This window comes from Lepus europaeus, chromosome X, assembly GCF_033115175.1.
Source record: "Lepus europaeus isolate LE1 chromosome X, mLepTim1.pri, whole genome shotgun sequence".
Taxonomy (NCBI): Eukaryota; Metazoa; Chordata; class Mammalia; order Lagomorpha; family Leporidae; genus Lepus; species Lepus europaeus.
In genome coordinates, this window is record NC_084850.1 from 111,283,517 (window position 1) to 111,355,605 (window position 72,089).

Here is a 72,089-nt window from a genome sequence, read left to right on the forward strand (position 1 = left end):
CAGCAAGAGAGAGAGAAAAGTCTTCTTTTTCCGTTGGTTCACCCTCCAATGGCCGCCATGGCCGGCGCACTGCACTGAGCCGAAGCCAGGGGCTTCTCCTGGTCTCCCATGTGGGTGCAGGGCCCAAGCACTTTGGCCACCCTCCACTGCCTTCCCGGGCCACAGCAGAGAGCTGGACTGGAAGAGGGACAGAATCTGGCACCCCAACCGGAACTAGAACCCGGGGTGCTGGCACCACAGGCGGAGGATTAGCCTAGTGAGCCGTGGCGCTGGCTAGGCTTTAGTTTTTCTAAATGTTAGGGTCCTTTGGATTCGTTCAGCCAGTTTAAGCTGTACTTAGAGAAAAGCATATGGTTCTCTGCCATCTCAAAGCAATAAACACCACCTGTAACAGATCCTCATCTAGCAAGTCAGTACTTCCTCATTTCTGAAAATAACTAATCTTTTCTTAATGCCATTAAGAAAGCGGAAAGTAAAACATTTGTTAGTATATTCTGTCTGTATTTTTCAGAAGTTTTATGGAATTATTTTTAGAACAACAGAACTTCATTTTTCTTCTTTTAATCACTCAAATAAGATATAAATATTTTTGGATCTTTTCAGTTTATTGCATGAAAGAGTTAACAGTAGACCAAGTTAAAAGCAGACCCCAAATGGTTACATTATACAAACTATGAGGTTTTTAAATTTGTGTTTTTAATTTGTTTTTAAATTTGTGACAAGAGACAGAAGGGCTCTTGTTCATTGCAAGGAAATCCTCACTTAAGCGTCTGTGAGCCATAAGCACGGAAAACCCATGAAGCTTTTGTGAATGAATTGTTATGAACATCGTTGCCATTACATGTTATTTTGTACAGATTATTTTATACACGTGAAACTGTAAGCTCTAATATCCTCACCCCTTAAGGTTTTAGCCAATACACTGACAAGAGAAAAAGTCAGTATACATAGCATTTGTTGCATAAATATGTGAATGAGTAGAAAAATACAACACAGTAATGCTCTTAGGTTCTGTTGAGGCATATGGAGCCCTTTTTCCATTACACAAAATGGCCTTAGATTGCTATGCTTCTTTCTTTTTTTACTTGAAAGGCACACCCCCACAGCACATTTTCCATCCACTGGTTCACTCCTCAAGTGCCTGCAAGTAGCCAGGCCTGGGCCAGGCCAAAGCCAAGAGCCAGTAACTCAATCCAGGTCTCCCACATGGATGGCAGGAACTCAAGTACTTGAGCCATCACCTGCTGCATTAGCAGGAAGCTGGATCAGAAACACAGCCAGGACTTGAAAGGAAGGATTCTCATATGAGATGCTTATGTCCCAAGTGTCAGTTTCACTGCTGTGCTAAATGCCCACCCCGTATTTCTGAGTTTTTGAGTCTACCTTATAGTCTTTCTTTCTTTGCCCTTTTGTAGGTTCTCAGATGTCACTTGTTACTTCTGTGTATGTAACTATTTCTAGTAGTCCTTCTCTCTTAACTTACTACTTCTCATCAACTATAAGTTTGGGACCAAAGTGGCCTTGACACAGTAGTTATGGCAAGTATACCAAAGCTCCAAGTGAATTTCTGTCTGACTTTGTACTGTTTGTGGATTTGAATCTTATTTTGATTTCTCAAACATTGTATCCCACCCTTGTCTGCAGTTTTTTTTTTTACTTCTGTTTCCGGTGGTGAGATTGCCAGATAACTTATTCCTACACGAATGGGACAACATGGTAGTTACTGGAGTAGAATGGAAATTGAAATAAATTGCCTATACTTTCTAGATAGCAACACCTTTGATATATGCCCTGGGACTTTCATACTTTCAAAGCACACATGACTCCATATGTGCCATGACAACTCAAAGTACATAGTGTTTTCCTTATAACAAAGCTAATACATGCTTAATAGAAATCTCCAGAGAAGTTTACCATGAAACAGATGTAAGCATATATAAGTCTCACTCTGGACCCCTCTATCAACTTCCTCAATTTTTGATACCATTTGTATCAGCAGTTTTGTTGTGTAACAAACTACCCTACAGTTAGTAGTTTCAAACAACAACCATTTAATATTTCTCATTGAATGCAGGCCATCTGTATGGTTATGTGAATGTGCACAGAGCTCACTTATGCTTCTGCAGTTAGCTATTGGGTGCACTAGGCAATTTGGTTCATCTTGGCTTCTCTCTCTCGTGTGTCTGGAATCTTGGTTAGGACTGAAAGGCTAAAATGAGTTGGCTGCCCATCTCCTCATTAAACAGGCTAGTCTGAATGAACAATCACAGAAAAGCAGAGGAACAAAAGAGAAAACAAATGCATGGCGATTTCTTGAGGCCTACACTTGAATTCACATGTCACTTATGCTGCATTCTATTGGATAGTGCGAGTTGTAAGAGTCGCCTAGATTTAAGGAGTCAGCAAATAAATTTCTCTTCTTGATGGAAGTAAATGCAAAGTCACATTGCAGAGCATGAGAGCATGAGGATACAGAGAGAAGTGGAAAATGTGGGCCAACTTGCAAAAGAGGAAGCTGGATGTGGTTTATTAATTGTGACAAATATAAAATACTAATATAAGATGTGATTAATAGGAGAAGCCAGGTGTGGGTTATATGAGAACTCTTTGTACTAATTCAAGCTTTTTGTTTTGTAAATTTAAAACTATTCTAAAATTATAAGTTTATTTAAAAAAAAAAAGCAAGTGTGGGGCTGGTATTGTGGTATAGCAACTTGAAACACCAGCATCCCATATTGGAGAGCTGGTTTGAGGTCAGCTTCTCTGCTTCTGATCCAGCTTCCTAATAATGAGCCTTAGAAAGTAGTAGAAGGTGGCCCAAGTACTTGGGCCTCTGCCACGTACATGGGAGAACAGGATGGAGTTCCAAGCTCTTGGCTTCTGGCTGGTTCAACCCTGGCTGTTGTAGCCATCTGGGGAGTGAACCAGCAGATAGGGATCTGTCTCTCTCTCTCTCTCTCTCTCAAATGAATAAATAGGGGCCGGCACCGTGGCTCACTTGGTTAATCCTCCTGCGGTGCCAGCATTCCATATGGGCACCAGGTTCTAGTCCCGGTTGCTCGTCTTCCAGTCCAGCTCTCTGCTGTGGCCCGGGAGGGCAGTGGAGGATGGCCCAAATGCTTGGGCCCCTGCACCCGCATGGGAGTCCAGGAGGAAGCACCTGGCTCCTGGCTTCGGATTGGCGCAGCGCTGGCCATAGCAACCATTTGGGGAGTGAACCAACAGAAGGAAGACCTTTCTCTCTCTCTCTCTCTCTCTCTCTCTCTCTCTCTCTCTCACTGTCTATAACTCTACCTATCAAAATAAATAAAAAAACTACAAATGAATAAATAGATAATTTTAAAAGAGAGAAATTATTCTATTATTTTAATATCCCCTGTCTTGTTTCTCTCCCTCTAGTTTTTGCTAATGCCACCTATATCTTTTTCACTTTTTTCCCTCTCATTTCCACATTTCCATCCCTCACTCTTTGATATACAGTGCCTTAAAGAATATTTTTCTAAATACATTTTAGATATACCAATTAGAAAGTAAAATCTTCTGATTATTTTCTACAAATGAAAAAAGTGTGAAGACTCATATTCTTGGTGGCTGTCTTACAGCTTACTTCCTCTGTGAATTGGATATGGTCAAACTTTCTGTGGCCTTTGATTTCCGTAAAGTCATAGACACATTCGTCCCCAGTAGGATGAAGCACCAGGTAATGAACACAGCAGGAAGTTGGCAATGCAGATGTCTGAGTGTGATGTTTTAGCCGTGGGTAATACAGAGCCCCTAACTGGAAAACAGGATCATCAAATAGCTCTGCTGGCCTTCAGTAGTTCAGTCTGGATTAACTACTAAGTTAATAGTGTGCCCTGGTGATTCTCACTCAATACAGACACATTAGCTCTCCCCAAGAGATGTTTAAATAAGTATAGTTTTATTTTATTATTAATCTAAGGTTTTCCCTGAAATCATTTGGGAAGTATCTAGATAATTCATTCCTTATTCCCTGACTTGGGTACATTTGACCTGAAAGGTTAGGTTGATATTTAGCTATTTCCATGAACCTGGATGGATTAGTGATTTTATTGTTACTTAACTGGGAATTGCATGACTAAAAAGAGGAAGTGATGTGTAGCAATCAAGTGATCTAACATAATGTGTAAACTTGGTAACTGTTTAATGTTCTAGAGTAATTTTAAGATTTATGAAGACCTTTTGAACTTAATTTTTTTAAAAAATGTATTTTATTTATTTGAAAGACAGAGTTACAAAGAGGCAGAGAGAAAGAGGTCTTCCATCTGCTGGTTCACTCCCTAGATGGCCGCAATGGCCGGAGCTGCACCATTCCGAAGTCAGGAGTGAGGAGCTTCCTCTGGGTCTTCCACGAGTGCAGGGGCCTAAGGACTTGGGCCATCTTCTACTGCTCTCCCAGGGTACAGCAGAGAGCTGGATAGGAAGAGGAGCAGCTGGGACTAGAACTGGCGCTCATTTGGGATGCCAGCACTTTAGGCCAGGGCTTTAACCCATTGCGCCACAGCGCCAGCCCCTGAACTTAATTTTTTATACAAATTAGTTTTCTGTGTTTGGAACAGTATTCTCTGAAAGATGAATATAACAATTTTGGCTTTTCCAGATTCAGTAAGCACAGTCTCCATGTTGTTAGTTCTGAGTAAAATCCACAAAATAAACTCACAGTGGCTTCTGCTCATGTTTCAACCTTTCCCAGTACTTCCTTTTATCCACAAAACAGTGCATTTTGGAATTTCATTTCTTTTTCTAGTTTACAGCATCATAGTTCTTTGAAAATTTCTCATCTATTGGTAAGAATTATTAACTGGACTATCATCCAGTTGCACAGACTACCTCATCCCCAACCACCACAACATGACCATAAGGACTACAGTTTTGAAACAATATCAGGCCATCTGGTTGATCATTTTTCCACATTTTAGAAACTTCTAGTGGTCAGATTTCCTATCCTCTGTCAGCAATTTGGTTTTTTCCCACCAGCATTTGCAGTTGAGTAATTCCTTTCTCTTAGGATTTAACTTCTTCCTCATACAGTTTTATTACACACACACACACACACACACAATATGGACAATAACTGGCTATTTCCTGGATTACAGAAATATTTTAAGTAAATAAATATAAAGTAAAAACTATATGTATTCAATATTATTGAGTCACCTTAGAGCAAGAATGGGGAACTTTTATTTTTTTCTATGAAAGGCCATTTGGAATTTATAACATTCATGGGCCCTACAAAATTATCAATTTAAAAATTAGCCTGCTATAGATTTATTGAATTTCTAGTCCTGCCTGTGGTTGCCCTCACAGGGCCAGACTAAATCCTTGTGGGCTGGGTATTCTCACCCATGCCTTAGAGCCTTCTTTTCTTTAAGCAAAACAATTCCATTTCTTGATAAATTCTATTTTCTCTTAATTCAAAGATAAAAATAACATTAATAAGATACATTAGTTTTTATAAAACTAAATACCAAGACACATAGAAGGCATAAACCTCATACCGCCACTGTTACCTAGTTATTCTTAGTATATAATTGATACCTAGCACGATAGCTTTAAAAATATCCTTAATTACTTATCCTTTGTGTAATCTGCTAGTGTAGTATAAAGAACATGGATTTTGTTGCCAGAATGATGTGGATTTAATGTTGACATAGCCACCCAGTAGTTGTGGGACCTCTGCTTGTTATTTATCCTCTCTCAGACTCAGTTTTCCTATCAATAAAATTGGAATAAAACTGTTACCTTGTGATGTTATTGAAGGTTTAGCTGAAATATATGGAAAATGTTTGGCATAGTGAGAGAGATATACCAAATACTAGCTACTTCAATAATAGCCATTTGTTTTAGTTAATGTTATTTCCCTCCATGGAGATACTTGTTGACTTCCACAGCAACATGTCATGTCCACACCCGTATGACACTTAAGCATTTCCTAAACAGTGGGGATTGTACCCAGGTGACTCATTTAGAACAATGGCCAATACAGAGCCATGAGTTTGTCCAGAATCTGATTTGACAACACACAGCTGTGAAGTTAGAACACAAAAGATTGATGGAAATGCAAAAAGAGGTCATACTGGAGTTTCTTCATCTTCAAAATTCTGGTCAGGCTCTGAGGGTCACCAGGACATTAACCACGGAACTTAGTTCTCAGCTATCCCTTTCTAACCCGTAAACCACGCAGTATTTGACACATCACATGCAGAAACACAGGGCCTCTCAACCTTCTTGGAGAAAAGGAAAATTTTTGATAGCTGAATTCACCTTTCAGTAGCAAGCTCAATAACACAGACACAGATAGCTGACGAATAGTTGAGCACAGTTTTAATAGTTCTTCCTAAAAAATTATCTCCCAGATGCCTCCCCAAAATTATTCACATATAATGAATAGAAGTATTCAAATTTTATAAACTCAATATTGCAAAAGCAGGGGAACTAAGGAAAGCCTGCATGGCCTGAAGATCAAAAACAATGCTTCATGATTCTCTTAATACCTGTTACTAAATACTAAATATTCAATCCTAAAAAAGCAATGCTGGCAGCTGGGGACTTGGGAGAATGATAGAGAATGAAGCTTTCACAATGGCAAGCACTATTATACTCATTCTTTCATAACCAGGATAACACAAGGCATATCTCTTTATTTTGGTAATGGGATGTTATAGAAAACGGCAACAAATGGAGGTGATTTTATTTAAGCCTAATACATTAGCAAGGGCCAGTATTGTCAGACTCCTTAGAACTGAGGTTTCTCATCCTGCTGACATTTTGATGGGAAAAACTGAAACTATGCACACAGAACCGAAGTCATAGTAATGGCTTACCTAATATTTGTTGAATGAATGAACTGATACCTGGGGTGCAGTGAGAACAGGCTGGATCTACGTTTCTCTAAGCAGAGATATTCCTGGTACCTTCCGGGGAGGTGGCATTCACACTGCAGGCCTTATTTGTCAGAACTGACCCTTAGTTTCCAAGGATCCTGGGAGATCAAAGAAACTACAAAGTAATGCAAAGTACTATGAGGAACAGCTAAGTTTTTATTTAGTTCATGTCAGTTCCCTGCACGTGTTGACTCAGCATCAAAATTTGCGACCGAAATGTAAAGGTTCAATGTCATATGTAATGAAAATAAGATGAGTCTGTACATGTAATTCATTCAAAACCTTAAGAAATCTGGGATAGTAAGTGACTAACGTGAGATGGTCATCCGTTCCCTTTCCCTTTTGTCATGTTTACTTTCTTTCACTCTCCTTTGTTCCCTTCCATCTTCCCACCTCTTAGCTTCTAATCCAGTCTTCTTCCCTTCCCCTGCTCTCTTCTCTTTGTTCCTGTGTACCAAAGTGGAATAACTTGAAATATCTGTGGCCACAGGGGATGGAGCAAATAAAGCTGTTTTTTAGTTCGCAGAAATGAGAAGTTTTAAGAAAAACAACTGCTTCTGACCACACTAACAGTGATTTAGAAACTCTCCCTTTATCCAGAACACTCTATTAGGTATGTATTCAATATGTCACAGTAAATGAGGAATTTGAGTTTCTAGGATGTAAATTTCAGGAAGAAAAATAATGATGATATAAAAAACGATTAGCCACACACAAAAAGATCCATTTGTGTGTGTGTGTTTAAGTAGAACAAGGGGTGGGTGCTATTTAAAGCAAATGTGCATGTGAAATGCATATTTGTCCTACTTCTTAAACTCAGAATTTGCAAAGGCTGGCTGGGGGAGATCCTTTCAGGCAATAAATTACTCCATATTCCTTTCATAGCACAGAGAGCAGGACTAGAGGGACTAGTAGAATTATGGCAGGAGAGCAATTCTCTGCCTCCATTGCCTTTTCCTCCATGCTTCAACTAAGAATCTGAGGGACCCTTTAGGTCATCTTATTAGTTAAGATTTTTAGCCTGTTTTCTACCCTCCGGAGAATTATATTCCTTTGACCTATAAGAGTAACAGGAGTTATTTCCTTAGATAATTCTCACAAAGTCTTTAAATCAATTCTACCCTGGTATTGAATGGTTCTAAATGCATTTTCATTCATTCATTCAACAAACTTTCCTTGAGAATCCACTCTGCCACGCAGCATGGTAAATGCCAACTATGACACTGGTTTCAGTCTAAGACTTTTCATGGAAGCATCTCTGACCCAGTTAGGCTGTTGAGTTGGTAAACTGGAGTGTGCTCAGATGTCAATTCTGTCACTAGCAAGTATTAAAACATACTAAGCGTATATTCATATTATCTCTTATCTAGAAGTTTTCCTTCAATATGACAATAATGATAAGATGACACAAGCTATAAAATGATGATTACTTCTTGGTGTGCTTCCTCTTTCTGAATATAAAAAACAATTTTGAGACAGTCTGGTTTTGTGGAAAGACTACCAAATCTGGATTCAGATGGCCTACATCTGCTCTCAGGAAAGTTACTAAAACTATTTGAGTTCCCATTTTTAAATCCCGAAAATGAGACCAGGAATCCTGGCCCTATCTTCCTCTGGCATTACTAAGAAGAAATAAGGAATTAATGTTTGCAAAAGTCTTCTGAAAACCATAAAGCCCCATATAAATGTAACTTATCTGATAAAACAGTCTTCGACATTGCTTTCAGGGGAGTCCATAACATTACAGTTTCTTTTCCTCCTATTTTTTTTAAAGAGAGAGGATCTTATATTATTAACCAGAGTTATTTGGGCACTTTGCAGCATAACCCAAATTTATTTCCTCGTAGTTGGGATGAATTAGAAGTTTTCCTTGTTGAAAATGAAGTGCACTCCCCGAGGGCCAGACTCAGAGTTGGAGATGCTCTGTTTACTGAGGGTTTCAGCCAAGGCTTCAGGTCCACAGAGGAAAACTCCTATTCTGGTACTTTCAGGAAAGAAGGGGGAAAAAACACAGATTCAGGCTTTGGGATGAGATAGAATACAAAGTAGGTGGGGATATTTCCTGTTGATTTGAGGCTGAGTCCCCTCTGTTCCCTTCATCTTTTTCACAAATGACAGAGTTCAGAATACATTGCTGGAAGGTGGATCAGTCCTGTATGTGGGACAGCTAGATCACTCAAAAGGCAGTTACCTTCCCAGGAAAACGACAGCCACACAGAGTTCTGAGAAACTTTTACCATAGAGAAAATGGTGGCAAGTTCATGGATCTGTGGCTTCAGAACTTTGTGCCCCCAATCCCTCTCTGGCATCTTTAAATCAGGAACCTGTCTTAAGTATACCAACTCTGCCAACAGCTCCAACAGCTCCATGTGGCTTCATTCTTGTCAACTTTAGAGTCTAAACCCTTGCTTTTCAAGGTATGGTTCCAGACCAGTAGCCTCAACAGTAGCTTAAAAGAATGCAGATTCTGGAGCCACATCTCAGACCTACTAAATCAGTATCTGCATTTTTGAAAGATTCTCCAGGTGTTATGCTCATTAAAGTGTAAGAAGCAGTGGCTAGCAGATGTATTCATGATGGTCTCTTGAGTTTCTCATGTGTTCTATCAAGATAGGGGATCCTCTCAAAGTTTCATGGCAGCCAAACCTTTAGTGCAAATAAAAAGGACCTTGGATCATCTTTTAATTTAAGATTTTAAACCCAGAAGTTATAACTGAATTCAAGGATAGGATCTCCTTAGTAATAAGTATAAATTATGTTGAATATTTAAAAGAAGTAGATAAACTAGTGAAATTTGGGAGATTAAAAGAAAGAACCAAGCTATGGCTCTACTTGGGATGAGCAGGATAAGTGTCGGGGTATCTTTGTTTTTACTGACTTTTGGTAATTTTGGTGTGATGTTAAGATTGTGTCTTAAAGTCAGGGATATGTCAAATTCCCTACTGGGCAGGAATTCAACACTTATATAGTAACATGGGTATCTCAGTCTGCAATAGACAAGTCTAGCCATGCCTGGCAGCTGCTACTTTAGGAGATCACTAGCCTCAAGAACACTTTGGTGAGGGACTCCTTACTTAGGGTGTTGACTTGCAATTGTCTTGAACTCATTATCCCAGTTGGGTCGTCCATACAGTGTCTTTTGTTTCAGGCCTGTGATCACATCTTTCTCCTCATCATGGTGCACAGCAAAGTGATTGGCCTACAAGAAAGAACAAGAATTCAGGAAAGAAAAGAAAAGAGAGATGCTGTAAAAACATGCTAGAGGCTAGGAGGTAACCAAAAATGAACAAACTGAGTCTTGCCCAGGGAATTTTCAATCTGGAACAGGAAACCTTGAAGTATAAATATAAATAATCTTATTTGTAGAAGAGGGGAGTGTGGTGAGTGTCATGAAGAGGCGAAGTATCCTAATGAGAGCAAAGAAGGAAGGTGGAATGTGATCATAGGGAAGTTTAGGATCACCGCACTTGAGTCAGGCATTGAACTATAGGTAGTGCTTTGCCGTTTTTCTCACTGCTCTGTGTTTGACTTTCTCTCCTGACCCTAACATACTACCATTCCTTTAAGAGTCACTAAGAACTGAAACAACCGTACACTAAAATATAGTCAAAGGAGGAGTCATAAAAATGTTCATGGAAAATGCATATTATGAAAAAACTACACATAGATCTCAAAAGTTCTTTGCACCATCATGTGTATATGTGCACACACATGCACACATATATACATTACACAGAGAGAGAGAGAGACACACACACACACAGCGGGGTGCTTCAAAAAGTTGATGGAAAAATGAAATTTAAAGGTAAGTTTATTCAGTGCAAATATATTTGAAATCTACACTTCATTTTCTTTATAACATGCAATATCCATGAACTCTTCACCCTTGCATATCACCTCCAAGCAATATTTGTTGATTCATTTACAAATTATAACCAGATGAATGAGATCCCAGCAGAAAGAATGGGACATCAAAGAAGAAGGCACCTTTCTCTGAAGGGAGGAAGGAACCTCCACTGTGATATGGCCTTGACTAAATAAGTTTAGAGTTGGTGAACTCAAGAGGCTTCCATAGCCTTGACAGCTCATGGCAAGAGCCTCGGGTGATTACTGACGTCATAAATAAGAGTGTCAATTGTTAAATCAACAACAGGAGTCACTGTGCACCTGCTCCCCACGTAGGATCTCTGTCCTTAATGTGTTGTACTATGAGAATTAACGGTAAAACTACTAGTCAAACAGTACTCTATATCTTGTGCGGTTGTGTGGGTGCAGTCTGTTGAAATCGTTGCGTAGTATATACTAAGTTGATCTTCTGTATATATAGATAATTGAAAATGAATCTTGATGAAGAGTGGGATGGGAGAGGGAGTGGGAGATGGGATGGCTATGGGTGGGAGGGGGGTCATGCGGGGGGAAGCCACAACAATGCAAAAGTTGTACTTTGTTAATTTACATTTATTAAATAAAAAATTTTAAAAAAGAAGAAAAAAGAAAGTACTTCAAAAAGTTTGTGGGAAAAGGAAAAAAGAAGTAACCAGAAACTACTGAGAGTTGCTAAGAGTGCAGGTTCAGAAGCGTTCTGACTCTGCCACTTGTTGGGTTCTCTTAGGCAAATGACTGAATCTATTCTGGACCTTGATTTCTTCATCTGTAAAATTTGGATAATAATAACCTTGGAGGGTTGTGGAGAGGATAAAATAAGGCAATTTATGTAAATTCTAAGAATAATAATGGGAACATAGTAAGCTGTCCCTTGGTGTCTGTCAGGTTTAGTTTCCACTCTCCTGGCACATCCCCAGCCCTGCTGAAGTTACCAAATTCCGAATGTGAAGATGCTCAAGTCCCTTACATAAAATGAGGTAGCATTTGCAGGTACCTAAACACATCCTCCCATACACTTTAAATCATCTCCAGATTACTTATACCACCTAATACAATGGAAATGCTGTGTAAATAAGTGCTATACTGTATTGTGTAGTGGATAATGATATGGTCAGTACAGGTATGGAAAGCTGAGTGCATATGCTTAACAACTAGCAATGTATTGAGTATATTATAAAACATGCATAAACATATAAATTAAAGGAATACCCACACACATACCAAGAGAGAGAGTGAGAGAGAATGAGGAAACTAGTATGTTTTTCCCATAATACAGTGGAGCATCTTACCCTTTTTGTCTGAGACTAATCCTCTGGTGAGAACATTGCTCTAATAATCTAATAGTCAAGGATTTTCTTCCTTTACAGGCTCTTTAGCTTTGGATATAGTCTCAACAGTTTTAACATCATGTGGAGACACTGAGTGAGAGTAACTGGGATGGATTACTCAAACCATTAACTGACCTTGGAAGAAACAGGGCACGTAAAATACCAATAATGAAGGGGAAACTGGTAAGCCCTGGACACTACTGGAAGGACCTGAGATGTGGACCCTTGCCCTCACCTGGGACTCATCCCAGCCGGTGAGATAGATGTTGTAGCTGAGGAAGCCAGCATTGTTCCTCTCCTGCATCTGTGTCTCCAGCAGCTGCAGCAAGTCTGCAAACCACTCAAAGGCATGTGTGTCACGGCACAGCCAGTAGAAGTAGATCTGAAAGAGGCACAGGTTATATTTAGATAGACTTGATCTTCGTTAACATGTGGACTTCTACTGTCCCCAAACCTTTTCCTGACGGTCAGGATGTCTAGCAGTACAGGTTTTCAGAAAGCTCTGGACACAGCACAGGCTAGTTCACGCGATCTTGCTCTGGCCTTCACACTGGCAAGGCAATGAGTAAATTAACCTCAGAAATATCTTTCCCTCTAGAGAACTATTCTCACTTTCCCAGAATCCCTGGATTCCTTTGTCCTTCCTCTCAGAAAGGCCGTTGGAATCTAGACTGGCACCAGCTAGTCTAGGCGAGATTTATTAAAGATATATTTCATCAGGCAATGAAACTAAATTCACATGTAACAAAAAGTCCTCTGTGAATTGATCCTGAGAATATATCCATGAGAAAGTCAAAATTTCATGTTTCTTGCTTTATTCCTGCAAAATGTATTTGGGGAGTAAGGGGTGAGGTAGAAATTGAATCAATCTCAATATCTAACACGGGGTGATGGAAAAATTGTTCTATGTTCTCTCAATGGAAAATGAAAGAATCATTGAGATTATCTTAAAGCCTGAACATACTTTCTATAATATATTTAGAAAGCCAGAATATGAAATTATACATACTCAATATTTATACCTTTTGAAAATATTTAAATGTGGGTAAATATTAGAATACCATAGACAAAAAAGATAGCTATTGGTTTGCTGTTGTAAATGTTTTCACTGTTTCCCAACTTTCTTTCTTCTGAGTTTCCAGTAATGATATACAAAACCAGCATATTGCTTTCAATAATAAGCCTTCTTATATGAGTATGGAAGTACATGTAATTTACCCAATAGTCCTTTGAAAAGACATCTGCTTCTCTGGAACCACCTAACATTTCTCTTCACTTTTTCTGGCCTCAATCAGCCTTAGCCCTTAACACACTCTCAGGCCTCACTTGGCAAAGTGTGATGACCACTGCAGGCCCTCCAGGAAATGAAGGAACATACCTTTTTGAGCCTCAGATTCGTGGCATTGTTGCAATATTTGTACCAGACTGACTTGAGGATGGATGCAAAGGGCGTGACCCCAATTCCTGCTCCCACTAACATCACTACCTCATAGCTGAACACATCTTCACTTGCTGTGCCAAAGGGCCCATCAACTGCTATTCTGCAAGGAAGTGGAGAGGAAATTGTTACATAGATCGCTTGTTCTTCATAGTAACATGGGACACCTGTTATTTTTGGGGATGTATAATATGTCTATTCAAACTGGGACAAAGTATCTATGGGAGGCTTTCTGTGAAATAGATTTCAAGCAACCAACTCAACACTCAACCCAGCTATGTTGGGGTTGGATATAAGATGACTTTTTAACTAACTTCAAAACATTTGAAATCTCAGCATGGGTATTTTTTTTGTTGCTTCACCACTCTTCACACACACACACACACACACACACACCTGTATCTCTTGCTAGGGAATCACCACTTGAATTCTTGCTTACATTTTGAACATTGAAGCTAGAATTCTCTACTTCACACTGACATCTTGACATCTTCACAGCTAACATCTTGTAGACCGAATATCCCCATTCTCCATTTGTCTATTCTTTGAACAATTATTAAGCAAGCTTTTCTTCAGCATTTATGAACTGCCTGATACTGTCTTAGGCATATGAGGAGAAGGAGGCAAAGAAAATAATATATGGCATTTACCCTCAAGTTATGCCCATTAAAGTTTAAGGAGTTCTTTCAAATACTACAATTTTGTTTGTTAGGAAAGTTATTGTAATTTTGCTTTGACTTTCATATACTAAAGGAACTTGGGACTATCCTTTACTAATATTTGACTAATATGTTTTATATTTAATATGAGATTTATAAAACAGCATTAATAAAACACATTCATGTAATGGAAAACACAGTGATAGGGATTTGCATTCTTAGAACCTCTGTATGTTATCAGGGGCTCAGGAGATAATACAGCGAGATAAGGGTGAAAAGGAACTATCTTATGCCATTTTTCCTGAACTTATGCACCTTTGCTTTAGATGTTTTATACTCACTTAGGTAGTTTCCATGCATCTTGAAACTCCTGCTTATCACAGCCACAAGCATTGAATAGCCCCTCTGTCCAGTCCCCCACGATACGGATATGGATGCTAAAGAAGTCTTCTTCAGGGGCAGAGGTCAGTGTGAAAGGGTGCCATTCCAGCTTGGACACCGTGGGGCACTTGACAAAAATATATTGCCCCACCTCCATCTTGAATCCTTTCTTCTTCATTTGTAGTTCAATGGTTTTGAAAGGGTGAGTGACCACCTATGGAATAAAAAGCATGTCTCTGGAAAAAAACACTTTCCCTAAATACTTGTATTTTCAGTGTCTGTATAGGTAAAATTCTGAGCTAAGATGCTCTGTTCAGGTACCTACTTTGGGAGCAAAGCAGCAGTACTTCCAAGAGATGTGTCTGCCACTGGAAATTGCCTTTGCTTACAAACTATAGCCAATGCCAAGCTGATAAAGGGATACAAAGGTCTAGTTCTCTCTCCTCAATTTGGGACAATCTATGGGTCCATCCCAACCCCAGCACTCTCTTGTGGTATCAGCTAAGGCTCCAATTGCAATAGCATTTGGGTCAACTTTTCCCTCTCCACTACCCTTTCTTATTTACTTTACAGTTTCATCTCCTGAACGTATGCCCCTGTAAATTTTCTACATGCATCTCTGTCTCAGTCTTTACCAGGGAATTCAACCTAAGAAATCAGCCTCTTGTGATTTTTTTTTCTGAAAAGACAATAACAGTGTAAACTTTTTTTTTAAAAAAAGTGATGGTTTCCTACTCAGCCTTCCTGTCTTGCCAGGAGATGAAAACAGGCCTTAGCAGATAGACAGGAAGAAGGGGATATCATTGGCTTGTGAAATAGCAACATCCTCCAAAGGAAGTCTAACTCTGCTGCTGTTTTTGTCCAGAATCACACCTTGGACTTGCCCAATTTCATTCGTTGTTTCTATATTTCTCCCTACCTGGGAAGTACACTATGCACCTCTTCTCAAGCCAGGTGGTACTCACTCATTGTCTTTCTTCCTTATGGTACATGAAAACAAATGTACATAGCAGCTTTATTAATAAAAGCAAAAGGGTAAATAAATGTCTGTGAACTAGTGAGTACATGAATATTTTAAAAATAGAACACAATAAAGAGAAATATAGAAAATAATATACAGGTTCTTGTCAAAGAGATACCTTAGTTCAAATGTTTATTGCAGCTCTATTCACAATTGCCAAGATACAGAATTAATCTAAGGGTCCATCCACTGATGAGTGGATAAGAAAATGTGGTGCTAAGTGAAATAATCCAGGCACAATGACAAGTACTGCATGATACTATTTATATGTGGGATCTACAAAAGTTGATGTCATAGAAGTTGTGAGTAGAGTAAGGGGGTTACCAGAGACTGGGAGGTGTAAGAGAAGAGGGGCATAGGGAGAGGTTGGTCAACAGGTACAATGTTACAGGTAGATAGGAAGAATAAGTTTTGGTGTTCTATTGTACAGTAGGTGACTATAGATAACAATAAAGGAGTGTATATTTAAAATAATAAGCTAGAATAAAAAATTTTAAATGATTCCACTATAAATAAATGATAAATGTTTGAGGTGATGGATATGTTAAATATCATGATTTTATCATTGCACAATGTACACAAGTATAAAAATACCACATTGTGCATCATAAATATGTACAATTATTGTGTGACAACCAACTAAAAATAAAAATTAAAAGAAAAAAATAATGGTTTTTAAATATTGACTGATATGGAGGATTTTTTTCACACCTGAGGAGTTGTGGGAATGTGGGAAATTCTTCTAATAAAAATAGTCAGGCATTTCCAAAACTTGTGAATTAAATGTATCTTACATGATAAAGCTATAAACAACTTCTCTTCTGCAATGAAATGAGACATTGTAAAGATTCATCTTGAAAACAGAAAATGAAAATTATGTTGAAATATTTATAGCATGTTGCAATTTTGTGTGATGAAAGCAATTTTTTATCGTATTGAAATTTTGCCACCACTAGAACAAATAGAATTTAACTAAATAAGATATACTAGTGGATATCATTCTCACTGGAATACTCTTGTTCCTTATATTTCTTTATGAAAGAAGGAAATGGTTATGTATTTTCTTCACAGAAAAGCAAGTTTTCCCTAAAACTAAGCTCAAGAGAAATATTTGTTTGCTTCAGTCATCTCTTGTTTAGTAAGGGAAATTTCGTGGCAGCTTGTTTTGCTGATTTGTGGGTTTCTTTCTTACAATCTATTATAAATATAAAAGGAGAACTGTTGTGGCTTCCTGTATTTCAAGACTTCTAATGTCAGCTGGACTCATCTTACTATAACCCTTCATAGACACCAAATGAGAAAATCTAGGGTAGAGTCAGAAAGAATCTGTATGTTTTCCAAAAATGACCCATAGTAGGCTTTTGGTCAATACTTTTGGACTGGGTCAAATTGAATTAAGTTTTATTTGATAAAAATAGTCTCACCTTGTGTTTCCTGAAACTATAACAAGGAGTTTCCATTTATGCTTATCTAGTTGGGTATATACTTGTTTGTTTTGTGATGAGAAAAAGCATAGAAATGTGTGTTGCAGAGTGGTGGAGAGGGGACTACAGTAGACTTGGAGTTATGAGACCAAATCTGAGATGCAGCTTTGTTACTGATTAGCTTGAGATTTGGGGCACTTCAATTTTGATATTCTGTGATTACATATAAAGCACAGAACAAGAGGTGAAGGTGACCTGGGAACATATTTCAAACTCAAACCAATCTATCCTTGAGTCCTTGGTTCTTCTGGCATCTAACAATTTTAATTCTCATTTATGCTGTTTGAACTCAACTCTTTTCTTCTTTACTTCTAACTAATCACATAATGCCCCTATGCTGGCTGGAGGAATTCATGCATACAAAGCATTTGTCTACAATTTAACACAGAAAATGATAAGTTTTAGTATCCCAATCAAAGGCCCAACCTTTTGATTTCTATCCTGAATACAGTGAATAAAATACTGTAGGTCTTCTCTCTGCTTTGAATTTAATCAGAAGAAAACTGAATAAAAGACTGCTGTAACCAATGTTATAGAAAGCCCTGGTGGACTTGTCCATGAAATAGTTAGACACTGACTACTCGTAGCCAATACCTTGGTGATGACCACCTTCTGTTGAGATCGCCAAAACCGGACCAACCTCTCACAGAGATATAGGAACATGGGACCCACTATCCATTTCCAGGTCTGTAACACAAGCAAAAATGAAAATGAAGTGTGTTAAGGGATTATAGCTAATAAAAGATTCAGAGGGACAAAAAAATCTTGGAAGCCAAGTTAATCTTTATAGGACTGTTTAAATATTTGACATAAAATAAGTAAATTTTCCTTACAACAGAATAAGTAAAAATATCTGAAATTATGATAAAGTATTAAGTCAGTAAAAAAATGAACATTCTGCTTAGCCACATTGAGGAACTGTATCTGCAGTATGAAACTTCACCAAGAGGAACTGCCTACAAGAATGGAATTTCCTCTAGTGTCGCAACTGCATTGCAGTAACTCTACAGCAGAGCAAGGTTGGTTTCAGAATTAACATTTCTCTAAAGGATATCATTTCAGCAACATGATATTTTAATGCAATCTTGTAATTGCCATGTAGTCAGAGATTAATCTTGTGTAAGATTATAGATTTTGTGCAAGAGTTTAGCTATTTCTTCAGTATTTGGTAAATTCTAGGAGCTATTCAATGTGCTTGCTGAATTGAGACAAACCCTAATACTTTCAGATTTTTCTAGATATCTCTCTGTTCAGAATATGCAGAGTTTCATAATACTGGTATTACTCTTTTGGATATATAAAAGCATTTAATCCAAATAGATTCATCCTTGGACTGCACCAGTTGAGTTCCTAGTCTAATACTTAAACTAACAAAGACTTTTAGAAGGCAGTATCATCTAAAAGATGGCTTTGCAGAATGGACTCAAGGGAGAAAAACAACTCAGTGCTTCCCACAGATTCACATACGCTTTTTCTATTAAATGATTTTTTAGGAAATTTATTATTGAAAGTTGAGTGCATCCAAATGTCCCCATCTCCAGCCAAAGTTGAATAATACCCCCCCAGCCAGAAATCAGGAATGTTCTGCTGTTGGCTTTTGTTTCCATGGGACAAGTATGTAAAATAGGCTTGCAACATCCATTTGGTTCCTGTGTGCTACCATGGGATGCCATTGAGTGGAGCCAGATTTGGCATCACCCCTAATATCTCCAGAGACATAGAAGATCCTATGAGGTGGATGACTGTTACAGCAATAGAATTCTGACTCCAGCTGTCATCGAGGAAATATACCTTCCCTAATGCATGAGAGGACCAGCAACATGGTTCCCTTTTTGTCTTTTCCACTGATGTCTGCATGTAGTGGAGCAGTGCACTGATTCGTTTGTTTGCTTTCATTAAGGAGCAAAAATGCTTAAAGATGTGAATTCCTTACATAACATGTTATGTCTAGCAGAAGAGTCCTCTGATGCTAAGAGAGTGGGAAAAAAGAAAGGAGACGGGATGAGAAATGTGCCTTTATATTACACTGTCCTTAAGGGAAAACTAATAATACTGTTCAGAAACCTTGTACAGATGTTGACTTTTGCCTATCTTTATACCAATGGCTAGCACAATAACCAATAAAGTACACTCATATTTTCTCCCAGTGGAAGAAAACATAGATTACAGGGCCTACTTCTCAGTTTATGTAGTGGAGATATTGAGAATGCACAAAACAGAGCCCTTCAGTAATCCTTATAAAAGAAGGAAATTATTTTCCCATGTTTTCCCTTGCTCTGCTTTGCTATACTCCTGCTCCACCACATGGTGCCATTGAGTATTGGTATGAACCTGACTGTCCTGTTTCATTTATGCCTCATAGATGGGACCTCTTGATACTGACAGGATACACAATGTGCTATCTCATCAATTTCCCTCCCTGTTCTGACAGCCATACAGAAAATCTTACTTTCTGAAGAGGCCCCTAACTCCTTACAAGTGATTCATTTGAGCTAAAATATTCAGTTCAGGCTGGAATCCCCAAATGTCCTTCTGAAAAACATCAACTGGTGTTATTGTGGCCCTAACATCCTAACATCCAGAGGAAAAGAGATGGAACCTCTTGAAACCAAGTAATACTTTTAAACACACTGCTTTTCTAAGTTCTATATCAGGACGTTGATAGAAGAACAATGAAAAATTTACTTTTCAGGAAACAATGTTATCCAATAAGTACAGTAGAGAAAAGCAGACACTTATACAACATTTTAGCAGTCCCATAGCATTTATAATGGAAAGCTCTATGACATTTGTACATGTTTCTTAGACACAGTTTGAAGATTGTCAGTAATTAAATGGTAATAATAACAATGTATTGTACATACCATAGGAGGGTTTCCAGAGAATTCTGGGACAGGGCAGTCCTTTATCTTTCCCCAATCTGAGATATATTGCTCACACATCAGTGGATCATGTTTCTTCAAACTCTCCTCAGTTTGCCCACGTACAATTCGTCTGGGAGAAAAATATAAGTTTAGATCATTTAGTATCAAGAAACTAGAATTTTTAAGATTCTGGGAATTTTTTGACTCTTTCAACACAGGTCCTATAAGTTTCACTTAAAAGGAATATCTTACCACCACTTCTGACTAAATTAGAGGCAAAGAATAAAATATGTGATCTTGAGCAATGGAAAATATGTGCACTATCACAAGGAATATCTTTAATGTAATGTTATAGAGGGTAAGTCTTGGATCACCAATGCATCTTACTAAAGGAAGAATTTGTGCTTCTGTATCAAGTATCATTTTTATTTACAAACAAGCAAACAAAACTAGAAAAAGTACAAATAGAACAGGGTAACTGCTTTCCAATGAATTAGAAAAAGGCACCGATTCTATGAGGTCAGTCCTATAGGCAAACATTACCCTCTGTGGCAGGTACCCTGGTATAGTGGACAACCCAAACAGTTAGACACAGTAGCCCTGAGGCTTAACCTAAGTGCTTTGCTTATTGTCTAAAAATTGTCTAAAAATGAAACCCAAAGGTTGAAATCTATTTGAGAAGACATGACTATAGGGTGATAATAGCATTTTCAGAAATATCAGAACAGATAGAATGCACCTTGAAGTGTTAGAGCTCATTCATTTCAGTTCAATAAGTATGAACTAAAAAACAAGACAATGCTGGGTTAAATGGTGATGGAGGGAGGGAGGCACAAAGTTAGGTAAATCATGTCTCTGACTTTGAAGAACACACATGGCAGGGTCTTCAGAACATAGAAGAGAAACAGAAGGTCCTTTCCCAGTTTACCTTGAAGACCTAAATTTTATCATGCCATTTGATATTTTTTTGACAATGTTCTAATTCGAGGTTATTAACCACTCCTTTGTATCTGAGGCCTTGGGGAAGAGAATTACCATGTATCAAGCACCTATGATGTGCCAAAACTAAAGAAAGGCACTATACTCAAACTATTTCAGTCAATCCTCATAACAAACCTGAGGCAAGTATTACTACCCTAATTTTACAAAGAGTAGTGACTCAAAACAGGATGATTTGGCAACTCAAAGTGTATTGACTAACAAAAACCATTCTATTTCAAGCAAGACAGCCTGTGCTTCAAATCTCAGTTTCAGCCCTTACTACTTTGATGGCCTCAGGCAAATTATATAACTTCCTGTGAACCTCAGTTTATTTAGCTGTAAAATAGGTATGACAATACCTCATGAAAAGTTTATTTTACTAATCAATTGTCATGAGGTGTTAAAAAATGTTTAAAACAAAGAAAGAGTTCAAAAAAAGATACTAAAGTTCTCTTCATGCCCATGTTCAAGTGGAGAATAAATGATAGAAAGCCGATCTGCTTTTCTCCTTTTCATTGGTAGGACCAGTATTCCAGAAACCTGCATTTTAATCCCAGTTAAACTGCTACCTAGCCATGAGACTATGAGAAATCACCTAACCAATGTAAGTAGCAAATTCTCTTCAAATGGAGAATTTGTCCTCAGTCTTCTACAAAGGGAGATAGATATCTGTGAAACCTACAAATGAAGAATGCCATATTAGTAAACTACAGAGAGGGAAACATGCCTTTCAGAGAAACTGAAACCACTGGATTATGACTAAGTCTCATTGACAGATAACTCAATTTCTTAAGGAAAATTAAGAGGTTTTTTTTTTCTTTGCTTTCTTTTTTATTTGAGAGGCAGAGATACAGGCAGATAGAGAAAGAAAGAAAACAGGATGTGGGGGAGAGAAAGAAATTCCATCTGCTGCTTCACTCCTAAATGCTCACAATGATCAGGCTTGGGCAGGGCCAAAACTGGGAGCTGGGAAGAGAATCCAAGTCTCCCACTTGGGTGGCAGGAATCCAATTACTTGAGTCATAATCACCACCTCCCCGTGTCCACTTGAGCAGGAAGCTGGAGTCAGGAGCTAGAGCTGGGTATCAATGCAAGTAGCAAATTCTGGTTATCAAACCTAGGCACTCCAACATGGAAAGCAGGCATATTTGCAGGCTTCTTAACTGCTCAACCAAAGACTCACTCCAAGAGAATCTTTGTCTACACTGATTCCTCAGTGCTTAGAAATTATTTATCAAGGTCAAATTCATCAAGGAGGATTAGAATGCATACAGGGATGCCTCTCCCACCCTTCCCTTTTCATACTCATATCGTGGCCATCTCTAAACTTGGTTCTGAGCTGAAGGTTTGAACCATGAGCGTGTAATCCCCCTACCCCTAGTTTCCTGGAGTCCTATACCCATCAGGAAACTTCCCCAGGCCTGCCTTTGTGTGCAGGTGGTGTGAACAGTAAAAAAGGAAACCTGGTATCAAAAAGGATTCCCAATAAGGCAAACTTTCCCAAGCACGCATCCAGGTACCGCATATCTATTACAGCATGTATCACAGGCTGCTTTAGATCACCTGGGCTCCATTCCTAGGTAGCGGACTTACCAGCTGTGTGGCCTTGCCTACATATTTCACTGGTTTTAGTTTCAGATTCCTTGTGTGCAATACTATTCCCAGTAAATGAGGATAGTGAGAGTATCTATATATTTTGGGGACTAAAAGAAATATTTTATGTCAAATTCTTAGCACATAACCTGATGTAGAGCAAGTGCTCAATAGAAATTAGCAGCTACGTTTAATAGAGTAGAATGTTTGAAGACAATATCCATGTATTTTTCCTGCTAGTATTCCCATGGTGCCTGAGACAGCTCCTCATACACGGTAGGCAACCAATAAATGCTTATTGGCTTAGGTTGTAACTGATTGAACAGCAGAAAACCCCTTTAAAGTGATTAACCATTAAGCCCTCTATTTTGTGGGTTTGTCTAATTCAATAGTGACTAAGCCACAGGAGATATTGTTATAGACATCCAGGAGCCTACCAGTGCTCTCATCACGTTTTATACTCAAAGCTTGGTGTTTTTGTCAGGCTTGCTATAAATAACTGCATTATCAATACCAATTAGTTGGGTGTAAAAAACGAAAGTGCTGCTGAGAGGTTTTTATTGAACTGATATCTGCCATCCTTTCACGTTCCCTCAGTAGGCAGGTTGGCCACTCACCAGCAAGGTCACTGAGCTTCTTACAAGGCACCACATGTAAAAGAGAGACATAAAGTCCCTGGCCTCAGGGTTTAAACACTTACTCAGCTCCATGGATGGCAAGACCAATGAAGAATATGACGAAGAGATGGTGTGTGTACCAAAACACTTCAAAGTAAGACCTCCGGATGATTTTGGTGGAGGATGTGATGATAAGTATGAGGCACAGTGTGATGATAATTCCAGTGATGCCTGCCAACCGAGTTACAGCCACTAACAGGCCTCCTTCAGGGTTCTGTAAAATATAAGCACATACACACACTCACATTATGGTAGGCTCTCAAAGCAGGAGTACCCGTTTATGAACTGCCCAGTATATATAGCAATAGGTATTTTCACTGCCCCTTAGGATAATCCTAATCATCCAACACAGAGATATGGATTTGGAATAGGTATTCGTTTTAAAATGGCTTATATGGTTAAGATGCCATAGTAAATATGAATTGATACACTGAAGTATCAAATAAAAGAAATTGACTATAAAGTGTTATGAAAGTGTCTGGAGCGCTTTCTCCTTTGATTTGGGAGTGCTTTTCAGCAGATGTATTCTGGGAATGCCTAGCATCTTAGCCTAGGTTCGCCAGAAGCAAGCCCTGAGATGAAGAATCATGGTAAAGTGATTTAGAACAAAACCTGTTCCATGAGAAACTGGTAAGGGAATGAGGAATGGGACAGGAAAGAGGAAAAAGTCAAGCAACATGGTGATCTCAGAAAAAGCTTCACAGGCGATAGCCTCAGCTGGGTCCTGCAGAGGAACTCTGGAGAGCAAGGTCCACCACAAAGTTTATCTTGACTCAAAGCGAGGAATCTGTTTTCATGACTTGCACGCAAGTGTTATTGACAAAAGGTTACCCAGGGAGAGGTAACCATATAGGCCCTTCTAGATCTATGAGCCTATGGGCAAAGGACTTCAGTATCTCCAAGGCAGTCTTCTGAAGAAGGAATACAACTATAGATCATTGAAAATGAAAGCACTCAGAAGAGTGGAAGATGGGGCCGGCTCTGTGGGCGCAGTGGGTTTAAGCCCTGGCCTGAAGTGCCAGCATCCCATATGGGCACCGGTTCTAGTCCCGGCTGCTCCTCTTCTGATCCAGCTCTCTGCTATGGCCTGGGAAAGCAGTAGAAGATGGCCCAAGTCCTTGGGCCCTTGCACCCACGTGGGAGACCCAGAAGAAGCTCCTGGCTCCTGGCTCCTGGCTCCTGGCTTAGGATCAGCTCAGCTCCGGCCATTGCGGCCATCTGGAGAGTGAACCAGCAGATGGAAGACCTTTCTCTCTCTCTCTCTCCCTCTCTCTGTAACTCTTTCAAATAAATAAAATAAATCTTAAAAAAAGAGAGAGAGGAAGAGCACAGATATAGTCAAAGTGATCTAAGGAGATCTGAGCAGAGAGTGATAGCGTCTGCTCACCTTATTATGTTCATATCACCAATCTTATGTGTCATTTGGCAAACGATGAACAGTGTAAAGGTTAATTATTCAAAATATTGAGGGAAAAGAACTTCTGTTTTGTTTGATTCTGTCCCTAAGTATATCAGGCAAATTTTTCCCATGTCAGTCTGAGTATAATAAATTCTTTCACAAAATGAGTCTTCTATTATGAAATTTTCTTTTTTAAAAAAGAAAGATTTGTTTATTTATTTGAAAGGCAGAGTTACAGAGAGACAGGGAGAGACAGAGAGAGGTCTTCCATCCGCTGGTTCACTCCCCAGATGGCTGCAATGGCCAGTGGTGGGCAAGGCCAAAGCCAGGATCCAGGGGCTGCTTCTGGGTCTCCCATGTGGGTGCAGGGGCCCAGACACTTGAGCCATCCTCCTCTGCTTTCACAGGTCATTAGCAGAGATCTGGATCTGAAATGGAGCAGCCAGGAGATGAACTGGCGCCCACATGGCATGCTGGTGTCACAGGTGCAGCTTTTACCCGCTATGCTGCAATGCCAGCCCCTTATGAACTTTTCTAAATACAAGAAAACATGTTTGGAACTCAATATGATTGAGCCATCTTCCCAAGCCTTTGGGCACATGACTGTGACTCTGAGTTTCTCTGAGTGTAGGAAGCTTCAACAACTGCAGGGATGGAAGAAGTCCTTGCCTCTGGATATCCTCGTGACCGCCCTTGAGACCTGTTATGTCACTCCCAGGGCACCAAGCTTCTCGAGGCCTGATAAATGGTGGGCCACCACTCAGATGTTGTGGGTAAGAAAGAACACAGCACCACTGACAGCTGCCAGTTGGTGGCTGGCCGACGCTAACACCAGGCCAGGGGTGTTCCCTACTTCACATACGTAATTTCATAAAACACCAACCTCAGACTAAGTCATACTCTGACTGTGATGGAATGCAATAAACACAAGACCACTTTGAAATCATGTCTGAGCTCAGACCAAAACACAGGTAACTCCTGCCTCTTTACCTATTAAAGATATGGCCTCATTCTGTTCCTTCTGTCTCCTAGGGAAATATATTAAGCTACCTGGTCCTAGAACTATACCCAATTCTTAATAATAAACAATCTAGAGCAAAGCTTTGTTTTCCTAACCTCTCCTTCAAACCGTCTAATTTAAGACTAAATCTATGGGGCCAGTGCTGTGGCACAGCAGGTAAGGCCTCCAACTGCAGTACCAGCCATCCCATATGAATGCTGGTTCCTGTCCTGGCCGCTCCACTTCCAATCCAGCTCCCTGCTAATGTGCCTGAGAAAGCAGCAGAAGATGGCCCAAGTGCTTGGGCCCTTTGCACCCACGTGGGAGACCAGAAGAAGCTCCTGGCTCCTGGCTTTGGCCTGGCCCAGTGCTGGCCATTGCTACCATTTGGGGAGTGAACCAGCAGATGGAAGATCTCTCTCTCTCTGTATCTCTTCTTTTATAACTGTCTCTCTATAACTCTGCCTTTCAAATAAATAAATCTTTAAAACAAAAAAGAAAACTAAACCTTACAGCAAATTCCTCTTAACACCCCATGAGATGCCCCAGACTTGCTCATAGTGTGAACTTTCATTTGTTGTAGTAAGTAATAAATCAAATTTTGTTTGACTAAAAACAAAATCCTGGCTTTTCTGACTGGTAGGAATGGCCATGAGAGAGCCTGAGTTACTACAGGCTCCAAGGCACACATTCTCACAGGTGAGTTTAAGGAACTGGGAAGCATCTACAGATCCTCCATACACGGCATCAGAAAAGTGGGAGACATTCTCTCTGTATTCACATTCTTTTTTTTTTTTTTTTTTGACAAGCAGCGTGGACAGTGAGAGAAAGAGAGAAAGGTCTTCCTTTTTGCCGTTGGTTCACCCTCCAATAGCCGCCGCGACTGGCGTGCTGCGGCCGGCACACCACGCTGATCCGATGGCAGGAGCCAGGTGCTTCTCCTGGTCTCCCATGAGGTGCAGGGCCCAAGCACTTGGGCCATCCTCCACTGCACTCCCTGGCCACAGCAGAGAGCTGGCCTGGAAGAGGAGCAACTGGGACAGAATCCGGCGCCCCAACCGGGACTAGAACCCGGTGTGCTGGCTCCACAGGTAGAGGATTAGCCTAGTGAGCCGCGGCGCCAGCCATGTATTCACATTCTTATAACCTACAGACTTGTCCTGATGATTGGCCAACTTTTGTTGTGGTTCTAGCCATATCATGACCTTCACTCACTGAAATCTAGTCCTCAGCTTTAACTGCTTAGGGAACAATTGAATCAGGAAATGAATGGCTTACCTTGATTCTCTCTCGAACAAAATTGAGGTAAGTTTCATTCTTTTTGTCCCCAATTTCAGAGAGTGCTATCGAGTAATTATCAGAATTGTTGACTCGGGCATTCACACACCACTCCACATTGAATAGATGTGCAATTGTGTGAATCGCTAAAGAGGGCAAAAAAGAGAAACAAAGAAAGTGAAAGGTATGCAGAAATGTATTGTAAGCTGCTTTTCGGGCCATTGCCTCTGACTCAATGATGTCACAGGGAGAAACAGGGGTGGCCCAGGGCACTTATAAACAAGAACAGGATCCCCAGAATCAGCAAAGCAAGGCTATTCTAGTAGGTAAGTGCCTGCCCAATTGTGTTTTAATTGTGAAAAAATCACTTAAAGTCTCTGGTCTCAGTTTCATCATTTATAAAATGAGGATCTTGAACTATATGCACCTAAGACCTAATCAAGTCCTAAGATTCTAAAAACTAGCCTTGGTCTCTCAGGGTGGTGCTTTGTTCTGCTCTCACTGTCTCTTCCTAATATAGTTGCGCTCAAACATTCTTGAGCTGTCATGAACCTAATCGCTGACCAATTCATCTGACTCTGAAATTACTGATAAATGTGATTGAATTGATATAAGCCAATGGCCACAAGTGTGATTCCCTTAAAAAACAAACTGCATTCTTTATTTTAACATACACATGCATAGGGCTTACTAGGTGTCAAGTATTGTTATAAGTTCTTTACAATTACTTCACTTGTAATTGAGTCAATGATGTAGGTGCTGTTTACTGTCAGCTCATCTTGGAGATGAGGGAATGGAGACATCCATTTATTTAACAGTTTGGCCAATGTCACCAATCTAGGAAGTAACAGAATTAGGAGCCAAATCCAAGCAGTTTGGCACATGAATCTGCAACACTAACCAGTAAACTATGCTACTTTCTAACAAGATTTTGTCACATTTCTTTTGAACTATTTCATTTACCCCATCTCAAAAAGCCTACATGATCTAGTAGGAACAGAAGAACCCATTAAGATCTGTAATCTAAGCTTATTTTACTTGGATTAGGAATGAACTCTGAGGTAGAGTAAAAGTCTGTTGCGGCTCAGTAGGCTAATCCTCCGCCTTGCGGAGCCGGTACACCGGGTTCTAGTCCCGGTCGGGGCACCGATCCTGTCCCGGTTGCCCCTCTTCCAGGCCAGCTCTCTGCCTGTGGCCAGGGAGTGCAGTGGAGGATGGCCCAAGTTCTTGGGCCCTGTACCCCATGGGAGACCAGGAGAAGCACCTGGCTCCTGCCATCAGAACAGCGCGGTGCGCCGGCCACAGCGCGCCTACCGCGGCGGCCATTGGAGGGTGAACCAACGGCAAAAAGGAAGACCTTTCTCTCTGTCTCCCTCTACTGTCCACTCTGCCTGTCAAAAAAAAAAAAAAAGTCTGTTGTGATCATCGCTGTGTGGATCTATTGTCTGCCACATGAATTATTTATTAAGAAATTGGTGGACACTGGATAAGGGCCCAGATATGCACCTTTTTACACTTATACCACTAGCCTAATGATTATTATATATATTATATAATGATTATTATATATATATACACTCATATATGTATAATGTTTATGTATAATATCATCATCATCATCATCACCACCACAATGAAGATATTTAGCTGCCAAAAAATTTCTAAAGGGATTCTCAATTTTTTGGCTCCTATAGGTTTACTGCAGAAAATCCACAGATCCATGTGTGCAACCATTTGGTGGAATGAATAAAAGCTCTCATGTGTACTAACAAACATTTGTTATGTTAAAAGTAATGGAAAAAGATGAGGATGATTGGACTGACTTTTCCCATGATACATTTTCATTTGTATAGGCAGATCCTAAGATGTTAAAGTTTTAAGACCTTGAGGAATAAATCCTAATATTGAAATGACAAAAAGAACAGTAAATACTTTAACAGAACTCTTTCAAAAAGGGCAACATATCTGACCACCATCTAATATACCTATTAAAGCTGATATCTTGCAAAAAGTCACTTAAGAATGAAGAGATATTTCTGGTTCAAAATTTTCTTCACAATTTCAAATATTTCAATAAACTTACCAGAATGAAGTGCAATCATCCATGCCACCATTTTATGAAAAGTGAGATTTCTGTCCAGTTGTCTTCGAATTCTTGTTGAGCAGCACTTTGGAGTAATGGAGAAAGAACGAAATAAGAATTATTAACAAGAAATCCTTCTGTGTACTAGATATTTGATGAGCATCATCTCATTTAACTCTCACGACCACCCTAAAAACTTTACCACACTATTTGAAAGATGATGGAACTGAGACTCAGAGAGTTGTAACCAACTTCCTCAGGTCAAACAGACAATTAAGCAACATAGCCAACTTCACCAGCTTGTTTTTTGTTTTCATATCAGTGCCATGAAGTCTCTCCTGAAATCCACTGTTCAATGGTGTAAAAAGAATTTGGAAAGTGAACATATCTAACCACATAGTTTCTTGTACCAATTAATTTATTCAACAAATAGGAAATAAGGAAATTTATATAGGACAGCTCTTCCTCACATACCTGACAGTCTAATTGAGGAACAGTTCCAGAACAAGTGGAAAGTTCCCAAACAACACTTCTTCAGGACAGACTTTATGGGAGGAAAAAGAAAGGTTCACTTGCCCACATAGGTCAGAGGCGTCATAATGAATATCACTGACAAAATAATAATAGCATAAATAGCAGTAACTAATATTTGTCAAGAGTTTGTTGGGGCTGGCACTGTCGCATAGCAGCTAAAGCTGCTGCCTGTAGTGCCACCATCCCATATGGGCGCTGGTTCTAGTCCCAGCTGCTCCACTTCCTATCCAGCTCTCTGTTATGGCCTGGGAAAGCAGAAGATGGCCCAAGTCCTTAGGCCCCTGCCCCTATGTGGGACACCCAGAAGAAGCTCCTGGCTCCTGGCTTTGGATCAGCCCAGATTTGGCCGTTGCGGTCATTTGTGGAGTGAACCAGCAGATGGAAGATCCCCCCCCCCACCTCTCTGTAACTCTACCTTTCAAATAAATAAATAAATTTTTATAAGAAAAAAATGAGAGTTTGTGCAAGGAACTGCTTTAAGTGTTTTATGTGAAGCTGGCATTGTGGTGAAGCAGATAAAGCTGCTGCCTGTGATGCAAATATCTTATATGGGTGCCACTTTGAGACACAGCTGCTCCACTTCTCTTCCAGCTCCCTGCTAATGCTCCTGGAAAAGCAGCAGATGATAGCCCAGTGCCCCCAAATGGGAGACTGGGGAGAAGCTCCTGGCTCCTGGCTTCAGCCTGGCCCAACCCCATTTGGGGAGTGAACCAGTGGATTGAAGATTCTCTCTCTCTTTCTCTCTCTCTCTGTTTGTGCATGTATGTGTGTGTGTGTGTGTGTCTCCCTCTTTCTCTGTCATTCTGGTTTTCAAATAAATAATTTTTTTTAAAAAATTTGTTTTATATATACTGACTTATTTAATTCTTACATCAATCCTATTAGAAGAGTTGGTGTTGTAGCACAGATCTTATATCAGACCTTATATCAGATATATACCAGATCTTATATCAGAGTGACAGTTCAAGTCCCAGTAGTTCCACTTCCATTCCAGCTCCCTTTTAATGTGCTTTGGAAAGCAGTGGATGATGGTCCAAGTAGTTCGCCCTGCCACCCATGTAGGAGGTGTGGATGGAGTTCCAGGCTCCTGGTTTTGGTCTGGCCCAGCCCTGGGCTCTTGTAGCTATTTGGAGAGTGAACCTCTTTCTCTCTCTCTCCCTCTCTATCACTTTGACTTTCAAATAAACAAATAAATATATTTTTAAAAAACTTAATGAGATTTTACCTCATCCCAGTAAGAATGGCTTTCATCCAAAATTTAAAAAGTAACAAATGCTGGCTAGGATGTGGAAAAAAGGTACCCTAATACACTGTTGGTGAGAACATAAACTAGTACAACCATTATGGAAGACAGTATGATGATTCCTCAGAAATTTGAAAATAGATCTACCATATAACCCAGCCATCCCATTCCTGGGAATGTACCCAGAATAAATGAAATCAGCATATGGAATAGAATATGATCCAGAAAAAAAAATCCTGGAAGGAAGGTGCCATTATCAACACCATATAACAGATTAGGAACCAAAGGTATAGAAAGCATACCTTGTCAGAGGTCACATAGATTATAGATTAGAATGCTGAGATTTAAACCAAGCCATCTGATACCAGAGTTTATTAATATTCTGATATTTCACAACTTACATGATTACTGTGACATTAAAAATAGTATTTTGGTCCATATCTTTGTGTACTTGTCCTATCTGTATATGTTAGAAAATGTATTTTGAATCTGGATTCAGGCCAATGCTCAAATCAGGAAAAAAAGATCTGGCTTATGGTGTAATTAGAGCTTTGCACTGCTGAATATCAACTGCTTGTTCAGGCCATTTTGTTCCAGAATCTAAATGTTCTGCCACTTAGATTCAGAGAGCTTTAAGAAGAAGAAAATGAAGTAGCAAAAAAAAAAGTAGGCATTTAAAATACCATTTTAGGGGCCGGCACTGTGGTGCAGCAGGGTAAAGCCCTGGCCTGAAGCGCCAGCATCCCATATGGGTGCCGGTCCTAGTCCCAGCTGCTCCTCTTCTGATCCAGCTCTCTGCTGTGGCCTGGGATAACAGTAGAAGATGGACCAAGTCCTTGGGCCCCTGTACCCACATGGGAGACTTGGAAGAAGCTCCTGGCTCCTGGCTTCAGAACAGCTCAGCTCTGGCCATTGCGGCCATCTGGGGAGTGAACCAGCAGATGAAAGACCTCTGTCTCTACCTCTCTCTGTAACTCTGTCTTTCAAATAAATAAAATAAGTTTAAAATAAAATACCATTTTAAATATTGAGTTTTAAAAATTATATTTAACTTAAATATAGGGATATTTAATATTTGGCTTACTTGTTTGTAATAAAATATTCCAATTTTATAGAGAAATATAATTGCATGGACAAGTGTTATTACTCTACTATCACTTGGTTAGCCACACCTAGGGAGAACAGGTTGTTTGGACCATGAGTGCAGATTCATGGAATTGCAAAAATACTAGGAAGGAAGACACTGGGGATTCCAGAAAAATGGAAGAAAAAAAAGATTAGGCTTTATTGAGTGTCTTCTGTGATCCAACTCATTTGCCCATAATCATTCCCTCATTTAATGCAACTAGATAAGCACTATTGTCCTCATTTTACAGACAAGGAAGCTAAAAATAAAATCTCTCATTGGCTGGAATTCAAGTTTATTTGTCTACCAAGGTTCATGGCCTCTTCCACAAAACCAAATGCAAGGATATAGTCATTATTATTCTAAGTGCCTAAAAATCTGAGACAAGAATTTAAGTCCTAGTGTCTGAAAATACTAACCGATAGAACAAAAAAGGGAGAGAGTGATCCAACATGGGAAGCAGGATACACAGCAGACTAATAGAATGGAGGATGTCCTAAATAGCACTCTGGCCTCAGAATCAGCCCTTAAGGCATTCGGATCCGGCTGAAAAGCCCATGAGAGTATTTCAGGCATGGAAAGCCAAGACACTCTGGCAAAAAAAAAAAAAATGACCTAAATGAAAGATCTCTGTGAGTGAGATCGCAGTGGAAAGAACAGGTCATCAAAGAAGGAGGTACCTTTCTCTGAAGGAAGGAGAGAACTTCCACTTTGACTATGACCTTGTCTAAATATGATAAGAGTCAGTGAACTCAAAAGGCTTCCATAGCTATGGCAACTCATGACAAGAGCCTAGGGTGATTACTGATGCCATAAACAACAGTGTCAACTTGTTAAGTCAACAACAGGAGTCACTGTGCACTTACTCCTCATGAAGGATCTCTGCCCTTAATGTGCTGTACATTGTGATTCAATGCTATAACTAGTACTCAAACAGTATTTTTCACTTTGTGTTTCTATGTGGGTGCAAACTGTTGAAATCTTTACTTAATATATACTGAACTGATCTTCTGTACATAAAGAGAATTGAAAATGAATCTTGATGTGAATGGAAGGGGAGAGGGAGCGGGAAAGGGGAGGGTTGTGGGTGGGAGGGAAGTTATGGGAGGGGGGAAAGCCATTGTAATCCATAAGCTGTACTTTGGAAATTTATATTCATTAAATAAAAGTTTTTTAAAAATTGTAAAAAAAAAAAGAATTTAAGCCCAAGTACTCCATCTGGAAGGTGACCACAGAAGATGAGGATGGTAGAAATGAAACTAGAAAGGAACAGGAAACAATAAAGGGCGTATTACCAAATAAGCTACACTATCATATCATATCAAAACCCCACACCAGAGAACTCTAGGATAGTAAAATAAAACTCATCCCAGATATTTTTTTTTGTTTCCTTAGTTTTTCAGTTTTTGCTTAAGTGGTTATGAAGATTGAATGTTTGTCCATTCATGCTGACCCATCATTGTTGGCTAAGGGCCACTCTCAGGGTTTGAGGCTTGTCCTAGGAGAGGGCTGAATGAAAATCCCTAGGTAGAGAATGACTGGTGCTTTCAGAAGGCAGGTGCCCCAGGAACTGGAACTGTCAGTGCTTAGGGAATAGGGGGGAGCGCCAACAGCTCCATTACAACTGAGCAGCCATGGAGCTGAAGGGAGGATCAAGGCCCTTAAAACAAGGAAATAGCTTATTTTCTACTTTGTTGATGAAAAAGTGACTGATACTGTTTTCTTATGTATAACCTTGTTGCCTTTTGTGTTTATTTCAAGGACTGAAAGTTGTTTTTCTGCTTTGTATCCTTCACCTTTACCACTTTAAGGAAATAAATTTTCCTTTTCCCAATTGTCATGTTCCTCTGTGGTTTCTTAGAGTTCTGGTGGTAGGCAGAATTCTAAGATGATCCCGAATGACCTTATATAATCTCCTCCTCTTGACTTTAGATGAGGCCCGTGAGTATGAAGAGATATTATTCCAGTGATTTTGTTATATAATATGGCAAAAAGGATTTTACACAGTTAATTAAAGATTCAAGTTGACTTTAAGAGGGAGCTTATCTGTGTAGGCCTGACCCTGAACTCCCAAAATCTGGGCCTAGACGTCACAGATGAAGGAAGTCAGAAATTTGAAACATAAGGATTTAATGCAAGGTTCCTGGCTTGAAGATGGAGAGGGACATGTGGCAGGGAATGCAGGGGCCGCTAGGACCTGAGAATGGCTTCTGGATGACCAGCAGCAAGGACAGGGACTTCAGTCCTGCAACTTCAGCAAGCTGAATTCTGCCAATAAGAATGAACCTGGAAGATGATTTTTTACTGAGAATTCAGCACAGTAGACACCTTAATTTCCATTTGTGATACACAGAGCAGAGAGCCCAGCTACAGGGTGCTGAACTTCTGATCTACAGAACTGACAACTATTATGGGGGAGTTGTTTTAAGCCATTACATTTACAGTAATTGGTTACACACAGTAATAGACAGCTATTATACTTGTTGTCATACTGGATTGGTGAAACTACACTAGAGTCCTCAAAATCAGAGAATGGGAATTAGTAGAGTTGGAAAGAGTAACTGAATTACATTTGAAAGCAAGTTTTGCCTTCAGATACACCTGTCTGGGCTCTCTGCTCTGCCACTTAGCTGTGTGTCATTGAACAATGTATTGAGTCCTGTTTCCAGATCTGTATAATTATCCTAGTAGTTTCTTCATAGGCTTGTTGCATAGATGAAGGGATATGCTTGGGAAATATGATATCAATTCAGTAATACTGTTTTAACTTAATAGGTAGTCTTTCAAAGTTAGTTAATATAAAACATATACACTTTATTAAAAAGGAAAAACAGGTTACCAGTCACTAATGGGCCAGTGGAATGGGTCCTACCAGGGCACTAATCCCTAATCTTCCCCAGCTGCCCTATTTGAGGTGGTAAGAAATAATAAACTAATCCAAAGGAAAGCCACAAGTCATGCTGATGCTGAGCTTTCAAGAATACTACCTCTTCACCACTTCCTAAAAAAAAAAGAGGAAAGAGGACCAGTTGGTAGGCGGGAAGGAAGGATTTTGTTGTCTGTAATTAGCCAGGATCATTCTGTTCTTCTGCTACATAGAGATACCACTTCTAGACACTGAGTCACTTCTGAATTATCGACAGTCACTTACCAGTTACCCAAGTTGCCATAATGTTCCATAGCTTCCTCACTGAACTACCTCTGCTTGTTGCCATCAGCATCTATGGGGAAGTTCCTTTGTTACTGACACTGAGAGCCTTGCTCAAGTGCAATAAACTGCCATTCTAATGCAAAGGAGATTATTGTGTCACCTAGGCAGATTTCTATGCTCTACTGAAACTGTGAGTGAGAAAACACATTTCAAAAAATGAGAAGTGGAACTAAAAAGAAGTATATATTTAATGGAATATAACATGAATGGTGCAGCAACCTGAAATCTCTGTTTAATGTACATGTGGTCTCACTAGATGCACCACTAATGTATCTCAATTAGATAGTTTTATACAAGTTGGGAGATGTAAAAACTGGCCTTGAATCCACAGAACATAAGCAAAGAAGTTGACAGTAAATTTCATACCTGGTGACAGTGATAAATATGAAGAATACCACTTTATTTGCATCGTGTTATTTATAGTTTTGAAATATCATGTTTATTTCCTCTATAAAACCATTACTATCTAATCCAAGCCATAGCTCCCTCTTTACTTGGTATTCCTAGTGATTTCTTAGCACATAGATGACATTCAACAAAAGTTTGTTAACTGACAACCCACTGACTGACAGACTCAATCAGTTAGTATACTTTTAGAATAGCAAATTCATCCTTACATTTGCATTATTTGAGCTGGTTTTTAAAAATAAATCTAATTTTTTCACATTCCGCAAGAGTCATACATTTTTCATTAACATGTAATAATTCTATATATTTATGGAGTATATCTAAAATATTTAGACAGAAGGAATATATTCTAGCATTCCACTGCACAGCAGGGTGACTGTGATTCACAATACTCTATTATATATTTTATAAACAACTAGAAGACAGGAGCTTGAATGCTCCAGACAGAAGGAATCGATAAGAAGATAGAAATCCTAATTACCATGATTTGATCAGTTCATGCTGTACTAACTTCTTAAAATATCACTCTGACTTGTTTTTCAGAAAAAAAAAAAAAAAAAACACCAAAAAACTATGAGACAGAAAGCCCAGGAGGCTTGCACTAGACCACAAGGTTAAAAATAGAGCCACATTGAGGGCCTCTGATTCCCAGACTGTATAAGGTAACAGATAAGATCTCACACTCTCATCTTCCTGTTTCTTTCTGATGTTAAGACTAGGACTGCCATCCAGTTAGAAATAAATTTCTGCATGGCAAGTTTGGATTAATGTATGCTGAGCCCTATACTGTCTACATATCCCTAAACAAAACGGGATGAGATTCTTGTCTTTCCTGGAGTGCAGGATTGCAGTAAGGTGGGTGGATGTGAACCTGGGATTTTCTTTCCCAGTTTACCAGAAGAATTACTAAGCAATGATTGATCAATACTTCTATAAACTGAACAGAAGTTCTGTGGCTGTTTAGTTCTCCCAGTGTCCTACTACTAAGTTCTTGCACTTACAGCATTTCTACCCTAGATTATTTGAAGTATCCCAACACTAACATGTGATGGATTTCATGATAGGAAGTTTAGATGACACACAGAAAGGTGAATGGGCTTTGGGGGCACGATGACTTGTTTTGAATCCTACCACTGCCATTTAATTTTGGTCCCACCTCACTTGCTAAAAGTGCAGATTTCATGACTTGAGTTATATGAAGCTTCCATGAATGGCAGCTATTGTGATTTCCAACATTAGTCATAGTACACTCAGTTTAATCCAAGTTGTAAAAGAAGTTTAACTTGCAGAATTTACATTTCAGATAGCAAATCTCAGAAAGATGGACACGTCAGTCTATCAAAGAAAATTGTTTGCTGCTAGTTTTAAAAAAAATATTCTCTTATATAAAGATTTGATTACAGAGCTGGGCTTCTGTGCAATTTGAAGAGTGGCCTCATTTCATCCATGTCTTTGGAGAACCTCATGTGGATCTTTGTTCCTGGGCCACAAGAAGTATAAAGGCTGCCATTACAACATGTGCTGTTCGTAGGTCATATCAACTCAACAGCACTGTAGCTTTGGCTTGTGGGGTAACAAGGATTTCCTAACAAGCCATTCTGGTGAAAACACTGCCTATTTCTCAGGCCTTACTTCCTCTAAATAGAAAGCATTTAAGTAGAGGTAGGGAGAATGAAACAGAATTGTGCCTCCTTAACAACATTTGTCAAATGTCCACTGGGAACCGATGATATATCACATACCATTCTTTTCAAAAGTTAGCTCATCAAAAAGTTAAATCCAGTGAAATTTTATCTCTGTGGTTTCTTCAAGTGAGGAAATGATTTGGACATCCTTATAATCAATGTTTAATACCAAGTGCTATTGCTAGGTTTTTATTATTATTATTATTTTTTGGTGGTCATTATGTGACAGAGTTTGTGGCTTAAATAAGGAAACTTATCACAAAATTTTCCAGAAGAAAAAAATCATAACTTTCTGGAGTATCTTTAAATTCTTCTTTTTATTTTTTCTTGCTTTTCCTGAGACAGGACGTTTTGCTTTATGGCCTTTAAGTATTTGATAAACTTAGTAAAATGTTTGCTCTTACCGCACTGGAACCCCTGAGAAAAGAGAGCAGATTTCGACAGACTGGAAGCAGGATCAGCATGCAGTTGAAGTTCAGGCAGGCTGCAGGGGCCCTGGCCAATGGCAGTGCTGCCTAGAAGAGGCAAGAGAGGGAATAGAGTGACTCCTGTGAGCACAGAATGCACCTGTCCCCACTCTCATTGTTCCCCGTAAGAGGCCACATGCAGTGACAAGTGATCCAGAAAGGAAGGTCCTTCAGAGCCATGGGTTGTCCTTTAGGGCTGCCTGGGACCCTTGGTTTTAATCGGAAATGGACCCTTTCCTAAACTCAGCATTTTATTATGAAAAGTTTCAAACATAAAGGGATGTTGAAAGAAATTTTCAATAAAGGCTTGTTTATCTGTCCCTGAGATTACACCTTTTACACTTTACCATACATGCTATATCAAATATCAATCTTTCTATCTCTTTCCATTCATCTTATTTCTTCATGTATTTCAAAGTAAGTTGCAAACACCAGTTTATTTTTTGTAAGTATTTAAATGTTCATATCAATAACTGCAATTCAGTAGCAAAACTGGGCTTCTTAAATATTTTAAACAAAGTATTCTTTGTGCATAGACAGATCTTAACAGTAACTTAAACTGGTATGGTGTAATGCTTTGGTATTAGAATTATTAGCTTAATGATGTCTAAAGATGTTGCATATTTTGGAGGAAGAAAGAATCAGCAAAATTATAATAATGCTGTATAATTATATCATAATTATTAAATGTGTGGATTATCAAAGGTATTATAATTAACATAAAGTAATTAGTTCATAGTTTCAGCATGACATAACAAAAGCTGTGTTCTGGGGAAGTTGCAATTGCAATTATTTTTGTTTGTCATGAAGAAGAGGACTGACATTCAAGGAAACTGAGATTACTGAAGGACACAAGGAACTTGAAGAAGTTCCTCAAAATCTCCAAATGTAGAGAGATGTCAATTTTCTAAAGATTATTTCACAACATGTCACCCAGAGCAGGACTGTTTGTGCATAAACGTGGTAGGAATCAGATGACTTGGAAAATAGGGGAAGTTCCATTTTTCCCACATGTGTAACCCAGGATGGATTGCTCCAACTTGGCCTTCCATTCCAGAGTTAGTATATTGTGTTTCTCCTTTAAACACAATAATGGCGAATGGCTCTTGAGAAGGGAGCCCCTTCTACCACACTTTTGTTTGTCTCATGCTAAAAGACCTCAAGAGACTCTTGCCCACTAAGGTGCATTGGAGGGAATGAGACAGATGGTGCTGTCTGGATTGGTCAGAACATTTATTTAAAATAGGAACAAGAAATGTTTGACTAGATATGTGAACCAGACAATATTTCAGGAAATGGAACTTATACTTACCCCAAGAAGTTTTGTAGTATAGTAATACTTCTTTCCAAAGGCATAAACCCAGTAGTACCACACAAAGAGGAAGACATTCAGCCCCAGCCAAACGAACTGCACAAACAGAAATAACTACGTGAAGTTTTCATGTTTCAACAGGCAGATCCCACACAAGACTGTGTAGCAGGATTTGTGTAGAGACAAGACATCAAGGCCTTTTAACAGGAAGTAGTCTTGTTTATTTATGCCTGGCATCAGGCCCAGATAGAATATCTTATTTAATAGCCTGAGCCCCAGACAAAAAGGAGTATTTTCTTATATATGGTTTTAGCCTCTTTTCTTCCTTATATGGTTACATGCATACATTTGATTGACTATTCTAATGTTACATGGCGGCCACAGGAATTGATACAACTCTGCCCATGCATACATAATTACTGATGATGCTGTGTGGCAAGGGTTAACATCATTGCCTTGTGCTGGCAAGCAGAACCTGAAATGGTTACATATGCACAGATAATAACTACAGTTGAAGCATTCATGGGCAAGCAGATAACAGCCTCATTTCATTCCCAGGACAGATGCCTCCCTTTTTCTTTTTCTGACCTTGGGAAGGCCTCTACCACAATTTTAATCATGTCAGTTAGAAACATGTTTAATTAAAAGACAAAAGCCTCTACCACAACTGGAGTCAGATATGGGTCAGGACTTCCCTAAATCCAGACTTTGACAAAGGTGGTTACCAAAATGGGTGTTAACCAGCTTAGATTATTTTCTATAACTGTAATCTTTCTATTCTGTGTTACTGTTATTGTTTTACTACTTGGCCAGTATTTTAGGTTATTATCAGTCTATCTCTTTTACCTCGACTTCTGTTCCTAACTTTCCTCTCTACTTGTTATTTTTTGAAGGAGGAGATACTTAGCAGGAGTGAGGGAATGAGGAGCATGGGATTTAAAAACAAAGCACTTTCTAGACTGTGATAGCTCATTACAGTCCAGGCATTGATTTTTATCAACTAGTGACATTGCCCTGTCCTCTGCCTTCAGTTCTGTAATGATAATCGCTTAACTGCTTTGAAGGTATTAAATGTCCATAGATGCTGGAGAACAATCTCTCCTGACAAAGAAGAAGGTCCTAAAGCAAATTTTCAATTTCCTGACCTGATCATGTTTTCTTACTCTAGCTCTCCAGGCTAAGTCTTCATTTCTAAATATATGAGTGCATAATTCAAAAGAAGAGAATTTCCTGGGAAAAATTGGAGAGCTTAAAAATATAATTTCAACTTGTCTTCTGTAGGAATAATCTCTTAAAATGGTGATAAGAAATCAAGTTTATAGTTTTCAATATTCAGAAAAATTCTGTATTGCATTAGAACATTGGTTTGGAATAAAATATGTTCTCTAATAACAAAATATATTTTATTTTTATTTTATTTGTGCCCCTAATTTCTAGCTCTAAAATTTAGACTCAATACATTTCATGATAAATTCTCATAAAGTTCTTTTTGTAAGTTTTTTAGACATATGTATGATGCTTCCATTGACAATTTGGAAAGCTACTTAGAAATCACATTTCTACCTACCCAATTTGTCCATGGTTGCTTCACTGAGACCACCATCTTAAGAGAATAGTTGATCTTTATGTTAAAGAACACAGAATCATACAGAAATAAATGTCTATTTGAAAATCAGTTGCATCTTTACTTATAAAGATACTTCTCAATATAGTTTATTTTTTTACAGAAGTATAGGTAACTTATTTCAGTTTCCCTCTCTTGAGTATTTATAAACTTCATATATACCTCAAGTTTAGACCTCAGAGAAAAGAACATACTTATATTTTAAAAGCAATGTGCGGGGCTGGTGCTGTGGCACAGTAGGTTAATCCTCCACCTGTGGTGCCGGCATCCCATATGGGCACCAGTTCTAGTCCCAGCTGCTCCTCTTCCGATCCAGCTATTATGGAGTGGAAAAGCAGTGGAACATGGACCAAGTGCTTGGGCTCCTGCGTGTGTGTGGGAGACCTAAAAGAAGCTCCTGGCTTCAGATCAGAGCAGTTCTGGCCATTTGGGGAATGAACCAGCAGCTGGTAGACCTTTCCCTCTGTCTCTCCCTCTCACTGTCTGTAACTCCACTTCTTAAATTAATTAATTAATTAATTAATAAACAAATAAATTTTTTTAAAAGAAGAAATGTGAGAACTTTGATTCTGTTAGGGGTAACTGCTGAAATAAGAGCCAATTTCCATACTGTGTCAGTCGTGTTTTGTTATTTGGAAAATGGTCTAAAATATCAATTGGCCATTTGTCTCTAGGTAAACATTAGTAAGCAACTTAGGATCAGGATCATTACTATGAAATATCTTTTACTCCCTCTATGAAGAACTGGTTAATTATGTACCCTGAGGAACTCAGAAATAAGGTAGCAAAAGTGAGCCCCCCAAATAATTCATTCCTTAATTAATTATTTAATGAATTTGCAGTAAGGATCTCAGTCAGCTTTTCAGATAGATGTTTGTTCACAAAATAAATCAGTTTCAACATGATTTCTCAAACAAATAGAAAAGTTTTGCTCTATTTTAGCTCCCAAGAGAATTCATAATTTATCTCTTTCTGGTACTTACAATAACGAAGATGGAGAGTCCTTCATTCTCAACCCAGTTCCCCATGGTGACAGAGGTGCACCGTGTTGTGTCTGCACTTCTATACTGTGCTGCTTATTCTCATAAGGAAATGAAAACAGAAGTCACGGGGCAATCTGTTTCCTTTTCTATGATCAGAAATTAGCTAACCATTGGTCAACTGCAAAGCTTATTTACATAGTAAATTTAAATCTTTACACCACAAAAATTACAGTTGACAAAAAAAATCAACAATGATCCAATCACATCTAAACAGTGGAAAATAAAACCAATTTCAACAATTTTTCAATAATGCTGCAATTCATAGGAGGCATTTTTCATAGTGAATTATCCTTTCACTAGCCAGTTATCTGCTAACAATTCTTGTGTCCTTCAACTAGTCATGACTTGGTGCTGAGTAAACATTAAACAAGAATATCTTTTGAGAGGCTAGAGTAGCATTTACAAAGTTGTTGAGAAAAGCAACAATAGCAATGGTTAGTATTTATAGGATGCTTATTATGTACCAATTGTATATGCTATATATATATATGTCTATGTATGCATATATACACATATGCGTATGTGAGTTGAGCATACATATATAGATATATGTCTGTATTCACATACAGACACTACATACTCACACATCCACACATCACTTCATTTGATTCGTATGGCTTAACTCTTACACAGAAAGCTCTATTATTAAAATTACTTTAGGGGCCGGCGCTGTGGTGCAGTGGGTTAAAACCCTGGCCTGAAGCGCCAGCATCCCATATGGGCACTGGTTCTAGTCCCGGCTGCTCCTTTTCTGATCCAGTTCTCTTTTATGGCCTGGGATTGCAGTAGAAGCTGGCCCAAGTCCTTGGACCCCTGTACCCACATGGGAGACCTGGAAGAAGCTCCTGGCTTCGGATCAGCGCAGCTCCGGCTGTTGCGGCCATCTGGGGAGTGAACCAACGGATGGAAGACCTCTCTTTCTGTCTCTACCTCTCTCTCTGTAACTCTTTCAAATAAATAAAAATATATCTTTAAAAAAATTACTTTACAGATGAGGACACTGAGACCCACAGAAGTTAAGTTACTTGGTCCCAGGCACACAACCAGGGAGTACTGGAGAAAGTATTTAAATTCCAAGCAATGTAACATCAAAGTGTACTTTTAACTATGATACCAGAACAAAAGATTGACTGTTCCAATCTCACCCAACATCACTTCACATCAACTATAGGAAATGACAATGTAACAACCATATCAGCATTCCAGACAGCAATCATGTTCCTAGGGAGATACAGCATCCTCTATGCTAACTGTATAAACGTAGTCAGAATGAAGGTACTTTGATATGGCAGATGGAAAGAAAGCTAGATGCAGCATTTCCCCCAGCTGCTATTCAGTCTTCAAGATATGACAAGAAGGAGGGTAGTTTAGTAATTACACTATGAGATCAAGTTGAAAACTTGCACAATCATGGTCATACAGAAGCTACCAGTAACAGGGAGTCAAGAAAAAGAAAAGAAATAGGAGAAGTGAAAGGGAAAGAAAGAAGAAAAAAGAGGAAAAGCATGAACTCTTTTGGTTGCTCTCTATGAACTACTTGGGACAGGCTCTGGAATTATGATAAATAGTAAAGATTCATTGTCTTTCACTTACTGTTCAATGAAATTTACTTACCTTTGACCTTCTGCATGGCTTTTGGATCATGTATATCCTACATAAAGAGAAGTTGGTCTCAGCTCTCTGCTTGTGGCCTGGGAGGGCAGTGGAGGATGGCTTAGTGCTTGGGCCCCTGCCCCAACGTGGGAGACCTGGAGGAAGCTCCTGGTTCCTGGCTTCAGATCAGCTCAACTCTGGCTATTGTGGTCATTTGGGGGAGGGGGGGGGATAAACCATTGGATGGATGGATCTCTCTCTCTCTCTCTCTGTCTCTCCCTCTCTCTCTCTGTAGCTCTGTATGTCAAATGAATAAATAAAAAAATCTTTTAAAAATGATTTAAAATAAAAAAGAGAAGTTGGTCTCATGGTTCCATTCCACACAGAGATGAGTTCGAAGAGACACAGTAGTTGAAAGCCAAACACATTTCAGTTATTTGTCTCTTTGTTCTTGGATCTATTTCCACCCTTTCCTCGTTCTTCTGTGTTTCAGAGGGAATTAGATCTGCAAGGGTATTTGGCTGTCTGGCTTCCTGTATGTTTAGGTTAACTGGAGGATGGAGATCAAGGCAGAAGCCAGAGTGCTTTTTCCCCTAGCTTTTCGCTTCAAGTGGCATCCCTGAAGTGGCTGCATTTCCACTGGGACTCCAGCTTCCACCAGTCAGTCCCTTCCTATGTGGCATAAGCCTTTGCCGGCTAGCACCACTATAGTTCTAGATCCCGCCAGATGATCTTGCCTTCCAATCTGCAGTTACACTATCTCCTTCTCATTTTCTCTAATGCTGGGGGTAGCAATCACTTCCTGTAGTTGTTCATCTTTATGTTGTGTCTATACCTCCTGTTGAAATTCTCCAGTATGTAACGGTTTGCTGGTGTGAAATGTCCTCTGTTGAAATACAGAAATTTTGGCTTTTCTGTTTTCAGACTGGACTTTGATACACAAAGTAACTCAGGTCTATATTCATTTTTCTCACAGAATTAAAGAAATGAGGCATATATGCCCAAAAAAGGAATGACACCTTTAATGTCTTCTTCCTCTCTCGCGCTCTCACTCTTAAACACCTCCTTAGGGGTGCATGCTGCTCCATCAAACTCTCAGAAGCCTTCTCTGTATCTCTTTCCCCATTTCCCTTTCTTTGCCTAATGGTTCATCTTCCCTTGCCCTATCTAAGTTCTCAAGTCTTTCCCCATTCTCATATACCTCCTGAAGCCTATGCTTTGTTGTGAAGTTAATGAGAAGGCGTCCATGAATACTCATGTATCAGGGAGTAAAGTTTCCTGTTTCACAGAACCCTATTTCTTAAACATTTAAGCACTCTTTTCCCCTCCTTCCTCAGTTTAGGAAGAAAACATTTAAAAGGATATTTTCCATATGTAATCAACCACTCTCCTAATTTATTTTTTCTCCTTTTATAAAAATAATTACAGCATTGTAAGTAGTGATTTGTTGAGAGCCTGAAGAACCCCAACTAGCTTCACAGTTGGAGGAAGAGAGATCAGTTGCAAAGAGAGTTAAAATATTTTATGCAAAGTAACTTCCCTTTTGAGAACACTGTTTAAATAAAATGTAATGTACACAGTTTTTAAAAGACAGACAGGAACATTGATAAAGGAGTAATAAATAGTGAGTGACAGCCATTGACTAGACACAGAAAATGTAGAAAACTGAATCTCCGTGCATTGACCAGCATTTTATTTTCTCCCAGCCACTTCAGCTTCCAATCTGGTAGCCTCAAGTTAGATACTGTGCTAAAGATGTACTTATCACCTCTAGTAGTCAGTAATGGCCAACAGCCTCAGGCTTAAGGTACCCTAATACACTGTTGCTGGAAATGTAAACTAGTACAACCATTATGGAAGACAGTATGGAGATACTCAGAAATCTGAAAATAGATATACCATATGACCCAATCATCCCACTCCTGGCAATTTACCCAAACAAAATGAAATCAGCATATGAAAATTATTTGTACCCGATATTTATTGCAGCTCAATCCACAATAGCAAAGATATGGAATCAAGCCAGATGTCCATTAACTGATGTCTGGATAAAAAAAAAAAAATGTGATACACACACACACACACACTGGAATACCACTCAGCCATAAAAAAAAATAAATGCTGTCTTTTGCAACACCATGAATGCAACTGGGGACTATTATGCCTAGTGAAATAAGCCAGTCCCAAAAAGACAACTGTCATGTGTTTTCTCTGATATGTGGTAGTTAATACAGAGCACAAAAAAGTATAAGGGTGAAACTGACATCTTCTGATTTGATTATTATTTTTAGCTGTTGTCTATATTCCTGTGGAACAGTGCTCTTTCTACTTTTTAGTTGTTGAACGTTGTGGTTAGGAGTGCATTAAGCTTATGATTATAAAATAAATTGAAATTATGTTATTACAAAAATTAAAGGAAAAAAGAAATGAAGGATGGAGAGGGAATTGTGGGAGGGAGGGAATAAGGACGGGAGGTATGGTTATCTTCTTACAATTATAACTATGAAATACATGAAATCTGTTATATTAGTCAAAATTATTTTCTATAATTTTTTTGACAGGCAGAGTGGACAGTGAGAGAGAGAGACAGAGAGAAAGGTCTTCCTTTTGCCGTTGCTTCACCCCCCCCAATGGCCGCTGCTGCCGGCACACTACACTGATCCGAAGCCAGGAGCCAGGTGCTTCCTCCTGGTCTCCCATGCGGGTGCAGGGCCCAAGCACTTGGGCCATCCCCCACTGCACTCCCGGGCCACAGCAGAGAGCTGGACTGGAAGAGGAGCAACCGGGACAGAATCCGGCGCCCCAACCGGGACTAGAACCCGGGGTGCTGGCGCCGCAGGCAGAGGATTAGCCTATTGAGCCGTGGCGCCGGCCTTAAAATTATTTAAAAAAAAAAAATCCTATACACACCTCACAGAGTGGGGGGTGGGGTGGAATAGAAGCAGACCTAAGTCTCCAGGAAACTCCGTGACTTTGCATCCTGAGTATGATTCCTTTTGATAAGACTAATGGAAAATTAGGTTCCTAATCATTCAAAGAAGGATGCATGAATTCGCTGAACAAAGAGAAATGTGTAACTACACTGAGATTTCCAATGAGTTTTTGTTCCAGGTGCTAGGGAAAATGGATTTCCATTCCTTCTCTCTCTGCTGGGATCCTGTTTCTCCTAGTACTGTATGCTCCTGTGCTACATGCATCTGTATTATGTGGCCTCACATTCCTGGCCTAAGGATGGCTAATGAAATGAAATGATTGACCCAAAGAAGACCAATTAATTTCTTTCACTGGGGGTGGCAGAGAGAAGGTTGTTAGGGACTCTGTAGGAGAGAAAGTCGAGCTTTTCTCTCTGAAAAAGCATGCCTGATGCTGCTATAGGTCATCTTCATGACTGTTCTGGAAAGCTGCATAATAATTAGGTCAACACACAAAAACATCAGAGCCAGTAGCTGGCACAGGATGGGGGAGGTTTGGAGAGGAATATGATGACAATGTTTGAAGTCTTCAGTCTGATCTGCCTGAGACACTTGGCTTCTCACTTACCCTTGTAGATTGGGTTTCCTTGGGAAGCAGACTATGAAATGGAGATTAGTGTGCAGGAGATTTATGCGGGAGTGTTTTTGGAGGTAAAAACCGATGATAAGAAAACAGGAGTGGGTGGAAGGAGAAGTTAAATGATCATGCTGTAACAATACAAGATCTCAGCAATCCTGTGGGGAGATCTGAGTCTGGGATGCCCCGGAGTGACCTTGGGCAAGATTGTTCTCATCACAGAGACAATCTCTGTAGGTGCTAACAGCAGGGGAGTAAGTCCTTCTTTCTTCAGGTTGGATCTGGTTGACATATCACAGTACCTGACCTGGTTAAACAAGATGTAAATTCTCACCACTACCACTTCCTACTTTTAAAAAGTTTGATTTTGGGGGGTCAGCGCTGTTGCATACCAGGGAAGGTGCCACCTGCAGTGCTTTATCCTGTATGAGCACTGGCTCAAGTCCCAGCTGCTCCACGTCCAATCCCACTCTCTGCTGTGGCCTGGGAAAGCAGTCGAAGATGACCCAAGTCCTTGGGCCCCTGCACCCACGTGGGAGACCCGGAAGAAGCTCCTGGCTCCTGGCTTTGGATCAGTGCAGCTCCGGCCATTGCGGCCATCTGGGGAGTGAACCAGCAGATGGAAGTCCACTCTCTCTTTCTCTCTCTGCAACTCTGCCCTTCAAATAAATAAATAAATAAATCTTTTAAAAAATTAAAAAATGAAAAATAAAAGTTTGATTTTAATTAAAATGCAATAATTGTAAATATTGATGGGATACGGCATGATATTTTGATACATGTGTTTAATGTGTAATGATCAAATCCAGGTGATTAGCCTGTCCATCACCTCAAATATTTATCATTTCTGATTTTGGAAAAATTCTAAGTCCTAAAAATTTTTTGAGTTAGATTTCTATTGCTTATATCAAGAAAGGTTCTTGCTAAAGCATGGGATAATGCAATTCACATTTACATCATAACAAAAAGATTAATGAAAGTTGAATAAGTTTTCTGTAAAAAGTTCCAGATATTCTATCTCCTGTGTGAGGGAGAAAATAACAAAGCAAAAGAAGAGAAACTCAGGGATGAAGGAGTAATACTGATCTAGACAAAGGCATTAGAACATGATTTTTACAAATGTTTTTTCTTAATAGAAAATGAAAATATCTGGTAATAAATATTTACATCTTTCACTCTTTATCTTAAACATAATTTGCATATGCCAATTCATCAGAATAAGGAAGAAAACATGGAAATCTCTCCAATCATTAATTTTAGTTTAAAACTTTTCAATGTGCCTCTTGTGGTGAATTGGCTTTTTTTTTTTCTGAAAAAAAAAATCTATTTGTACAGTCTTAACTTGGTCTTATTAACAAAAACTAACATTTAGAAAGTATTTTATATGTGCCACATGTCACATGCACTTGGTTATTTTCCACTACTACCCTTAAGGTATAAAAAATTATCAAATCCATTTTTAGCAGGATGAATACTGGTTCGCCAAAGATATCTAGGCACTAATCCCCGCAAACTATAAATATGTTACCTCGTGCAGTTAAAAGGCCATTGTAATCATAATTAAATTAAGGATGTGAGGATGGGGAGATTATCATGGATTTTCTAAATGAATACAATGTAATTACACAGGCCCTCATTAGAGGGAGAGAAGAGGCTCAGAGTCAGAGAACAAAGATGTGAGGATGGACGTAGAGGCCATAGAGGAGAGAAAGTGTTAAGCTGGTGACTTTGAAGATGGAGGAAAGGATCATGAACCAAGGAATGCAGTTCTAGCATCCATAAAAGGCAATGGAAGGGATTCTTCTCCTAGAGCCTTCATATAGACTGCAGACCTGCTAGCATCTTGACTTTAGTCCACCAAAATTGATTCCATATGCCTGACCTTCAGAAATGTAAGAAAGTCAACTTGTGTTGTTTCCAGCCAGTCTATTTTTAGTAGCTTGTTTTTGTAGCAATAGAAAACTGACACACCATTTTACAGATTTACGTTCCAGGGATCTAAAGTAACTTGTCCAGAGTTGCAAGTCAGAGCTGGGAGTTGAGTCTTAGCGATCTGATGTGCCAATGTTTATATGAGCCACCAGAAGCATTCTGTGATGCTAGGGGCTTCATTGTAAATAAGAAAATCATTTCATGAACTTCAACTGCTGTCCCAAGACCCTGAGCTTGAATTCTGCCATCTTGCTCTTGGTTTGCAACATGTAATATTACTCTTCCCACAGAACTGATCAGAAAAGGCCTTGGTTTTCAGTTTCATTCTTTATGCTGCTTACAGTGTCTTTACAGTAGCCACATGCATTCAGAATCTGCTCAATCAAACCAAGAAGCCTGAAGAAATCTCTTGAGCAACAAGTGTTAGGTTTGTACAATCAGTTTCTGAGTATTTCTGCTGGCCCCGAAGGAGAAAGCCCTTTCCCCTTTCTCTTCATTTCTTATATCACTTCTCCCTGCTTCAGGATGTATTTGAGCTCTCAGAGTCCCTTCTTGGGCAGCTGGTAGAGGCTCATCCTGTGAAGATCACCTGGGTCCCTGGCAGTAAGGAAATCCCCAGTAAAAACCCCTAGCAATAAGGAAATCAGTAGTGATGGAAAAAACCCAAGCCAGTAGCATTCTGCCTCAGATATAAATCTACAGCATTATAATCTACATGGTCAGCTAATACCTGATCTGCTTGCCCACTATTCCCTGGAAGTGTATTTTAAGAATTCTAACTCTATTTACTTCTCTCTGTGTTCTAGACTGGTGAATTCTTCTCACTTTCTGCAACACCAGCGTCAGTTGGTCGCTTTCCACAGCACATCCTTGTGAAGATGTTTACTTAAGTGTTAGCCAGATGACAGTCTCAAGTGTCGACTTTCTTAGGAATACTGGCTTGTTGGTAGTTCTCCCAAGAGGAAAGGCATGAGCATTTCATACAACCCTGAGGTCTAGCTCCCTTGATTCTTTCAGCACTTAATGTTTAGCCTTACAAAAACTAGGGTCTGACTACCTTCTAGTATGAAATTGAAGCTGTTTTGTGCAAATGTGTGTTCACATGCAAAAATCTGCTAACATTCATAACCATAGTACAATTGCTAAACTCAGAAAATATAACATACAATATTATTATCTAATCCATAGTTCATAGTTTCCCAAATGCCATAATAATGTGCTTTTTTGTGGTTTGCTTCTCTGTTCTTGTCCAGATTCCAATCTAAGACTGTGCATGGAATCCAGATGTCATGTATCCTGGTCATCTTTAATCGGGGCCAGTTTCTCAGCCTTTATTTTCTTGCATGACACTGACATCTCTGAAGGATACAGACAAATTATTTTGCAGGATGTCCCTCACAGAAGTTGTGTCTGATATTTGTTCATGACTAGATTCAGGCTATGAATTTCTGGTTATGCATTTTTAGCACATCCTAAAAGTGATTGTGTCATTCTCAGTATATCACACAAAAGGTACATGATGCTGACTTGCCGCGTTACTGGGGATGACCATTCTCTTTGGAAATACTGAAATGTTTAAGAATAAATGTAGGCAACTTATTCTCAAATGGTTCAGAAAAAATAATATGAAGCAAGGACAGGGAGAGATGGAGGAAGGGAAACAGAGAGAGAGAAAGAGAGAATAATATAAATGTGACAAAATGTTAATAGTTGATAGCTAAATCTGGCCCAAGAGTACTCTGGATTTCTTTTTAGCTTCATTCAAGTGTCCTCTCTATGTTTGAAATCGTTTTAAAACAATTTTTTAAATCTGGCAGATTAGAGGCTATCTCCAGTGTGTGTACATTGCTCTGACTGTTGACAGCAGAATTAGTTAGGGGTACAGCCTGCTCTTTTTTAGGGAATACACTTTGATAAGCTTTGTAGCAATCAAAAGACATGTCTTGATCTAGAGGTTACAGATTGACTCAGAGAGGAACTAAATTGCTCTGCACAGTACAATGGAAGGGAGATGATCTTGGGTGGCGTCATTTGCACTGTTACCTGACTTCAGGCTTTCACTGACCACTGTGGAAAGAGAATGCTGTGGTGGATAGAAGTGGCTCTCACAGAGATGAGGAATAGGTTCCAGATTAGGACAGAATGTCTGGCCCTAAAGAAGATGTGGCCAATAAGGGGCTTTCATGTTCGTGGTGATGATCTTAGAGAACAGGGATACAAAGTCGTGATTGCCAATTTTCCCTTTCCTATATTGTAATCCCTTGGTGTTGTTTGCATATTGCTAGTAAAGTTGATTTGCAAACACAACACAGCATAGGCTTTGAATGAATGGTTACCTTGGGGGATAAGGCAGACACTGCTCAATGGGTGAAGTAGATCAGAATGGGCTGAGGCAGCAAGGGGGAGTACTAATGATGAGATGTCCAGAGATGACCCAGAGGAATAGCAAGAGACAACCAGGATCAACAGTCTAGAAATCCTTGGAAATACTAAGGAAAGATACTAGGCCTTCAGAAAGTCTCAGGTTTGAATTGTAGTGATTTAGATATTGAAGGGAGGAAGACGGCACCCTGGAGAACTTGATTACATGCAAGAAAGCAGAGTCTGTTTGCGATCTATGAACTACATGCAATTAAAGTTTTAAAGTATATTTCAATAGTTTACTAGAGTTCAGAAAAGAAGATTGGTGTGCCTACCTTTTACTGCAGTTATCATTAGAATAAGCAAAGTCAGACATTGCAAATGAGGTGGATCAAGAAAGAGATGTTTCCATGTGTTGTGATTTCAAGGTTTGCTAATTATGAACTATGTGTAAAAGTACAGATGTAATGATATTTATTTTATTTTAATGCAGTGAGATTATTATTTTGTAGTTATCTGTGAGACTGGTGGAAATGCTTTTGGAGACTGAGTATCTCAGTAGTTTAAGAATGCTAAGAAACTCAGTCTGTGAGATTTCAAATGAATCACAAAGGTATTGCTTTCTCATTGATGTGAGAAGACACCTGCACACATTAAATCTGAAACTAGAAGCATAAAGTATGAATACTTTTCTCAGTTCAAGGAAGTGAAGATATCCAGACTCAAGCCAGACTTGTACATAATTAAGGGACTGCATTTATTTTCCTCACTAAACTTCACAGGTCTCAATGGATTAACAATTTTGAACAAAAGCAAATATTTTGGTGGAAATAAAGACATGATTTTTTTAAAAAAGACAACTTTGAATAAATTTAAAATTTTCATTTGCTTTTGAAATTTAAATATATGAAGGTACTTCAGGGACCTGCATTGTGGCGCAGTGGGTTAAGCCACCACCGGAGACACTGACCTTGGCATCCCATATTGGAGCAACAGTTGGAAGTATGGGGTCCTTGTTGCTTTATTTTGGATCCAGCTCCCTGCTAATGCTCCTGGTAAAGTGGTAGAGGATTGGGACCGGCGCTATGGCATAGAGGGTAAAGCTGCCGCCTTGCAGTGCTGGCATCCCATATGGGTACCGGCTGCTCCACTTCCAATCTAGCTCTCTGCTATGGCCTGGGAAAGCAGTAGAAGATGGCCCAAGTCCCTGGGCCCCTGCACTCATGTGGGCGACCCAGAAGAAGCTCCTGGCTCCAGGCTTTGGATTGGTGCAGCTCCGGCTGTTGGCGGCCAATTGGGGAGTGAACTAGCGGATGGAAGACCTCTCTCTCTCTCTGCCTCTCCTTCTCTCTATGAGTAACTCTGACTTTCAAATTAATAAATAAATCTTTTTTTTATTTGACAGAGTTATAGACAGTGAGAGAGAGAGACAGAGAGAAAGGTCTTCCTTCCATTGGTTCACTCTCCAAATGACCGCTACGGCCGGCGCTGGGCCGATCCGAAGCCAGGAGCCAGGTGCTTCCTCCTGGTCTCCCACGCAGGTACAGGGGCCCAAGCACTTGGGCCATCCTCCACTGCACGCCCGGGCCACACCAGAGAGCTGGACTGGAAGAGGAGCAACCGGAACTAGAACCGGTGCCCATATGGGATGTCGGCGCCACAGGCAGAGGATTAACCAAGTGAGCCATGGCGCCGGCCCCTAAATAAATCTTAAAAAAAAAAAAAAAAAAAAAAAAAAAAAAAAAAAAAAAAGCAGTGGAGGATGGCCCGAGCACCTGGGCCCATGCCAACCATGTGGGAGACCAGATGGAGTTTCAGACTCCTGGCTTCAGCCTGGTTTCAGCCACAGTCATTGCAACCATTTGGGGATGTGAAACAGCATATGGAAAATCAGAGATCACTCTCTCTCTTTCTCTCTCTCTCTCTCTCTCTCTCTCTGTTGTTCTGCCTTTCAAATAAATAAAATAAATCTTTAAAAAATTGAGTACTTCAAAAGCTAATAGAAAATGAAATTAAAAGTCAGGTTTATTTTGATGCCAAAAATATTTGAAGGGTGGATATTTGGTTAAGATGTCACTTGGGGTGTCAGAATCGCGTATTACAGCACCTGAGTTCGAGTTTCAGCTCTGTTTCCAATTCAGCTTCCTGATGAGGCATACTCTGGGAGGCAAGAGATGATGGCTCAAGTAGTTGGGTCCCTGTCACCCATGTGGTATACCTGCCTTGACTTCCTGCCCCTGGCTCTGGCCTGGCCCAGTCCTGGTTGTTGCAGGCATTTGGGGGAGTGAACCAGTGAATGAATGATCTTTCTCTTTCTCTCTCTGACTTTATACTTATCAGTAAGTAAAAATTAATAAAGAAATTTAAAAAGAATACTGCTTTAAAGATATTTGAAATCCATGGATAGTTTTTTTCATAGTGTGCATTTCCCATGAATTTTTGGAGTTCTTATATGTTTATAACTATATACTTAGGTAAATATCAGTGCCTTTAGTGTGGATCAGTTTTTAAAGTACAGATTGGACTTAAAAATGAAACATGTCCTTCAAAATTGGCAAAGTGTCCATGAGATATGGTACACACATAATCATAGATTCCCCCAACTCTCATGAAATATCTAGCAATATGGCTCCAAAATGAGCAATGCTTGGGTCTCAGGTAATTGCACAGAATCACTATCATTGATAAAACAAATGAAATCAAAGAGGCACCATGATCAATGCAAACCCAGAGTCAAAAGGTGGTGCTCTCTGGCTGTCTCAACTCTGCATTTCCCCAGAACAGTTTATTAAATGCCAATAGAGCAGTCACTGTTTAAACACTTTTCTCAGGGGCCAGCATGGCACAGGTAGCTAAGCCACTACTAGCAATGCCAACATCCCATATTGGAGTGCCAGTTCAGGTACCCACTACTCTGCTTTTGATTCACCTTCCTGTTGACTGTTCCTCGGGAGGCAGTGGATGATGGCCTAAGTGTTTGGACCCCTGTCACCCATGTGGGAGACCTGGATGCAGTTACTGGCTCCTGGGTTTGGTTTGGACCAGTCCTGGCTATTGTGGACTTTTGGAGAATGAACCAGCAGATGGAAGATCTCTGTCTGCCTGTCTGTCTTTCCCTTTCTCTCTGATGCTCTACCTTTCAAATAGATAAATCTTGAAAATATAAAATATAAAAATAAAAATTTTCTCAATTCACTTCTCTGCTGCCTCCCAATACACAAGAGTACTTTTAGAAGTTTGTAGAAAAATAAAATTTAAAAAATTAAGTTTGGTGCAAAAAAGTTGAAATTCATGCAATTTTTTTCATGCTACACATGTTTCATGAACTTCTGAAGATCCCTTAAATAAAATGAAAAGCACAAATACTAGCTCTCTCAAACTTCCCGAACTTTTCTTCCAACTAGCCTTACAAATATCTTCTAGTGGAGGAAGGAGGTAAACTTTTGTTGGGAAAGCTTTTTCATTTTATTTTAAAAACAATAATAATCAAATCAGGGATGATGCAATAATGGTGGTGTAATAGACTGAATTACACACCCCCTTCCATTCATGTTGAAGCCCTAATAAAAAATAAGAGAGATATCCAGAGTCCTTCTTTTTGCTAAATATCGCAAGGAGGCCAAATCTGGTCATTTATCCAGTATTACCGATGTATTAAGAAAATATAGGCCGGCGCCGCGGCTCACTAGGCTAATCCTCCGCCTTGCGGCGCCAGCACACCGGGTTCTAGTCCCGGTCGGGGCACCGATCCTGTCCCGGTTGCCCCTCTTCCAGGCCAGCTCTCTGCTGTGGTCAGGGAGTGCAGTGGAGGATGGCCCAAGGTCCTTGGGCCCTGCACCCCATGGGAGACCAGGAGAAGCACCTGGCTCCTGCCATCGGATCAGCGCGGTGCGCCGGCCGCAGCGCGCCTACCACGGCGCCGTTGGAGGGTGAACCAACGGCAAAAGGAAGACCTTTCTCTCTGTCTCTCTCTCACTGTCCACTCTGCCTGTCAAAAATTAAAAAAAAAAGAAAATATAACCATTATTGTATTTCTTTGCTAAAACAAAGGATAACAGTACTAGGACATTTGTTGTTGAGTTGCTTAAGAACTCAGGAGCCACAGATAATCCCCTAAAGAAGGAGTAGTCAAGAAAGATTAAGGTAATTTCATTGTACTCAAACAAAGAGTGTGTGTGTGGGGGGGAAACATTAGGTCAAGCTCTGAGAATAGTGAAGGGGCCCACACTGCAGCATATCAGGTAGAGCCGCTGCCTGCAGTGCTGCCATCCTGTATGGTGCCAGTTCAATTCCCAGCTGCTTCACTTCCAATCCAGCTCCCTGCTATGGCCTGGGAAAGCAGTAGAAGATGGCCCAAATCTTTGGGCCCCTGCACTCATGTGGGCGACCCAGAAGAAGCTTCTGGCTCCTGGCTTCAGATCGGCACAGCTCCGGCCGTTGCGGCCAATTGGGGAGTGAAGCAGCAGATGGAAAACATCTCTCTCTCTCTGCCTCTCCTTCTCTCTCTGTGTAACTGTGACTTTCAAATAAATAAATAAATCTTTTTTAAAAAAGAGAATAGTGAAAATTGAATAAGAAAAATATCTACTTCATTTCTTCCATTTTTAGTCACTGTGTTTCTTTAACTTATATATCCTATTTTAATACAGCTTACTTTACCTTTATTTACACAGATTCCAACTGCATTAATCCTATTAGTGGAAGTATGGCTGCATGAACCAGGCACCCACATTTAGGTGGTGGCATCAACACTCTCTTGAAGGCCCCACTATCTGCACCTCTGTGGATTTCTCAGCACATTGCTTGTCTCACTCAGCACAATTAGAGAGAGAGAGAGAGAGGTCTTCCTTTTCCGTTGGTTCACCCCCCCGGAGCCAGGTGCCTCCTCCTGGTCTCCCATGTGGGTGCAGGGCCCAAGCAACTGGGCCATCCTCCACTGCCTTCCTGGGCCCCAGCAGAGAGTTGGACTGGAAGAGGAGCAACCGGGACAGAATCCAGCACCCCAGCCGAGACTAGAACCCGGGGTGCCGGCGCCGCAGGTGGAAGATTAGCCTAATGAGCCACGGCGCCAATGTAGATACAATTCTAAGAACATAATTATGTTCCCTTCCTCCCTTCCCTCCCCCTCTCTTGTACTTCCTTCTCTATTTATTTTCTCCTCCTCCTCCTTATCCTCCTCCTCCTCCTCTTTCTCCTTCTTCTTCTTCTTCTTCTTTTTTAGTTTTTGATATAACAATGCCTTGGTTGGGCCAGCGCTGTGGCGCAGTGGGTTAATGCCCTGGCCTGAAGTGCCGGCATCCCATATGGGCACCGGTTCTAGTCCCGGCTGCTCCTCTTCTGATCCAGATCTCTGCTGTGGCCTGGGATAGCAGTAGAAGATGGCCCAAGTCCTTGAGGCTCTGCACCCATGTGGGAGACCTGGAGGAAGCTCCTGGCTCCTGGCTTCGGATTGGCGCAGCTCCGGCCGTTGCAGCCATTTGGGGAATGAACCATCAGATGGAAGACCTCTCTCTCTGTCTCTGCCTCTCTCTGTAGCTCTTTCAAAATAAATAAAATAAATCTTAAAAAAAAAAAAAACAGTGCCTTGAAGAATTGACAGGAAGTTTGGGGAAACAGGAGTAGAAAAGGAATAAGAACAGAGGGGGAGCTGGCATATCAGAAAACCACAGTGATGTCCCAAGAAACATTTGGGTGAAGGGCAGTAGAATGAATTCTAAACTCCCCGAATTCTTCCTATCACCACTACCAAATACACATTTCTGGGAGCATTTCATTATGTTTGTGCACTTGCTTCAGCTACCAGGGACCAAAGACAATAAGTATTTTAGCAATTCATCTTCAGATACAGTGGTGGATTCCCCAAGTATAAGCAGGTGGGCAGCTAAAGACTGACACTTTTCCAGAGCAGAACCTATGAAAAATATAGGGGCCAGCATTGTGGTGCAGTGGGTAAGCTGCACCCAGCTATTCTGCATCTGACCCAGCTTCCTGCTAATGCCCCTGGGAAAGCAATCGATGATGTGTCATGTACTTGGGCCCCTGCCCATGGGAGACCCAGATGGAATTCCTGGCTCCTGGCTTTGGCCTGGCTCAGTCCTAGCTGTTACAGCCATTTGGGAAGTGAATCAGTGGATGAAAGATCTATTGCTCTATCTCTTCCTCTCTGTTTCTCTCTCATTCTGCTTTCAAATAAATAAAATAAAGAAAAACTAAAAATAGTTCTACTATTTGATCCAGCTATCCCCCTTCTGGGTCAATATCCTAAGGAAATAAAATCGCATATGAAAGAGATACCTGCACTCTCATGTTCATTGCAGCACTAGTCATAATTGTTAAGATATGGAATCAACCTAGGTGTTGATAGAATGGATAAAGAAATATATATAATATGTATATATGCACAATAGTGTATTACTCTTCTGTTAAAAAAAGAACAAAATTCTGACATTTGCAGCAAAATGGATGAAACTGGGAGATCACTATGTTCACTGATGTAAGCCAGACACACAAAGATAAATACCACATGATCTCTCTCATAAGTAAAAGCTAAATAATAATAATAATAATAATAATAATAGAATGTATTCAGTCCTAATTTAAATTATTGATCACTAGTAAGGGGAGAAGGATAGGGTGGGGGAGTAGGATAGGGAGAAATTGAACAATGGGCCCTAAAACACAGTAACATGAATGTAGGTTCTGTTTTTTTGAAGCACAGTGGAGTGATGTACTATATTATGTATAAAGAACTGAAAGAGTGAAGCTTAGGTAGGCTCCAAACAAAAAGAAAATATATGGAAAGGTTGATTGACTGGTACGGTTGGTTTAAGCTCTGCATGCATTGAAAAGTTGAGCTGTATCTCTTAAAAATGTGAAAGTATTACATGATTATCTAAAATTTTTAAATAAAATTGAAAAAAAATATTTACAGAAATTCCACTATCTTCTCTGCCTCCCCTCAGCACTCCAACCCCTCAGGCAGTACATGTGCCCCTCTCACAGAGGTTGAAAGGAAAGTGGGTTTCAGCTAAAAATACAAACAGCATAGACAAGGGTGTGCTATAAAATATTTAGCAACCTCTCTGTGTCTAGGGAGGCAGCTCTGATTTGTAGCATTTACCAGTTTCTGTAGTGTAAATACTCCTACCATGGTGAGTTTCAAAGCTGTTCATGCTTAATAGTCAGCTTACAAAATTTCTGAAAAATTGAAAATTAGCTTTTGTGAATCATTATAAGATGGCTTCAGTATAACACTGAGTACATAAGAGCAAGATAAGGTCCAGGATATAAGAAAAAAAGGGTAAAATTTCTGAAAGGTATTTGTAAAAAGAAAAAGGACAAAGATTTTTAAAAAGCAAAAAAAAAAGTCAGTGAGTCAGTTTCAAGGCCCATTAAGTGATCAGTTCTGAGAAATGATCAAGAGAAAAACACCCTAAAATAAATGAAATGAGAGCATTCCTTGAAACAATCAGAGAAAGTAATCCAGCATTTTGGTTGAAATAATTCATTTAAACATGTTTTGGAAAATATTTTGGTGGGGAGGATGAATATATTTATCATCTAGTGCTACAAAATGTTGCATGAAAACAAATTCAGATGATTGTGGCTCAAAATATTAATCATCTTTTTTTTAAAAAAAAGACATTAATTTATTTATTTGAAAGGTACAGCCACAGAGAGGAACACATACACACACACACACAGATGACAGAAAGAGAGAGAGAGAGACAACAGAAAGAGAGAGAGAGGGAGAGTAGAGACCAAGACCAGAAACAGATCTTCAATCTAATGGTTTACTTTCCAAATGGCTGCAACAGCTGGCACTAGGTGAAGTCAAAGCCAGGAGCCAGGAACTCCATCTGGGTCTCCTGTGTGTGTGTTAGGGGCCCAAGCACTTGGACCATCATCTGCTGCTTCCAAGGCACATTACCAGGAACGTGGATTGGAAGTGGAGCCCCTGGAACTCGAACCAGCAGTCTGATATGGGACATGGGCATCCCATGTGGCAGCATAACTCACTGAAACACAATGTCCATGTTAATCATTTATTATTACTCCTAGGACTGTGGGTTGTCTGGGTGGATCTTTTGACCTTCAACAAGCTCATTTAGTGTATCTGTTGTCATTTTGGATCTAGTAGGTAGCTGTGTTGATCTTGCCTTGTTGATCTTGTCTTCGATATGTTTGAAAAGCATCTGACTCTTGGCTGGTTTAGAATAGCCTAAGTTCTTCTCCATGAGTTTCTACTACCCTTCGAACAAGCCAAACTGTCATGATGAGGCAAATGTACAAGGATGAGCAAGCCAAATCATACAAAAACAAACAAACAAACAAACAAACAAAAACAAGGGGTAATGTATATTGGCATTTCAAATCTCTGCTTGCAAATTTAGCTCATGACTGAAAATATTTTACTGAAATTAAATACCAGCTTTAAGACTGAAATTTGGCTGGCGCCATGGTTCAACAGGCTAATCCTCCGCCTTGCAGCACCGGCACCCCAGGTTCTAGTCCCGGTTGGGGTGCCGGATTCTACCCCGGTTGCCCCTCTTCCAGGCCAGCTCTCTGCTATGGCCCGGGAAGGCAGTGGAGGATGGACCAAGTCCTTGGGCCCTGCACCCGCATGGGAGACCAGGAGAAGCACCTGGCTCCTGGCTTCGAATGAGCGGGATGCGCCAGCCGCAGCGGCCATTGGAGGGTGAACCAACAGCAAAAAGGAAGACCTTTCTCTCTGTCTCTCTCTCTCTCTCACTATCCACTCTGCCTGTCAAAAAAAAAAAAAAAAAAAACACAAAAGACTGAAATTTGTTCTTTAATTTTTTGTTTAAAAACTAAACAGCCTTGGCCGGCACCGTGGCTTAACAGGCTAATCCTCCGCCTGGCTCCTGCCATCGGAACAGCGCGGTGCGCCGGCTGCAGCGCGCCTACCGCAGCGCGCCTACCGCGGCGGCCATTGGAGGGTGAACCAACGGCAAAAAGGAGGACCTTTCTCTCTGTCTCCCTCTACTGTCCACTCTGCCTGTCAAAAATTAAAAAAAAAATAAAAAATAAATAAATAAAAATTAAAAAAAAAACTAAACAGCCAATCAAGAAAATAAAACATTATTGAACAGTTATTAGTCACTGGCCAGTTAGTTTCATAAAATATTACAGCAGTGCTGTGGTCTGATTGTGTCTCCCTAAAATCAACAGGTTGAAATCCTAATTCCCTAGGTGATGGTATTAGGAGGTAGGGCCTCTGGGGGTGACTCGGACATGGACGTGGAGCCCTCATTTATGGGATTAGTGCTCTTATAAGAGAGACTTCAGAGAGCTGTGTTATCCTTTCCACCATGGGAAGACACACAAGAAGGTGCCATCTAAGAACCTGGAAACGGGCCCTCACCAGACACCAAAACTGCCTTCAAAGTGAATTTGGGCTTTCCAGGCTCCAGAACTGTGAGATATACGTTTCTGTTGATTATACTTGTCCAGTTTATGGTATTTTGATATAGCTGTCTAAATAGACTAGAATTGGACTGTAAACAAAGGAACACAATCCAAATTGTTAAGTAAACATAAAAACTGTTGAATATATGATTGAGCTTTTTCTCCTTTTTGTAGTAATTTTTTAATTTTTCAAAATTTATTTATATATTATATAAAGTTCAGGAAAAGAATATTAAATGTAAAAACAAAACAAAATCCTGTCCCTGCATCACATTTACCAACATTCCATCGGCTAAAATAAGTCATCTAGCTGATGACTCAGAGCTCTACAAAATCAGAAACAAGATGTGGATAGAGGGAAGCCATTACTTGGTACCATTAATGAAATCAATCTTGTGGAAGCCGTGACGAACATGACAGAGATGATCCTCCCATTCTTCATGGATCTCATAGCATAGTGGATGTTGCAGACATGTTCATTAGGCAGTTAGCATACAGTGTGCTAAGTGGCATAATGGGGAAGTTTGTAGTGTAATCGATCTATACTCAACAATTCATGGTAACTATTTGTTCAATGGTTTCAATGTTCAAATCAGCCTGTGTACGGAATAAAAAATGGCTTTTACAGTCCATTTTAATTCAATCTATTAGAAAATTCATATAGCCTATGAAATATTTTAGTCTCTCGGGAGGGAAGAGTTTTTTTTTCATGATAGACAATTTTTGTGAACTTTTTGAAGACCCCTGTCATGCCCAACTGATTTTACTTTTCTCACCTGTCTCCCAGAATACTGACTTATTTACTTATATGGGCTTGTCTTCTAGGCTACTAACTTACTTATTGACATGAACTGAATTGTATTCTCTCCCTCCTTCCACTCCCAATTCATAAGTTGAAGTATTAATCTTTAATATGACTATATTTGGAAACAGGATTCTTAGGAAGTAATTAAGGTTAAATGAGATTACAATGGCTGGGTCTGCACCTAATAGATTGGTGGTCTTATAAGAAGAAGAGAGAGAACACTTAGCAAGGGCCATGTGAGAGCAGAGCTACAAGGTGGCCACGAGCAAGGCAAGAAGAGAACCCAAACTAGAAATTGACCATGCTAGCACCATATCCTGGGACTTCCAGGCTCCCCAGCTGGGAGAAATGAGTTTCTGTTGTTTCAGCCACCTAGTCCATGGCATTTTGTTATGACAGCCAGAGCTAACACGTGTATCCGTGCTTAACACATCTTAAGAGTTCCACTGCATCCCACTTTTTTTAAATTTTATCTTCTACAGTAGAATTGAATAGTCTCAAACAATACAGCAAATAGGCATGACAGCACCACCTTGAGATAGGATAGTGAGGTGAATTAGATAAGAACAGAGTAGAGAACAATGGTAAGTGAGACAAATGGGAAGATTCAGAAGTAATATTGGAAATTGTTCACTGAGAAATAAGCTGGAATAGGGCTGATAGACATAAAGGAGTCAAGGCTGACCTCTGGTTTCTGGTTTACAATGGTATCTGAGTTACAATGGTAGTACCATCCCTTGGAATAAATGCACAGAAAAGGCAACCAGTATGTGGAGAAAGAGAATGAATTCACCTTGCATGGGATTGGGTGTCTGCAAGGGGACGTGTAGGCTGGTTAGTCTGGATGTACAAATGTGGAGCTCACTAACAAGATACAGGTGCAGGGGCTCTGTCCTGTCTGACTCACTTACTTTATCAATAAGAAGTAGGTAAATACAGTCAGGGGGTAATGCAGCAGTCGGAAAGGAGGAGGCCCAGGGACAAATACTATTTGAAGATCTTGCTTTGTAGAGCTGCAGAAAAGTCTGAGATGGAGAAGTGAGGCAGTCAGAGAATGCAAACCTGGAACTGTGGGTTGGGGAGGAACTTGAGTTTAAGGTACAAGTCATGCGATGCCAAAGTTTAAGTACAAAACAAGCTGATAAGTTAGCCCTTGGGTAGGCAAGGGGAAGTTAATTGTCACCTCTGGAAGGGATTTCACTAGAAAGCAATGAGGAGAGTGAGATGCTATGGGTTGAGATGAGGAAGTTAGTTACCTCAAAATAACTAAAGCTTGGGGCTGGCACTGTGGCACAGTGGGTTAAAGCCCTAGCCTGAAGCACCAAATTTCATATGGCTGCCGGTTCTAGCCCCAGCTGCTCCTCTTCTGATCCCGCTCTCTGCTATGGCCTGGGATAGCAGTGGAAGATGGCCCAGGTCCTTGGGCCCCTGCACCCATGTAGGAGACCCGGAAGAAGCCCCTGGCTCCTGGCTTGGGATTGGCCCAGCTCCGGCTGCTGTGGCCATCTGGGGAGTGAACCAGTGGATGGAAGACCTCTCTCTCTCTTTCTGTCTTTACCTCTCTCTGTAACTCTTTCAAATAAATAAAATAAAGCTTAAAAATAACTAAGGCTGTTAAGGAAGAGAGAGCATGGTTGGCATCAAGAAGACAAGAAGGATTTGGTTTCTTTTTGTTTTTAAATGGGAGCTTATAAACGTTGAGAAGAAGTTAGGACAAGGGAGAGGGTAAACATGGAACACCTTGGGTAGGGTGAGTTTTCCTAGAACAGGGAGAAAGAAGTGGAATTAGGCAGGACAAAGGTCTTCTCTTGTAAAAGAGGGGAAAGAGGGAGCAGATGCAGGAGGGTTTGTAGGGCTGGCGCTGGATGGGTGAGGGACTTCCTCTTTGTGGTTTCCATTTTCGTTATGAAAGGGAAGACAAGGTCATCTGTTGAAAGTGAAGTAGTGGTAGATATTTCAAGAAAACAAGACAGTCTGCAATACTGTATCTGCTGTTCTGAAGGGTAGACTTTAGTGTAGAAACAGAAAATGATTCCCAGGCCAAATAAGGACCTGGTTGAACCTGGAGATGCTTAATCAGCAGTGGCATTGAGTCTTCAAGCTTCCCTTTCCTACCCACGTGCTAGTGTAGAGTTGATCAGGGTTGGCTTCTGCCTGGTGGGCAGTAAAGAAGGCCACAACATGTTGGAATTTGGGATATAGGCAAGAAAGCCACTGAGGGGTGCCTGGTGGAATCTCAAGTGATAGAACACCACAAAGTGAACACAGAAGGAAACAAAGCCAAAGGATCAAAATGAAACTAAAGGTCTTGATGGGTTGCCGGACAGCCACCTTGTGTGTGAGTGAATGAGGTAGCCACAAGAGCAGGACCAGCAGGGTGGGTGTCTGAGACAGAGACGGTAAAGATGGCACATTTCTGAGAAATAATGGGGTTCAGAGTATGGCTGTGGGGGGGACATGAAGATCTTTGAATGAGGAGGCCAAGGGCGTGTAAGGCTGAGTGGTAGCTCCACTGAAGTCACTGGAAAGAAGGCAAGTATTAACGTGACACTGGGCTGTACTACATTCAGTGCACGAGTTCTCAGTACAGCGACTGGGAGGTCAATGCATGACCTCAAATAGGACGGGTAGAGGGAGCCACTGCCGGGTGGCTCCCATCTCATAGGAGCACAGGGATTTGCATGTAGGAGGAGTGAAAGTCAAGAAGTGTCGGAGAGGAGCTGGGGCCATGGTACCACCGATTCCCAGTCTTATAGCCGCTACATGGGAGAGAAATACCTGGTGTAGCTGGGCAGTCTGTAGGCCAATCGGTCTTAAGAGAGGAGAGGAGGATGGAGTAGAGGTGGTTAACCATTGGATGAGAAATACATACATTCAGTGGAAAAGGCTTTTTACGGATGGGGAAGCAGGAGGTCAGTGGAGCCCAGGTGTTTGCCCAGATGAATTAGGAGATTATGGAAGAGATTGGATAATTGGAAGAACTGACCTCAATTGATCTTATTCCCTCTTCCTCTCAAGAGGCTCTCAAACATATTTTTAAAAGATTTATTGGCCGGTGCTGCAGCTCACTAGGCTACTCCTCTGCCTGTGGCGCCTGCACACCGGGTTCTAGTCCCAGTTGGGGCACTGGATTCTGTCCCGGTTGCTCCTCTTCCAGGCCAGCTCTCTGCTGTGGCCTGGGAGTGCAGTGGAGGATGGCCCAGGTCCTTGGGCCCTGCACCCCATGGGAGACCAGGAGAAGCACCTGGCTTCCTGGCTTTAGATCAGTGCAGTGTACCGGCCACAGCGCGCTGGCCGCAGCAGCCACTGGGGGGTGAAGCAACGGAAAAGGAAGACCTGTCTCTCTCTCTCTCTCTCTCTCACTGTCCACTCTGCCCGTCAAAAATTTTTTTAAAAGATTTATTTATTTATTTATTTATTTATTTGAAAAGCAGAGTGATGGAGAGGAAGAAGGGAAACAGAGACAGAGAGATAGATCCCTTCCATCTGCTGATTCATTCCCTAGATGATTGAAACAGCCAGGTCTGGGCCAGGTTGAAGCCAGGACTCACAAACTCCATCTGGCTCTCCCACCTGGGTGGCAGAGGCTCAAATACTTGAGCCATCAACTGCTGCCTTCCCAGGTGCATTAGCAGGGAGTTGGCTCAGAGGCAGAGTAGCCAGGACTCAAACTGGTGCTCTGATATGGGAAGCCAGCGTTGCAAAGTGGTGGTTTATCCCACTGTGCCACAATGCCAGCTCCCCTCAAATATATTTTGACAGTTTCTTGGTTCCTTCTATTCCAATTAAGCACACAATATTTTCCAAACTTTCAAGATGGCTCAGTAGCTAAATCTCGTCCCATTTCACTTGCCCTCTTTTAGTTGCTGTTACAGAGAATTTGACTCCAGACTCCTTCACTTACCAGCTGAATGCCCTTGGTCAATCTACTTAGCCTCTCTTAATCTCTGTCTTATCATCTGAATAACTGGAGAGAGGGATGAATAGCAACCTCGCTGGGTTGATGAGAGGAGTAACAGCACACAACACACAGAACTAGGTACTGGACAGATGGCATCAGCACAATGCATGGGAATTTACCTCACTTTTAATATGTGGTACACAGAACTGAGAACATGCTCTAGGTGTGGTCTGACTGGCCATGAATGAAGAAATCTTGACTTCTTGTGGTATGGAGAACACATGTCTATGGTGCAATCTCAGACTAATTGTGCCACCCTTTCAAAGACTTGCCTTGCAGGGGGCCGGCACTGTGGCTTAGCAGGTAAAGCCATGGCCTGCAGCACTGGCATCCCACATGGGCGCCGGTTTTAGTCTCGGCTGCTCCACTTCTGATCCAACTCCCTGCTAATGCACCTGGGAAAGCAGCGAAGATGGCCCAAGTGCTTGTGCCCCTGTACCCACATGGAAAACGCAGAAGAAGCTCCTGGCTTCGGATCGGCACAGCTCCAGCGGTTGCAGCCATCTAGGGAGTGAACCAGCAGATGGAAGACCTCTCTCTGCCTCTGCCTCTGCCTCTCTGTAACTCTGCCTTTCAAATCAATAAATAAATCTTTTAAAAAAAGAATGAAGGATTGTGCTTATTTGCAAGGGCTGTCATAACACGGTATATCAGTCTGGGTGACTTAAACAACAGAAAATAATTTTATTGCAGCTCTGAAGGTTACAAGTCCAAGAACAAGGTTTAGGCAGATTTGGATTAATTATTTTTTACATTTTTTATTTTTATTTTTTAAACATTAATAGCTGCTTTTAAATTTTTTTAAAAAAATTTTATTTCATGTATACAGACTTCATACATTTCATAAATAAAAATGTAGGAACATAGTGATACTTCTCACCCTACCCTCCCTCCCACCCACACTCCAACCCTTCTTCCTCCTCCTTTTCCCATTCCCACTCTTCATTTTTCAAAGGTTAATTTTCAGTCTATACTCATAAGATTAACCCTATACTAAGTAAAGAGATCAACAAATATGATGCAAAAAATGCTGTTTTTCAGTAGTAAAGGCCTGTAAGTAATCACTGAATCTCAAAATGTTTGGTGTCATTCTGAGGCCTCTTTGATTTGGAGATGTCCACCTTTTGTCTTCAGAGAATGTTTCCTCTATGCATACGTGTCTATGTCCTAACATTCTCTTCTTATGCGAACACCAGTCATTAGATTGCAGCCCAATTTCATGACCTCATTTTAACTGCATTGTCCCTTTAAAGACCCTATTACCAAATATGAGCACATGCTGAGGTACTAAGGGTTAGGACTGTAACATCTGAATTTTGCAGGGATATGAGTCAACCCATAACAGTTGTGAATGAGAATTTCATCTTGTAAACCTTGAAAATTCTTCATGGCTTCTGGTCACATTTTTGACATATATTGAAAGCACACAAGAAAAGTTTTAATAAGGGAGAGAATATAAATTAAATTTCAGTAAAATATAACAAGGATAGGACCTGTTTATTGCAAAGGAGAAAAATCTGAAAAAAAAAATATTCACTAAGAGAAGAAGCAAAGAAAACATCCTCTTTACTGAAATAAAATGTAGGGTGAGAATTTGACCTAGAGATTAGGATACTAGTTAGGATATCTGAATCCCATATCAGAGTGCCTGGATTGAGTCCCAGCTCTGTCCTGATTCCAGATTGCTGCTAATGTGCATTCTAGGAGACAACAGAGGATGGCTCCAGTGATTAGCTCCCTGCCACTCATGTGAGAGACCCAGAACTAATCCCAGGCTTCAGCCTGGAGCAATTCCAGCTGTTGTAGGCATCCGGTGGATGGGAGCTATCTATCTGCTTATGTTTATATTTCTGACTAGCTCTCTCTCTCAAATAAATAAATAAAATACATTTTAAAAATAAAATGTAAAAAATATACCTGTTGAATTAAAAAAAAAGACAAACCAAAAAAAAATATGTGGCAAGATGGCCTTTTTCTATGTCTCAGGGCTGAGCTGCCATCTGCTTAATTTTTCTCCTTGGAAACACGAGGACCAATGTTTCTCTGGAGTTTCAGTCCTGGAAGAAGCCCTGCTAAAGAGAAGTAGGACTGCTGCCCTTCATATCGGTTCTGTGGATCTTTCATTGCAGTAACTAATAAAAACTTCTAGTTTGAAAGGTGAAATTTTTATTTACTATTGAAATGCATTACTTAAATTCATTTCAAATAATTAGTCATCCCCTACTTAAGAGTGAGTATAACATCAATGTACACATCAATGTACAATATGACTAATAATTGTGTGATTATCCATAAAGTGCCACCAGGATTAAGAAACAGAACATTGGAGCTGGCGTTGTGGTGGAGTGCATAAAGCTACTTGCCTGCAATGCTGGCATCTCATATGGACTCCGGTTTGAGTCCTAGCTGCTGTATTTACGATCCAGCTCCCTAATGAACAAGAAAAGCAGCAGAAGATGGCCTAAGTGTTTGGACACCTGCCACCCACGTGGGAGGCCAGGATGAAGCTCCCAGCTCCTGGTTTTGACCTGATGCAGACCTGGCCATGATGGCCATCTGGGGAGTGAACCAGAAGATGGAAGATCTCTCTCTCTCTCTCTCGATCTCGATCTCTGTTGCTCCCTCTCTCTCTGTAACTGTGACTTTCAAATAAATAAATAAATCTTTAAAAAAAAGAAACAGCATTATCTGCCCTCAAGAATCCCTCACTTTGTAAATCTCTTCTTTATCATAGTCCTCTCCCCCTTTCTTCCAAAGAAAACCATTTTTCTGGACCTTATGTAGTTATCAATTTCCATTTAGTTTTACCACCCTAAGCCATAGCATCCCTAAACCATAGCTCAGTTTTGCATTTACAGAATTTTATGTAAATGAAATCATATAGGAGACATATTTTCCTCTTGTCTTTTATGTTTGACTTATGTGAGATCCATCTACATCATTGCACATAGCTATGAATCACTCAGTTTTGTGCAGCATATGCAATACTCTCACTGCATACATATTTACCTCTTCTACTGTTGATGGCCATTTCAGTTACCCCTCGTGTCTGACTATTAGAAATAGCCTGCTCTGGAAAAAAGGGGAGATTTTCCTTTCTATCCAGATGAGACCTGGGTGAACAGAACTGTCAAAACATTGTTGACTGCAGCTATGGTAAGAATACATTTTAAATGGTGACACCCTACATTCATAAGTGTATGGAACTGAAACAAATATCTCCTCCCAAAATACTCGACATGTAAAAGCCATTATGGTATTTCCTTTTGTGTCCAATTCTAGCCTAATTTCTTTGTAAATAAATTCTGGTTGGGACACACTAAATTGACGTGGAATCAATGAATGATGCCTAACCACAGGTGGAGGAACTGTAGAACACAAGTGACAAGACACGCGATGCTGGGCTAGTGGGGCCCTTCCAGAACAAGCCTGCGGCAGTTTCCATGGCTACCCATCTTTCAGGCCAATAAAGTCAACCGTGCGGTGAAGCGAAACCCTCAAGGCGATGCGCTCCTCTCTGCCTCCCAGCTGGGAACGCAGCGCACAGGGACAGCAGGCAGCAGGCACGTGGCCTCTGTCGACAGGGCGCTCACAGGGAGACTAGGCCAGTCCTTGCAGGCCGCCCCCTGCCCCAGGAATGGCTTCTCCATGTGCCTCGCCCGGGCTGCATGCGAGCTGGCTGAGCCGCCACCCAGAGCAGCGTGCCCTCCTTCTGTGATGGGAGAACTGGCCCTTCCCTGTGGAGGGAAACCCTGGTGACTCAGAGCAGCCACACCCCGGCTCTGAATCTGGACAGGCGCCTCCAAACCCCCTTCCCGTTTCCCCAGACGCTGCCGGCCCACCAGGCTCGTGGGCCCAGCAGGTGGGGGCACCTCGCTCCCACAGGCCTCTGCCCCCGGGGCTCACCCGCCCATGTGGGTGCAGGGGAGCCCTGGCCCCGCGCTCTGGAGAGGGGACCCCAGCCTTTCCCTGCTCGGGAGAGCGCACCCCAGCCTTTGCCGTGTGCCACACCCAGTTGCCAGCTGTGCTGTGCTTTCTCTGCACACCCGTGAGCTGGGGGTGGCCAGGGGAGTGAGCTCTGGGACTTGTGAGTGAGGCCGGGCCTGCGGGGATGGCACCGCTCCTCTCTGAGCTGCTGAAGAACATGTGATGGCTTCCAGGACCTGGAGGGAGGGAGAGGCTCAACGCAAGGCTTTGAAAGTCAGGCGGCCTTGACTCAGTCCCGGCTCTCTCCCTCCCACCTCCACGACCTTGGCCAGCTTCTTAACCCGAGCAGGGAGCCCACGCGTATTACCGGTCCCTCTCAGCTGTTCTGGAGGCTGCGAGAGACCATGATGTGAGGCTCGGGACACCTGGCTGGCGGCAGGGGCTCAGGAGCAGCCGCTGTTATGCGTCCTGGTTGCTGTTCCCAGCTCGGGAAGGGGAGCTGGGAGAGGCCTAGGCAGGGGCCTCTGGATGCAGCGAAGTGCAGGCCGGACACCTGGGACCCAGAATACCTGACCCCGCCACGGGACCTGCTGGGACAGGCCAGCGCGGCTTGTCTGGCTCTCCTGTTGGCCACAGCCTGTGGACGGCGGTGCTGGCAGGAACTGCAGCCAGGACAGAGTCACGCCACCCCCCTGGCCTGCCAGGGATTGCAGTGGAGAGCGCTGGCAGGCCACTGACAATTTCCCTTTCCTCCACTTTAGTTTCACATTTAGTGGTCCGGTCTTTAGTTTTCCCGGCTTTGCAAGGTGGATCGTGTCGCCATTGCTGATAGGCGAGGTTCTACAAGGCACACATCTGAGGTGGTGGATAAACGCCCGATAGAGGTGGGGCAGGCAGTAGAGAGGAAGATAACTGAGGGAAAGAAACAGCCACAGAGTAGGGGAAAAGGGTGGACAATTGAAACTTGATCCTCTTCCAAGACAGGGCTAAGGCAGGGTCAAGCCTCTGAACCTGGCCTAGCACACATCGCCACCTGCTGGCCATGCAGAATATGACGACCCAGGGATCTGAAAACCACATTTGAAATGTAAATTAATGCTATAACTAGTACTCAAACAGTCCTTTACACTTTGTGTTGCTGTGTGGGTGCAAACTGTTGAAATCTTTACTTAATATATACTAAATTGATCTTCTGTATATAAAGATAATTGAAAATGAAAAAAAAACTTCGTTTTAAATTGGACATTGCATAGAAAATTAATCAATTTTTAAAAAATATCATGTAGGATCTCTCTCCTTAATGTGCTGTACATTGTGATTTAATACTACAACTAGTACTCCAACAGTATTTTTCACTTTGTGTTACTATGTGGGTGCAAACTGTTGAAATCTTTACTTAATATATACTAAATTGATCTTCTGTATATAAAGATAATTGAAAATAAATCTTGATGTGAATGGAATGGGAGAGGGAACAGGAGACGGGAGGGTTGCGGGTGGGAGGGAAGTTATGAGGGGGGGAAGCCACTGTAATCCAAAAGCTGTACTTTGGAAATTTATATTTATTAAATAAAGTTAAATATATATGTATATATATATACATATACATGTATATATATATATATATATATATAAAGAAAACCACATTTGTAAAGGGAGTGAACTGAAAGTTTAATTTTTTAAACTCTAAAAAATCACACGTGTATAAATGTGTCCTTGGGTATAATAACGATACAGCAGTAGAAATTTCATTAGAAGGTCAATGGGGACCAAGTATCCTTTTTTTTTACACCTGACTTTTACAGCAGAGACACTGCAACTATGCCCTCATTCGCACTTGTGGAAATTTGCACAGAAAGGTCACTCTGCAAGGAGCCAGGAGTGCTGGAAGTTCAACCCACGCAGATTAGCTGAGAGTACAATGCAGATATTTAGATTGTAAAGGAAGCAAAAAGTTGAATATAAGTTTCAAAGGTTTGAGAAATAAACAACTAGGGAAAGGAGTCAAATTAACAAAGGAGATCTGGAGACAATGCTATGTTTTCCCACGGGAATAGAATCCACAACTATTTACTGAGCGCCTACTATGTGTTCTCTACTCTGGTAGGCGTGGTGGGAGCTGCAAACCCAATACAGGATATCATCCCTGACCTCAAGGAGATCACACACAAATAAAACACGTATGGAGGAAGCCATCAGAAGGCAACACAGCATTGCATCGGATATGTGAATTGTGCAGGCTGGGGATTGGTGAGGAGCAGAAGGAATCTGGAGGCAGTAGCAGTGAGGCCATGGAGTCCGGGCGGCAGCACTTTTTTTTTTTTTTTTTTTGATGTTCTGTAGCTGCCAAGTCATTTTTTTATTAAACTTTTATTTAATGAATATAAATTTCCAAAGTACAGCTTATGGGTTACAATGGCTTCCCCCTCCCAAAACTTCCCTCCCACCCACAACCCTCCCCTTTCCCGCTCCCTCTCCCCTTCCAATCACATCATGATTCATTTTCAATTCTCTTTATATACAAAAGATCAGTTTAGTATATTGGTAACGATTTCAACAGTTTCGGGCGGCAGCACTTTTACATGAGCAACATTGGGTCTATGGAAGTGTCTGGAATTCTGGAAAAGAACGTGACCTCCACAGTAAGGATTAAATACTGTTGGGGAAGGGGGGCTCTGATGATGGATAGTAGACACAATTGTAACCCCCCTGCTCATTTATTTCCCTTTAAATATTGCACTGCAGCTCCTTCCAAGAGGTGCATCAGTAGCCATTCTCCCAGGCCACCACATCCAAGAAAGGTTTCTTGAAGCTGCTTGTCTTTGGTCTCCCTGGAGGGGAAGCCTGGAGGGAGCAGAGGGGCAGGGCCACCCAGCCAGAGAGAAGAGATCAGTGCAGACGCT

The 72,089-nt window shown here is 40.6% G+C and overlaps 1 protein-coding gene across 1 annotated transcript; it reads right to left on the reverse strand.

The window, feature by feature from the left end:
- Nucleotides 1-6,328: 6,328 nt before the first annotated feature.
- On the reverse strand, nt 6,329-41,645 carry LOC133753306 (cytochrome b-245 heavy chain). Its single transcript, XM_062183826.1, has 13 exons — nt 41,570-41,645; nt 38,963-39,058; nt 37,588-37,698; nt 28,977-29,061; nt 26,894-27,039; nt 23,240-23,430; nt 19,966-20,095; nt 17,696-17,788; nt 14,557-14,810; nt 13,497-13,659; nt 12,354-12,500; nt 9,980-10,104; nt 6,329-8,889 (listed from the first exon to the last, which is right to left on the reverse strand). Exons 1-13 carry the CDS (start codon nt 41,612-41,614, stop codon nt 8,763-8,765), a joined length of 1,713 nt encoding a protein of 570 aa, XP_062039810.1. The 5' UTR covers nt 41,615-41,645; the 3' UTR covers nt 6,329-8,762.
- Between the last annotated feature and the right edge of the window lie 30,444 nt (nt 41,646-72,089).

What these genes read in the sequence shown, in the direction of transcription:
- LOC133753306 (XM_062183826.1), bottom strand. Translation starts at nt 41,614, where the DNA reads ATGGGGAACTGGGTTGAGAATGAAGGACTCTCCATCTTCGTTATT. An exon ending in GATGATTGCACTTCATTCTG is followed by an intron (nt 27,040 to 28,976) that starts GTAAGTTTATTG and finishes TGCCCTCTTTAG; the next exon opens with CGATTCACACAATTGCACAT. An exon ending in TCTCTGGAAACCCTCCTATG is followed by an intron (nt 17,789 to 19,965) that starts GTATGTACAATA and finishes CTTGTGTTACAG; the next exon opens with ACCTGGAAATGGATAGTGGG.